This window comes from Oratosquilla oratoria, chromosome 7, assembly GCF_046742065.1.
Source record: "Oratosquilla oratoria isolate Oo_2021 chromosome 7, ASM4674206v1, whole genome shotgun sequence".
Classification (NCBI taxonomy): domain Eukaryota; kingdom Metazoa; phylum Arthropoda; class Malacostraca; order Stomatopoda; family Squillidae; genus Oratosquilla; species Oratosquilla oratoria.
In genome coordinates, this window is record NC_134783.1 from 279,620 (window position 1) to 351,708 (window position 72,089).

Here is a 72,089-nt window from a genome sequence, read left to right on the forward strand (position 1 = left end):
GGATTTCTGCAGGCTTTCAGCCTCTGTTCAAATACCGCAAAGGAGCTGAGCATGCAGGTGGTTTTAGTTCTCTTTAATTCTCTATTGATCATGCTTGTGAACTCATCAATGCTGGTGTCAATTGATTGATTTTCATTTGTTGTCTCTGCGGGGGTCTCGATAACGACAGCTACATCTTCCTCATCGTCACATGCAGCTGGTTCTTTATTACCATGAGATACTGCATTAACAGGTGTATCAGCAAATAAGCCATCTAAAAAATTCGATGTCGGCATCGGTTTGTCGCCGTATATCACCTTATACAAGACTTCTTTTTCAGCAACAGTGCAGGCGTATAGTTGTGGAAGGCGAACTGCGCTGTACTGCGACGCTGCTAATTGATGTTTGCAAACGCTACCTGTGTTTCCACAGAGGCAGCTGCACATGCCGATTGAGAGGTCCACATTGTAACAAATGCCCTCTTGTGAAGCTGACTTAACCGTATAAACTGTTCCTCCAGCATGAGTGACAGCGCACATTGGAATGGTGCTGGTGGAAGGTTCGCAAGAACTGTCCTTTTTGAGGAGGACATCTGACAACCGTAGACGAAGGTAATTGTTGTAAACGTCAGCCATTACCAACAGCAGCTGTGCACCGTTGTGTGCCTTGTTCCTGTACACAATTAGGAAATAATCATTACAATTATGAATTTGTTAATTACAAGAATTCCTATTATTAAAAATTTACATTAAAATTACGCTCAAATCTAAGGCTAAAGTAAGTGGGTTGCATACATCAAACATCTAAAATCAAGTATTTAACCCCTACCATACGGTGCCGCACACGTAGGCGTCATGAGGAGCAAGTGGATTCGCGACGCTACCATATCGGAGTCTTGATTATATTTATTATAGTCGCCCCTGTGTTTTTACATTCTCCCTAATCTGCTCTTAATCACATTCTCTGTGGTTTTCAAAATTCACGGGTGAAAGAGAGAACGATAGATATAAGCGGTGACTATATTTTATGATGCGAGTATTATTACGACACGTCGTACGGCTGGCAGCTAATGCTGCCCACGAGATTTAAGTCCCGTAGTGAAGTGGAGTTGCTGCAAATGACATATAAGGATTTTATTACCTAGTCTTTTTTAATGTTTAAGTTTTGAATCACACTATTTTCATCTTCCCTTTTTCTAGAAGATCGTTTTTTCGGCGTATCTTATTTGTCAGACATTACGTACACAACCACACACAGAAAGAAGTATACACAGAGGCACATTGCTCCTTATTATAGTATATATTAAATACCTCGGCTTACAACTAAGTGTCCACAAGGGCCTACATTATCTAGCTACATGCAATGCATCGTACCAACCTCCCAGCACGTGACTATATGTTTGCAGATACACGTACTTCTATTTGCAAATTCCTGCACAGCGCTATCTTATGGCATCATTATCATATTTGAAATTATATACCTAACTAGAACTAGAATAAACGTTACCTATAGAGTCTAATTGTTAATTATTAATTTAACACAAAGTGAAATGATTATCCAACAAACACATCCTTTTTTGAAAACAGGACGATTCTATAAATGGCTAGCGACATCTGGCAACTGTTGACTGGCAGTAATACGTACACAGCGAGAAACGCACACGGGTTTGTCTCATGTTTGACGTGAGTGCAGCCAGGGCACCAAGCCTTCAAGCTTAAAATAGTCTTTGCTTTGGTTATGTGCATGATATTATATTCATTTATGTCTATTCAAGTATCATAAAAAACGTAAAAATAATTCAGTTACCCTTACCTTTAGTTTTACTTTTTTGTTAATAACAGAAGAAAATAATTTCAAATAACTGGTTATCTCTCATATCTACAATTGATAACATATGGATTTAACACGTTACCAAAGACTCGTATATAGTCTTTGACGTTACGTCTATGCCAAAAATATTGGAACTTTTGTTATGGTCGCTTGTTTCGGCGACAAACAATTCAGGTCACAGGAGTTGGTGTTTGTCTTTTGCGGTAAGCGGGAAGTATTGCGCATTTTTTCTCAAAATTTGGTGGTGACTTGCCTTTACACTTTTACCATTTATACCAATTGCTGCAATGTCTTCCTCCTGGACTTTGCGTCGGAGACAGAAGCGAAAGTTGGTATCTTATTTGCAAGAAAATGTCGAGGATGTTGCTGGCAGCATTGCCAGTACAAGCAGAGATTCAACATCAGAGAAGGACAAATGTAGTACCAGTTTAAATGATTCTGAGGTACAAGTAGGTGCATATCTATGCTCTGATGATATCAGTGGTAATAATTGACAATCCTTATGAGCTGCTGGCCAGTTATAGTAGTAGCGACCAATCAGAGACAGAGGAAAGTGAAATTGAAAATGGGATCAGGTGATTTCGGCCCAAATTGATTTCGGCCCGGTGATTTCGGCCCAGGGCGAAAATAACTTTTTAAGTATCACAAAAAAATCGTTAAAATAATCCAGTTACCCTTACCTATAGTTTTATTTTTTGTTAATAACAGGAGAAAATAATTTCAAATAACTGGTCCTCTCTCATATCTGCAATTGATGACATATGGATTTATAACACGTTACATCTATGCCAAAAAATATTGGAACTTTTGTTATGGTTGCTTGTTTTGGAGCCAAACAATACAGGAGTTTAGTGCTGGGCAAATACCGCTAATCTCAGTACCGGAATTACCGGTAAACAACAATGCCGTTACCGGAATTACCGGTATTTTACCGGTAAAAGACTCGTGAGGTACTAGTCGCCTTTATGACTTAAATCTTTAAACAAATTTCATCCTACTATGGTGTGTAGTCACAACCCCATTGCATATTCTGTATATTGAAATAAAGTAAAAATTTCGATAGCCAGTTCTATTTTGTTTACGATATTGTGTTTATGGAGATATCTGGCAACTCCTCCCACCAATCGGAAGCAAGCTATGATTCTCAACAGTAAACACATGATTTTGAATTTTATAGATATCAGTGCGTTATCAAAGTTAGAGGTAGAAGCATGCCGCCTATCTACAGTATCCAGCCTCCCAGTTTAACTGTCTCTCCTGAAAAATCAATGTTTTTGTCCTTTAATAAGCTATATGTCTGGTTCTATTTTACATATTATTTTGATTGTTATGTCATTGTAAAGGGAAAAAGTCATACTTTAATTGGTGCTACTTTAGTATGCTATCTACCGCGCAAGTGAGTGAAAGGAGGGTGGGTGTGGTGTATAAACTTTTGTCCGCCTCTGCATGCATGGGTCTATGTTTGGAGGGTGCATGTGGGAGTGGGAGTTTTGTTAATACACACACATACACATATAAAGCTTTGACTAAATTGTAATAAATGTTTTCTTAAAAACTAACCTAAACTGACTAATTTGTAATAGATGTTTTCCTAAAAACTGCTTTTAATGTTCCCTTGTTTTAATACTTATTTCATACAAATTAGCCCAGCACGTGATCCAAAGACCAAGGTGAATACTCAAGGATATATTAGATTTCATTGTTAGCATATTTTTTATTTATTTCCTCAATTATCTTTTCATACAAATTAGTTCATATTCTTATTTAGAAACAGAAGCATATTGGCATTTTCATCACTAGCATATATATATATATATATATATATATACATATATATATATACATATATGAGTCTTCATTTGGCGACACGCGGAATTTTTCGATGAAACTTTCACAATTAATATAATTTCGTATGCTGATCACAAAAATAACATTAATTCTATTGAAAAATTGACAAAAATGCAAAAAAAAAACCGGGTTTAATGGTAAAATAATTACCGAGACCTTAGCGGTACATACTTGCTTAATGGTAAAAGTTTAACCAGTAAAATTAGCGGTACAGTGGGCCGTCAGTATTGTCACTCAGTACCATCCAAGATCTAAGAATATAAGGTCTAACCACTTCCGACCGAATTTCGAGGGAGTTGGCGCAGCGGGCCCGTGAACGTCACCTGGCTGTTCAAAGTGGGGTTGGCGGGTCCTATAGCTGTCAGTTGAAGCTGGTGCGTCGTTTAGGAAAGACGGTTCCTTCGCTCGCACCGCTCCACGCAATTAGTTATATTCTGACAAATATTATATAAATATATATAAAATATTATAGTTCCTGTCTATATATATGAATATATAATATATATATATATATATAATATATAAAATATTATAGTTCCTGTCTTCCTTGGCGTTTCACAGTTTTCTTCAGTGTTTCACAGCCTAATGACGTCAGAAGCTGCGAACAATAATTCAAACGGTCTGACCTGTATATTTAGACCTTGGTACCATCAAGCCGAGACGTGCTTACCGCTCTCTGAGTGTTATGGTATAGCTTATCGGTTAACGGAGCCTTACGGTAGCAGAATTTTTGCTGGTAAGCAACCGTCAAGGTTGTTACCGATAAAACCCGTAACTATCGGTAGCTGCCCACCACTACCGTCAGTACCGTCACTCAGTACCACCAAGCCGAGACGTGCTTACCGCTCTCCGAGTGTTATGGTATAGCTTATCGGTTAACGGAACCTTAACGGTAGCAGAATTATTGCCGGTAAGCTACCGTCAAGGCTGTTACCGATAAAACCGGTAACTTTACCGGTAGCTGCCCACCACTAGCCGTCAGTATTGTCACTCAGTACCATCAAGCCGAGACGTGCTCACCGCTCTCTGAATGTTATGGTATAGCTTATCGGTTAACGGAGCCTTAACGGTAGCAGAATTTTTGCTGGTAAGCTACCGTCAAGGTTGTTACCGATAAAACCCGTAACTATCGGTAGCTGACCACCACTACCGTCAGTACCGTCACTCAGTACCACCAAGCCGAGACGTGCTTACCGCTCTCCGAGTGTTATGGTATAGCTTATCGGTTAACGGAAACTTTAAGTTTGCAGAATTTTTGCCGGTCAGCTACAGTTTTGACCGGTAGCTGCCCACCACTACCCTGCAGAGTTCTGGCCGAAACATCCTACATTCGATGCACTTCCCCCCTGCATGCTCACTAATGAAGTTGAACTTGGGATTTGGTTGTTCAATACAAATTTTTGCACTATCTTGGCGTTAAATCTATCTTGACATTAAACATCATGATAACACAGAGCGTTACCATGACATTTAACATCAAGATAAACTAACGCCAGAATTATTTTTTTGAACAAACTAACCCTAGACTCACCAATGACAATGTTAGGCAACTTTTTGTGCAACAATAACACCATTTACCTTAGTCCACACACGAAAGTTGTATAATTTTAATTTAGATAATTTGTTTAATAAATTTAATTTAATTTTCACACAGTATGTGCAAAAAATATTGTTACTTGAAATGATATATAAGTAATTTTTTAGAATTCTTTTAATAATATATTTTCTTTCATTAATAAGTAAATAATAATAGCAACATTTGGAGGACTGGCCAAAATGTCCTACCCTGCAGAGTTCTGGTGATTTTGGCCCAGAAAAACCCTGGGCCGAAATCACCCGAAACCTTGAAAATTATGCACAAATGGAAGTGTTGTTGCCCTACAAATCTGTAGACACCGAAACCTTGGTTAAGAACTGGGCCATCAAACACCAGATTAAGCACTGTGCGCTAAGAGACCTTGTTAAAATTTTCAATTTGCAATTTGATGCAAATTTGCCTTCAGACCCTCGGACAATTTGTAAAACTCCATTAGGTCTAACTGACCTGATAAAGAAAATCTGCGGAAGAACTTGCAAATTACATGCCTTGTGATTTTAACAGAAAACTAAGAAGTTTAGATGAAGTTGATAGATATAAAACCACATAATTCAGAGCCTTTCTTTTGTATAATGGACCAGTTTGTCTCCAGAAACACATTAATGAGAATGTTTATAAAAAAAATTCTTCTTTTGAGTGTGAGCACATTTCTGCTTTCAGTACCCAGAGATCCAGAAACTGGAAAAAGCACATAGATATTTGATTGCTTTTGTAAACCACTTTAAAGATGTGTATGGTTCTAGGCATGTTGTGTACAACATTCATAATTTGTCATTTAACATACATACATACATATACCAAGGCTTTTTTCCCCTTACAAGGGAGGTAGCCAAAGAAGGAAAGGCATAAAATCATTTCCACCCATTCCATCCCTGAATACACTCCACACCCCTCCACCCTCCCTCTTATCTGAGCACCTCCTGGATGACAGGTCATCCCTGCACCTTGTCCACTGCCCTGGGTCAGAAGCAGTGTCGCAAGACACAGCACATCCACAGCAAGGCCGCTTCATCAAATCGGCGACCCCCCCTCTCCGTGCCCCCATTGCGTAAAACGAGAGAATGGGGAGAAATCCCCTCGGGCTGTGTCAAATTTTGATCACACATACTACCCCACCCCCCCGCCCACTCCACCCCACGCAATCACAACATCATCCATGTACAACCATTCTCCATTCACCCCTGTCTTCTGTCCTCTCCCATCCTTTCTCAACAGACATTACCCTCTTCCCCAAAGCCCCCTTCACCCCATCCATCCACCTCATCCTAGGACGTCCCCTCATGTTCACTCCCTCCACATCTGCCTTCCATACCTCTTTTACTAGTCTTTCTTCACTCATTCTTTCCATGTGTCCAAACCATCCTAATATTCTTTCATCAACCCTATCTCCCAGCTCCTTTTCCACCCCTGTTCTCCTCCTCACCTCCTCATTTCTCATTCTATCTAGCCTAGTAACCCCCATCATACTTCTCAGACACCTCATCTCAAACACATTCAAACTCCTTCTCTCTTCTTCTCTTATGTTCCATGTTTCTGCCCCATACAGTGCTGTTGGCACAATCACTCCTTCATACAGTCTCCTCTTAGCATCCATTCCCAAATGTCTATTCCTCATTACACTCTTTAATCCACCAAGGCATTTACTCGCTTCTCTCAATCTACGTTCTACCTCCACCTTCACTCCACCTTTTCCTGCCACATTTGCACCCAAGTATCTAAAACTATCCACTTCCTCCAGTCACTCTCCCTTAATGCTCACCTCCAGTCTACTTCCACTTTCACCCCTTGTACATCTCATCACCTTACTTTTACCCACATTTATCTTTAGCTTTCTTTTATCACGTACTCTCCCAAACTCTGTCACCAACTTCCTCAATCCCTCCTCCGATCCTGCCACAAGTGCAGTGTCGTCCGCAAACAACAGCTGGCTCACATCCCACTTTTCTCCATTTTCTTTAACCATCTCCAATCCCTTGCCCACAACCCTTGCATTTACCTCTCACACCACCCCATCCATGTATAAGTTGAACAACCAGGGCAACATAACGCATCCTTGACGAAGTCCCACCTTTACCTCGAACCACTCACTCTCTCCATTTCCAATCCTGACACAAGCTCTACTACTCTCATGAAAACTCTTGACAGCTCCCAGAAGCTTTCCTCCTATCCTGTATATCTGCATAACCTCCCACAGTGCCTTTCTGTCTACCCTGTCATAAGCCTTTTCCAGATCCATAAAAGCCCAAAAAACATCTTTCCCCTTTCCTATAGCTTTTTCACATATCTGTCTTACCACAAAGATCTGATCTACACAACCTCTACCTGTCCTAAAACCACACTGTTCCTCACCAATTACTCCCCACTGTTCCTCACCAATTACTCCTTCTGTTCCTCTCCTAATCCTCTCAATCAAGATCCTCCCATAAGCCTTCCCAACTACACTTAACAAGCTAATCCCTCTGAAACTACTACATTCACACTTGTCCCCTTTTCCCTTGTAAAGAGGAACTATACAGGCACTCCTCCAGTCCTCCGGCACTCTACCCTCTCTCCAGCAAACATTGAATAACCTCACCAACCAGTCCACCATCACTGTACCTTCCTTTTTCAGACATTCTGCATGGCATACATCCAGACCAAGTTTTACCTGCTTTCATCATCTTAACAACTGCCTTCACCTCATCCTTCCTTATTTCTCCTCACTCATCACTCTCATTTTCTTCGCATTTCCCACTGCAGCTATCTTTCCTTCCCTATCCTCCTTCACATTTAGCAACTCCCTAAAATATTCTGCCCATCTTCCTCTTACTGCCTTCTCTTCCATTATCATCTCTCCATCTGCACCTTTTAGCTTTTCTTCTCTACTTGATTCGCCTCCTCTTCCTCTCTTAATTTCTTTCCAAAACATCTTTTTATTACTTTCAAAATTTTCTGTCATACTCCTACCCCATTTCACATCTACTCTCCTCTTTGCAACTTTTACCTTTTGCTTTACTTCTCTTTTCTTTTCTTTTCTTTGTACCTCTGATATGACTCCCTCGTCCTATTTTGTAACCAATCTGTGAAAGCTCGCTTCTTCTCTTCTACAACCTTCTTTGTTTCCTCATCCCACCATTCACTACCCTTTCTTTTATTTCCCCCTGTCCTTCTTGTTCCACACACCATCCTTGCACACTTTATGACTCCCTCCTTGAACCATCCCCATTCCTCTTCCACACCTAGCTCTACTCTATCCTTTACTCCCTCCCACTCCTCCTTCAGCTTCTTTTCGTACGCCTTCTCCTTTTCCTTTTCATTCAAAGAGTTCACTCTAAGAACCTCCCTACCTTTTGTCCCTTTCCTCTTTCTCTATTTATCCAGATGATGTAAATAGACATGGATCAATTGATAAATTCAGTGCCTTTCCTTTTGAGAATTATCTTGGATACCTTAAAAGATTGCTTAGAAAACCTAACTGTTTTCTCATGCAAATAGTTAATAGAATTTATGAATTGAAGGCATATGAACCTGAAGAGAAGAATTCTAAATATCCAGTTGCAAAAGTGGTCCACAGTAATTGGCCAGTACTAAGTGATTTTCTTTGTGTACAGTTTAAAGTTTTATACCTTAAGAACTTTTATATCAATGTGAACCCAGCTAACTGTGGCATAATTATAAATAGTAAGGTTGGGAAAGTAGTGAATATATTGAAATATGAAGGAGACCCAGACATTTATTCGTCATATCATATCTACAAAGTTTATGAAGATTTGTACACATATCCTGTGCAGTCAAGTTCTCTGGGTATATATGCTGTTAGTAATGAAAGTAAGAGCCTAAGAACATGCTCATAAAAAGATACTGAACGTAAATGTATTCTTTTCTCCCTTCAGTCTCGTTTGCCAAAGTTTGCATCTTTTCCCTTACTTCACAGTCCACCAACAATGAGCTGCGGCTTCTGTTGAAAAATGGTTGTCTGATGTAAAATATCACCATATTTTATTTTATTTGATAGTAGACATATTGAGATTATTATATAGGCTAGTGTACTACAGCCATGTATTGATACCACAGTTTTGACCTAGCTCAATGGATAGAGTAACCCTGGCTTTATGTACTGAAGGGGGATTCCTGCCCAGACTTATCCGGCATTGCTAACTTAGACTGTACCTCATTACTCATCAGGTGCCAAGGAGGGCGATCAAATCTTCTTAGAGGAGTCATAGTTCAGTATAGAGTGAGGGCTACCAATACAATATACTGTTCATAGAGCAGTGAGGACTGTGTTGCACAATTACTGTACAGTACAGTACATGTTGAACCTTCATGTATCTTTTATAAGCCAATTGTATTTAAAAGCAGGAAGGTATGGCAAAATTTGGAGTTATTGTCTTTGAGGAAGGAAATGAAATTGCTGTGGTTCCTGATACCTGGCTGCTGGATGGGAAATGTTATTGGCCACGATACTGTGACACTTCAAAGCTCAACAGAGCTATCAAGGAGAGTCACCCCAGAAGGAAGCTGGATACAGTATGATGCAAGAGTACTCGGTAAATGTGGTAAGTAACTTTAATTTCTAAATATCCTATATATGAATAAGTTTGAATAGTTCAGTTGGCAAAATAGCAAATTGAATGATCCATAAATTATTTTTTAAATTGGTTGCTTTGAATGTGTGACTTGTTGGCACTGTTGTATTTGTTTTTATTGGGAGGCTGGCAGGGCCGTTTCTAGCTTCGTGGGGGCCCTAGGCAAGAGGCAGTTAGGGGCCCTCAAAAGTTAGAGAGATAGACAGATTGGTATTTCATTTATACCTGTGAAGTTTGCCAAACAGTAATCAAACGACTTCTATATCTTTTGATGGTGTTAAAGGATGCAAGTAACTATTACACCATATTTATTTATTTAAACATTTATTTTAACTTAACATCACAGTCTCTGAATACAAACCACACTTCAAAATATTGGTAACTTAACATCACAGTCTCTGAATACAAACCACACTCCAAAATAATAGTAACTTAACATCACAGTCTCTGAATACAAACCACCACCAACTGCATTGTATTGGGCTCAAAATCTCTGCTTTCTGGCTTTTTTACTAGAAAAATCATCAATGATGTCTTCATACAACACGTCTTTCCCCACTTCATGGTTGATGCTGATTATTGCAAGACCACTGAGTCGCTCCTGCCCCATAGATGATCTTAAATAGGTCTTGATGAGTTTCAGCTTCGAAAAGCTCCTCTCTGCTGAGGCCACAGTCACAGGCAGAGTACAGGCAATTCTCAGTGCAACCCACAGATTGGGATACAATTCCTCAAAATGTTTTTTGTGGATAAAGGTGAGGAACTCAAGAGCAGTCATTTCATCTGAGGGCAAACTTGGTAAGTGTTTAACTTCCATAGCCAGTTCCTTTCCATCAATGTCACTTTCATTTCCAGAGGTTAATGTCTTGCATAGTTTGTCACACTGGTTGTTCAATGACTGATTGTAGCAGTGTGTCGGTGAGGAAAGTTGAAAAACGGGGTTTCGCTTACGAAGTTTAATTGCAAGCGGATGTCAACCAACAAGCGACGTCTAGAACGTCTTCGTATTAGTAACTTAACAAAAACAAAAGATGTCTACATAGGATTCAATTAGATACACACGACTAAAAGTGCTGCATAGGATCTAAACCTATTACAAAGTATAAAACATATGAGAATCACATATATAAGGAATCTACAGCACCAGTATACAATTCTTTAACACCATTTTCATGTATATAAAAATAATAATAAGACAATTAATCTCAATTTACCACATCCCTTTTCCCATATTGAAAAAGGAGTATCCATATGAACATAACTGAAACATTTATCTTTATAACACCACAATTATAGATTCAATCTATCAGGTGGTTTCACAACTCTGCTAGATCTTCTAACTGGTTGTGGACTTGGTACATTCACTGCATTATCATCATCATCAACATTTACAGAGGAATTGTTATCAGCCTTATCCATTACTTCTGAACTATTAGGACAGTGTCCTTGACCTGAAGAATACATAGTCACAAAAGGTTTACTGCTACCTGAGTTGTCTTTACATACAGTGTCATTACTGGGAACAGTTGGTGTATATCTAGGCATAAGTTGATCATAATGTCTTTTCCAAACAATGTTTCCAAAATCTTTTAATATCACTTTGTAGTTTCTCACACCTAGAACTTCAATTACTTTCCCTTCCAACCATGAATGACCTTTGCCATAATTCTTTACAAAAACAGCATCATCAGTCTTATATTCAGACTTCTCAAACTTATACTCTTTTTCCTTCTTATTTTGTGGTTTAATTTTCTCAATTATACCTCTGAAGTTTCTGTTAAACATTAGCTCAGCTGGAGCTTTACCTGTGGAACAATGAATTGAACGTCTGTAGTTATACAAAAATCTACAAATTCTGGTTCTGATATCACCTTCCTTAAATTTACTTAATCCTTCCTTGAAAGTTTTTACAGCTTTCTCAGCTAAACCATTAGATGATGGGTTATATGGGGCTGGTGTCATATGTTTTATTCCATTCTTTTCAAAGAAAGTCTCCATTTCCTCAGATACAAATGATGAGGCATTATCTGAAACTACAATGTCAGGTAACCCAAAATTACAAAAAGTTTTTCTCAGCATAGAAATTGTTACTGTAGATGTTGTTGACTTTGTTACATGAACATCCATAAATTTTGAGTGTGAATCCACAATCACTAAGAAATAACTTTCATTGATTGGACCTGCATAGTCCATATGGATTCTACACCAAGACTTACCTGTCTCAGGCCATGATAAGGTAACTTCCTGAGAACCTTGAAATTTTTTAAAACAAATTGAACAAGCTTTAGTAACCTCAGATATATCTTGATCTAACTTAGGCCACCATATCCAATTCCTGGCTTCAGCCTTCATAGCACTGATACCATTATGACCTACATGCAGCTGTGAAAGTACACTACAGTCGTACCTCGGTACTCGACCATAATCCGTTCTGAGGTGGTGGTCGAGCACCGATTTGTTCGAACACCGAAACCAATTTTCCCCTTATCACTGTCTTTCTTTGGACCCATTATTAAGGGCTAGAGCAACACGAAAAAGTTTAAATCTGGGAAGAAATACTCGAACAAACTGCGTACGTCTTACTCCGCTGGCGGTCTGAGTCGAACTGACGCTTACCCGCTGTTCGAGCTAGTCGAGTACCGAAAATCTGTTCGAGGTCCGATGCATTTTCTACTCGAATTTTTTGGTCGAGCACCGATTTGGTCGAGTATAGAGGCGGTCGAGTACCGAGGTACGACTGTACTTCTTAATTCAGCTGGTATAACTAATCTATTCCTAAATAGCAACACATCTTCATATATACTTAAATCTGCTTTAACTGCTGCATATTCAGAAATAACAGGATTATCAATCCACCCAAATTTAACACATTGGAAAACCTTCCTCAAAACAGGATCACTCTTTGTCATAACCTTAACCCTTTCATAGGAAATATTTTGATCTTCCAAATTTTCAACTAAATTCACATATTCAGCAGGTGTATGTGAGTCTAAAACAGAATCTGATACAGGCAAACGGCTCAGGTTATCTGCTACAATGTTTTGTTTGCCTGATTTAAAACACAATTGGTAATCATACTGGGATAACAATAATGCCCAACGCTGTACTCTTGCGTTTGCATTGACAGGAATCTGTTTCTCACTACCAAATAAACCAAGTAGAGGTTTGTGATCTGTACGGAGCACAAACTTACGTCCAAGCAAAAAATATTTAAACTTAGTTACCGCGTACACTAACGCTAGAGCTTCTTTGTCCAACTGAGAATAATTTAGCTCAGCAGCAGACAGCTTTTTACTTGCAAAGTAAACTGGTCTTGGACTACCATTCATTTCTTGAATTAACACACATCCTACTCCTACTGGTGAAGCATCTACTTCAACAATAACATCATGTTCACCATCAAAATTGGCTAGTAAATCAGAGTTGACTAACTCTTCCTTAACAGTCATAAATGCTTTTGCTTCAACAGAAGACCACTTAAATTTTGCATTTTTCTTCAGTAAATCATACAGAGGTTCTAATACACTTGAAAAATTTCTTACAAACCTACAATAATAAGTGACTAGACCCAAAAATGATTAAACTTCACCTACAGACTTTGGTATAGGTGCTTCTAAAATAGCAGCAAGTTTCCTTGGTGAAGGTTTTATGCCATCACCTGAAATGACATATCCTAAGTATTCTAAGGAATTGGTATTCAGAACAGTTTTCTTTTTGCTAATAGCAACATTATGTTTCTGAAATACCTTCAACACTTTATCTAATCTCATATCATGTTCCTCTTTAGTCTCTCCTCCGACTAATATGTCATCTAAGAAGACAAATACTCCATCTATATTCATCAATAATTGGGATATCAATCTTTGGAAGATGGCAGGAGATGATGCAAGTCCAAAGGGTAATCTTTTATATTTAAAAAGACCTTTATGAGTATTAATTACTAGCAATTCTTGACTCTCATCATCTACTGGCACCTGTAAGTAAGCATCTTTTAAATCAATCTTTGAGAATATCTTGCTTTTCCCAACAACAGCAAGGATTTCATCAACTTTAGGCAAAGGGTACTGGTCACATGAAATACTTTTGTTTAACTCCTTGAAATCTACACAGATACGCATTGACTTTTTGTCAGCTTTTAACACTGGTACAATTGGAGCTGCCCAAGTACTAGAATGTACTGGTTCAATGATATTGTTATCAACTAACTCTTCTAAAGCATCTTCTACCAATTTTCTGTAGTGGTAGGGCACAGGCCTTGCTTTTTTCCAACTAGGTACAGCACCGCTCTTTAGGTGTACCTTTGCTACAACACATGAAATTGGCAATCTAGAATCAGCTGAAAAATTATCTAATTGTACCTTGGAATCCAAAACATTAACTCCTTCCTCTATACCTGTGAGTGCAATACCAATTTTAGGCATTAAATCTCTTCCACATAAGTTAGAGTTATTAGATTCAACTACATACAAACTTTGAATTACATTGTGACCATTGTAAAATATATTTGCATAAACCTTACCCAAAACATGCAAATCATTATTACCATAAGCCTTCAAAATTTTATCACTAGGCTCTAGAGATAAATTTAATTTCTTAACCCAATGTAAGGTTAGAGTCGACACACTGGCACCACAGTCAATTTCATACGGCACATTATGACCTTCAATATTTATATCAACCTTGTTTCTCACTGGCAAAACCTTACCTACAACACTGTGTATAGGTTCATGAGAAATATCAACACTAACCACTTCTGGAAGGCTAGGTCGATCCACTAAATGTAACAATTGGTTATCATCACTACCAGTATCTCTTCCTGAGAAATTCCCTCGAAAACCATATTAGTTTTCTTTTTTCCAAACGTCTTCTTGTTGGTAAATTTTCCAAAAGATCCTTTCTGGGCACTGTGTGGCTTACCAGACACAGTCTTATCAAAACGGCACACTCGTTTTAGGTGTCCTCTCGTGTTACAAACTGAACAAGTTAGGTGCTTAAACCTACAGTTCTCACTTTTATGTGGATACCCGCAATGCTTACAACTTTCTTTTTTCTGACTATTAACATATTCAGAACTAACCCCCACTTTCCTCACTTCAGTAGTCGGGAGCTTTTCTCCAACGAAAGCTTTTTCCAAATTTAAAATTTTCTCTAAGGTGTCCGTTGAAGACATAGTTTGTAAATCCAAATTCTCTGCAACTAAGTTCGGGAAATACACTTCAGTTTCAATAGCCATAAACAGTTGGTCTCTCACTCGGGCGTCGAATAAGGTCCCAAAGTTGCAATCTTTGGCTAGACTTTTCAAGTCTGCATACAAGTCTCTTAAACTTTCAACAGATTTTTTCTTTCTGTTTTGAAATTTAATCAAACTCCGATGATAGCTCGGTTTAACCTTGTAATGTGCTTCTAAAAGCTTCACTAAATCATTATAGTCTTTCTCATGTGGCAAATTAGGTGAAGTGAGCGAAGCTAGCGTGCTGTACGTTTCACTTCCTAATGATACTAATAAAGAATTTTTCTTCTTGTTATCATCAGTGACTCCATTGTATGCAAAATGAGCTTGCAGCATACTAAGCCATATCTCCCACTTAATCTTATTGGGGTCAAAACAGTCAATCTTACCTGAGTTATTTGCCATTGTAATTCTACTTGTATTAAATCCAGTTTCCTATTGAAACAATTGATTCGTAGCCTGCTACACAAAGGCTATTTACGAATCCAGAGTGGCCAGGACGGTTCCGATGGGGTGAATGGGTGAGTATATCTTCATCCTTCGATTTCTCCACCATCAGTTGGAAAGGCAGCTATTTCTGTCTTCTAAAACTTAAATCAGTCCTTTAGCACACAAATCCACAAATCCTCGTCGCCACTGTAGCAGTGTGTCGGTGAGGAAAGTTGAAAAACGGGGTTTCGCTTACGAAGTTTAATTGCAAGCGGATGTCAACCAACAAGCGACGTCTAGAACGTCTTCGTATTAGTAACTTAACAAAAACAAAAGATGTCTACATAGGATTCAATTAGATACACACCACTAAAAGTGCTGCATAGGATATAAACCTATTACAAAGTATAAAACATATGAGAATCACATATATAAGGAATCTACAGCACCAGTATACAATTCTTTAACACCATTTTCATGTATATAAAAATAATAATAAGACAATTAATCTCAATTTACCACACTGATCATCCAGTTTCTGGAAATTGAGCAGCACTCCAAATTGGTCTCTTACTTCACTCAGAGTTTTAAATCTATCAGTTAAGGATTGAATGGTAGTGTCAACAACAACATTAAAGAATATTATTTCTAGCCTCTTCATTGCATCTGCAATGGGCTCATCTGCGGCCTCATAAGCAAAGTGTCTTTTTGTACTTCTTAATCTCTTTTCTTTGAGTACAGCCTCTACATTCATTTCCTCACACATATCTTTAGCAGAGACTTGAGCTGAAGTGAATCCAATTCTTCTGTAGTTAGTCAGAGATGTTTTCGCTTTAGTAAGGAGGTCAACTGCCACATCAAGCTGCATTTTAGGAGACTGCAGGAGCTTACTGACATGGTTCACAATGTGTAGAATGTCATACCATATGACTGTGCAAATGATAAATCGGTATGTCCCCACCTCTTCTGCCAGACTTTGGGCTTCAACCTTGGTCAGAGGATCAGACACTTCCCTGACCTTCAACAAAGCTTCCCTTATATTAGAGGCCTGATACCGCACAGCTTCTATGCTATTCATACGGCCCTCCCATCTTGTGTCACTCCAGGTCTTGAGTGCAACAGTGACATAATCTTTTAGGATTGCCCATCTTTGTGGTGAGGCTGAAAATAGGTTGTACAGTTTCTGAACAGTGTCGAAATAGCTAGTGGCATCTATTGAAGCTGTTGCTGCATCAGATATCATCAAGTTTAGGGAATGTGCTCCACATGGAACATAGAGTGCACGAGGGTTCTTCTCAAGAAGTCTGGCTTGAACTCCTTTGTTTCTCCCTTTCATGTTGGCACCATTATCATATGATTGTCCTCTGCAATCTTCAAGGAGAATATTCAGTTCCGTCAGTTGCTTTATAATTAGAGATGACAAACCAAGACCTGTTGTTTCAGAAGCTACAAGGAACCCCATAAAATGTTCCTTAATTTCTGGTTTCTTACCCATTTTGACAGTCCTTATGACGACTGACATCTGTTCTTGATGGCTTACATCGGGAGTACAGTCCAAAATAATTGAATAATATTTGGACTGTTTAACTTCAGTCACCATTGTGTCCATTATTTTAGTACTGATTGAAGCAATAAGTTCATTTTGGATGATATTTCCAAGGTAGCTGGAATGACTGAACTGGCCACTCTCAACACGCTCAATGTGCTGCTTCATGACAGGATCAAATTTAGCAAGCAGCTCCACCTCTTTTAGAAAATTCCCATTATTCTGCTGGTGTAACGTGTTTGATGAACCTCTAAATGCAAGATTTCTCTCGGCTAAGGATTGGATAATGGCAATTAAGCGAGTCAGGACATCTCTCCAGCTCCTCTTTTCAGCCTCCAATAGTGTTCTTTCAGCTTGGTCTATTGTCTTTCCAGTTTGCAAAAGGAGTTGTAATCTTTCCAGGTTGCCATGTGCGCTATGTGTGCTGGACTGCTTTCATGACTTTTCAAAAGTGTGCCTATGTTTTTACAGTCTGTCAGTCCTTCTGTCACTAACTTTTGTTCTTTGGTTGACAATAATTTACAACAAAAGCAATAGAGAGCATTTTTTTTTTTTGAGTAGATAAGCCAAGTCCACTTCATCTTTTCTCCATTAACCAATGTTCTACAAAAATAATGATAATGAAAACTTCTTCCGTCTTCTTTTTTGGGAAATGTGAAATCAGAACTAATCTGAAATGGCCCTCTACCTACTGCATCCGTTCTAAATGCATCAGACAGAATGGTTGGCCAGTTAGCAGGATCTAGTGGTTTAGAATAAATGGGAGGCTGCTCAGAAGTAGATGATGTCTTCTGTGGTTCTGGGGAATGTGGTGGTCTTGGTGGCAGTACAGCTTCCTGGACAGATCCTGATGAATGTGATGGCACTGGAGCATCCTATTCAGGAAGTTCAGAATATTCCTCTGGCTTGCTATCTGGAGCTCCAATATATTTTAGAATTGATCCTGCAAAATTACAAATTTCCTTAGATGATTAGGCGTTAGTCTAAAATAATACTCACCATTCAGAAAACATAATAAAACCAAACTTTGATATGTTTCTTTAAATTATTAAATATACGATAATGAATTACCTTTTTCTTTTGACCATTTTTCTTCGTCAAATTTCTTTTTCTTTCGTTTCTCTGTTCCGCTGAGATAAATTCGTTTTGATGCCATTACGGGAATGATGATTGGCGAGTCTTAGAGTCTAATGTAGGCCTAGCACAGAAATCTGTTAAATGAAAACCTTATAAATACATGGAATCAATTTTATATACACGATATTCGAGTAGAATAAATATGATTATTTTCATTAGTGTAGGCCTAACACAGATATCTGTAAAGTGTAAACCTTTTAAATACCCCTTAATAAAAATAATTCTACATACACGAAATTCGGGTAGACCTGAAAGGTGAACAGATGGGTGATTGTTGAGCCTGTGGTTATCTTAATATTATATAGAACTAGAGAAACGGACCAAACGACAAACGGAATAGAATTCATGTATTTCTGTCACTTCCTTTTGAGCTAACCTTGGTCCTGCCATCTAGTGTTTTTTTCATTAGGTAGGTGAAGTGAGAAAATAAATAATCATAATTTTGATGATAAAGAAATAAGCGAATAAATGAATAAGAGATTGGATAAAATATCGATACAAAATAAACAAACTTGAACATATGAACATATATGAACATTGAATATTGAAAAAGGTGGAAAAGGTAAACATTCCATAGAATACAAACATTTCCTATTGTGCATACAAATATAATAAAAGGAATTCCAACTTACAGTCACAGAACACACAAACTTACAAATTTACACTATTAGAAGCTAAGCATGAAGCGACCAAAGAGTAAACAAGAACGCTGGTGATGCCAATTCCAGTGACAAATAAAGCCAAACAATTGGACAAAGAATAGTAAGCTAATGGCCAAAAAGAGTTTGTAATCAACAATTAATAACATCTGTAGCCATAAGCCCTAGCTTAGTGAACACATAAATGAATAAATAAAGCCAATTAATGCTTACCATATTATGTCTTTAGAATAAATAAGATGTAGGTGATTTTTAACAAGATAGTATTTTTAGCAGGCGATCAAAAAATTTCAAACAATAACAAACACTGCAAGAGGCGTGTTGTTTTATTTGCGTCGGCGGGCGGGAGAGGCACAGGCTCATATTTGAGGTAGCGTTACCTAGCCATTGGGCCGGCCGGGGGCCCCCTGGCAGGTTGGGGGCCCTAGGCAATCGCCTATACCGCCTATAGCTAGAAACGGCCCTGGAGGCTGGTTTGATGGGCTGGAAGCAGTAAGCTAGAAATAGGAGTATGTGGAGAGGCAAATATAATAGCCAAATAAACAATGACATCAGAGGTCTTTTGGACAACACAATAATATGGAAACTGACAATGATATTTTCCCACATACTTTAATAATAATGCTGCTACCATCAAATTTAGGTGAAACTATATTGTATCAGTACATTACTGTATAATTTGTATAGATACATCTAGACTATATAATAGCCATGGAAAAGTGATCTAAAGATAAATGAATTTCCTTTGTTGTCAAGAAGGAATTGCCTATACACAACACACAAACATGGTCACCTGGCTGGCCTCAACATATTCCAGTTCCAAGAAGAGTACTGTGACAGACTACTCACATAAGGTTCTAGCTGTAGCAGAAGTGATTACTTATTTTAGATCAGAATTCATAAGACCAGAACATATGTTGGATTTTAGTTGATGGCTGAAAACAGTACTATTGTATTTACCATCTTAATGTGTATGAATGTATGCTGTAAAACTGTTCTGATACTAATGAACAAATTAGGTGGTATGTTTATAGTACAGTATATCTGACATATGTTATTATTAGTAAAGTTAACAGATATTTTAGCTTACACAGTGTGTTATTTTTCACAAAAATATCTCGTTACTAAAACTTTCCTTTTTGCATTTCAGCTGAGTATGGTCAAGCTCAAGCAATGGCAAAGAAGGCAGAATATTCCTCAGATATTCAAAGTGAAGCAGAACTTGGAAGAGGAAACAGAAGGTAAAACTTTCATGTAGTCTTTCTTTCCAGTATTTACTTGCACCATTTTTATGTAACTGCACCACAAAAAGTTTTTGGAGCTTAACGCCTGTAGGTATAGTCATGTTCTGTAGTTATATTGCAATGTCTACCTTGGTCTGTTATAGCACTATCAAAGCATTCAATACTTCTGTGGTAGAGGGGCAGTATAACTAATGTTTTTTACTTAATATTTGTTTCCTTTGAAAATTGCACATACACTGTACTTTCACAATTGTTCAGTGGCTTAAATACTATATTTTGTTCAAAACTTTGTGATATTTATTTGATATTTTCATATTTTAGAATATGAAATGAGAATACTTTATATTTTTGATACTGAAAGAGTGCATTAGCATATTATGTTATATATATATATATATATATATATATATATATATATGTATATATATATATATATTTATATATATATATCAGATCTGATATATATATATATATATATATATATATATATATAATATAATATATATATATTTATATATATATATAATAAAGACTAGTAAAGGAGGTATGGAAGGCAGATGTGGAGGGAGTGAACATGAGGGGACGTCCTAGGATGAGATGGATGGATGGGGTGAAGGGGGCTTTGGGGAAGAGGGGAATGTCTGTTGAGGAAGGACGGGAGAGGACAGAAGACAGGGGTGAATGGAGAATGGTTGTATATGGAAAATGTTGTGATGCATGAGGTGGAATGGACGGGGGAATGGGGGGGGTGAGGTAGTGTGTGTGAGCAAAAATTTTGACGCAGCCCGATGGAATTTCTACCCGTCCTCTCCTTTATATGGGGGGACGGAGAGGGGGGGTCGCTGATTTAATGAAGCGGCCTTGCTGTGGATGTGCTGTGTCCTGCGACACTGCTTCTGACCCAGGGCAGTGGACAGGGTGCAGGGATGACCCGTCATCTAGGAGGTGCTAAGATGGGAGGGAGGGTGGAGGGGTGTGGAGTGTTTTTGGGGATGGAATAGGTGGGAATGATTTTATGCCTTGTCCCTTTTGGCTACCTCCCTGGTAAGGGGGAAAAAGCCTTGGTATATGTGTGTGTGTATGTATGTATATATATGTATATATATATATATATATATATATATATATATATATATATATATATTTGTGTATTTTGGGAGCAGGTTCTCTTTTAAACATGTTTGATTGAATACGACAGCATTCTGGAAGTTATTGAATTTCTTTCTTGTATTTTCTATTTTTCTAATTATATTCTTCCCTTGGATAGGGTGGGCATAGACCAATTCATTATACTTCTCCATTTTATTGCACAACGTTTCGTCTCTAATAAGACATCTTCTGGTATTTCTGTTTTAAAGATACAATAGATATTTATGATACTAGTCTGAATTACATTGATTATTACACATTTACAATTTATATCATATCTTACAATTGCATTTACATTTTAAATTTGAATGAATAATAACACTAAAGATAATATTATTAATAATAATAATGATAATAATAATATTAAAAACTACTTCTTGCCTTAGGTGAAAAGGATGGCGAGTCGGCTACATATTAATCCGGGGCGACCTTCTCCTATGCAGGTGTGAGGAGATTAGCGGATTACCCGTGACCTCTGCCCTTTTAAATGGTTCAGAGACCTGATGAGGAGAGGGGGTGTGTGGAGGGGGTGGGGGAGGAGGAGGAGGAGGGAGAGGAGAGGGTGAAGCTGAGGAGGAGGGGGTGGTAGAGGCGGAATGTTGCAATTTTTGGTTATACAAGGGGATATTGGATATTAGGTCGCATTGCAAATTGATGGAAGGGGCTTTTTCTCTAATGTATATAGATTCTAAGAGCTGGAGTTTTCTTATATATATATGTTTCCTTTGAAAACTGCACATACAATGTACTTTCACAATTTTTTAATGGCTTAAATACTATAATTTGTTCAACACTGATATTCATGTGATATATTCATATTGGAGAATATGAAATGAGAATATTTCATATTTTTGATACTGAAAGAGTACATTAGCATATGTTTTATATATATATATATATATATATATATATATATGTATGTATATATATAATATATATATATATATATATATATATATATATATACTGTATATATATATATCAATGTAACTAAAGGTTCAACAAAGAAATTAAGAAAAACAATAGAAGCAGCCTATATTAATACTAATAATAACATCAACCATAGAGATGGTTTTATATGCTTGGCAAGAGCTACAAGTTTATTGATAGTTGATGAAAACAAACGGACAAATGTTCCGAGCACGACGACCTTTCCTAGGCACCCTGTGAGGTGACATGCATGTGTATAAAATGTCCATGTTGTACTTTTGTGTTATGCTTTGTGATCAAGACCCTAAGGGTCGAAACATTAAGGCAGTAAAATTCTTCCATTATTCCTCGTATATTTTCTCTGCCTTTAGTTACATTTGTCATAGTTTAAATCAACATATATCAATGTGTATATAGTTCCTAGTAGAAACTAGTCTACGTAAGGACGTAAGAATGAAGGAGACTGCAAGAGACCATAAGGCCTACACTAGGTTTTCATTTTTACTGCAGTATGCATTGTAATAAAAAATTAGTTTTCATATTTCTCTTAATAAAGTCTACTTGTATATAATCATGCATGTTTCAGTTTGTGAGCTTCATCAGCAATGGGGGGACGGAGAGGGGGGGTCACCGATTTAATGAAGCAGCCTTGCTGTGGATGTGCTGTGTCTTGCGACACTGCTTCTGACCCAGGGCAGTGGACAAGGTGCAGGGATGACCCGTCATTCAGGAGGTGCTAAGATAAGAGGGAGGGTGGAGGGTGTGGAGTGTATTCAGGGATGGAATGGGTGGGAATGATTTTATGCCTTTTTCTTTTTGGCTACCCCCCTTGTAAGGGAAAAAAAGCCTTGGTATATGTATGTATGTATGTATCAGTATTGCATGATATTCACTTTCACATTTGACTGTACTGGTTAGATGTTTATCTGTATACTATACTGGACTAAGTCAACTGGATGCTGGTAAGTGCATTGGACAATTTGATATAGTTATTCATTTTCACATTTGACTGCATATGTTAGACATCACAGCCTTTGATGGAGAACTACTTTTCTGCCTACATGCCATGTGTATGATTCAGGACCAGACTAGGTGCCATGCACACTCGCCCTTCACCCCTACTCCATTAACCTTTATCCATACCTGCTATACTTCTTGGTGCATTTAACAGATTCTGGAATGCATCCAAAAATATGTATCAGGTGTGGTAATAGGTTAAAGTGGAGGGGGTGAAGGGTGAGTGAGGTGGCATGTAGCCTGATACTGAGCTATGCACATGAAGCGTAGGCATAAAAGTAGTTTTCCATCAATGGCATTGATGTCTAACCAATGCAGTGAAATGTGAAAATGAATAACTATATCAACTGGTTCAATGTACGTACCAGCATCTAGTCGACTTAGTCCAGTGTGTATGCGGATAACTTTATTAGTCCGACCAATTCTGGGAATAAGAATTAACGGATGTGGCCCAATTTAGGGTATCCATTCATTGCCCCTGCATTGGCCCAGCTTCTAACCGACACAGTCCAGTGTACATGCGGATAACTTTATTAATCGGACCAACTCAGGACACCTGAGTTTACGTAATTGGCCCAATTTAGTATAGGCCCGATTTAGGTTACCCGTTAATTGTCCCTGCTTTGGGCCAGCATCCAGCCGACATAGTCCAGTGTGCATGCGGATAACTTTATAAGTCGGACCAACACCGGAAATCTGAGTTTCCTTAACCGGCCTGACATTTCTTAATCGGCAGTGCCTGAATAGATATGATGTTGGTCCGGTTATTTCATGTTTGTTGGGTAGTTCGTCCACACATCCATCATCGTCGGCCAATGCTGATGTGTTATTGCCAGTATCATTCTGATAAGGAAGAGAGCAAGTTGATATTAATGAAATGAATTGTGTGTGTTAATGCAAGCTGTTTCAATAAAGTAAATGCAACCTAAACATGCTTCCAGATACCTGCAACTGAGGATGAACAGCAAAAAGTGGCTCAGGGATTCGAACATAGGTGGAACTTCCCACACTGTGTAGATGCACTGCATGGAAAACATCACAGTGCAGGCTCTGGCATAGTGGTAACGATTACTACAATTGTAAGGGATACTTTAGTATTGTATTGTTAGCTATTGTTGACAGTATGTACAATTTCCTTTATGTAAATGTAGGTAGTCAAGGTAGATTGTCTGATGGTGGTGTTTTGTCAAATTCTAGATTTAATCAGTCTATGAGGAATGGAGGAAGCTCACTGGGTGAGTGGGTTAGGGCGTCGTTACTTGAGGCGAAGGTCAAGGGGATGGCGATTCGAATCCTGCCACCAGCGAAGTTGAACCAGGGGCATGGTTCATTAAATTCCATGCTACAAAGCCCTCTATAAGGGGCACCTTCCTAGCCTTCCTTTAGGGGGGAGTTTGCGACGTTAAACCATATCACCATCATCATCATGAGGAATGGTACTTTAAATCTACTGAAAAAATATTCAGATGCCCAGCTCAAGACAAACTTTCATGAACATGTATCTGAGCACTCGAATGCCATCGGCATATATACAGATGGATAAAAAAAACCCTGTGGAGTAGGCTGCTCTAGGGTGATGCCAAACATTGTAATTAAAAATACAGGTAAATTACCTGTAGCATCCTGCCTTAAATATATGCATTTTCTAACTGCCCCCATAGTACAAGTTATGTTGTATACACTGACTCGACGAATCTCTTGTCATCTTCAGGGAAGTTGTTTCCATCTCATTATCTGGTCCAAGAAGTTAAAAATTGGACTTTCCTATTAATCAGTAGAAAATTAATAAATGTAAAATTTTGTTGGGTTCTGTCCCATGTTGGAATTGCTGGTAATGAACATGCTGATGTAGCAGCCAAGGCAGCAACTAGGCTTGACCACTGTTCCAGCATGGGAATCCCCATTCCAGATTTTAAAAATGTTAAATCTTGTTGCAGAGACCAGTGGCAAGACCACTGGTCTAATTTGACGAGTAATTTTAAATTAAAGAATATAAGACCCTCTGTTCAGCTATGGCTGTACTACCCAACTAACAGGAGATCTAGTATTATTTTCACTAGGTTGCGAATCAACCTTACTTTATGCAACTTATAAGTACCTGATGACGAGTGGGGCAGAGGCAGGTTCCTCAGTGGTGTTCTTGTCATGTTGACCAGTCGGTAAAACATATTTTAGTAGAATGCCCTTTCTAAGAAAACCAACACAGGACAAATTTGCTATCAGACAAATCCTTGGTAGAAAATTTAAATGAACATACTGCAGTGGAACAGATTATCAAATTCTTAAGAGAAGTAAATTATTTTATATTAGTTAATTTGAACTACACTAATTTGAATCTTTATTCATAGTCTTGCATTAATCGAGGGATAGGAATGAATATGGGATTAAACATGTTCTGCATACCAGTGTACATGGGTGTTTGTGCATGGGTTGTACATAGATAAACATATATATGTGCATGTACAGTATATATGCTCGCTGGCTGAGCGGATTAGGGCATCGTTACTTGTGGTGAAGGTAGAGAAGATGGCAGTTCGAACCTTGCCACCGGCGAAGTTGAACCAAGGGCATGGTTCATGAAATTCCATGCTACAAAGTCCTCTGTGAGAGGCACCGTCGTAGCCTTACGATAGAGGGGAGTTTGTGATATTAAACCATATCACATCACATGTATACTGTATGCATATGTATTTACCTATAGTCAGCGCAACGAGAAATGACCGCTAAGGCGGGGCTAGGAGATTTCCCGGTGTTGCCACACATGGGGATCCATGGCGAGAACGTGCGTGTGGATGCAATGTTTTCTGAATGCAGTGTGAGGGGGGCGGGGCCAGAGATTAGATGTAGCGGCAATGTCGCTCTCTCTTGCTCATATGCCATGTCTAGACTCGAGGAAACGAAACCTTTGTATAGAAAACATTGCTTTGATTTTTACCTCAGTGGTGGTGTGTGACAAAAAATTATAATATAATTATATGTGGCAACATTATAGAATTATAAAATAGAATTATAAAATAAAATAAAATTATAAAATAATCATATGTGGCACCACAGGGGGACTCCCAGTGCTCCGCCCTAATGGCCATTTCTCGATGCAACGAGTATAGTTGTATTTTACAGGATGAGAGCTATGCTCGTAGTGACCCGTTCTTGTATCTATCCACATCCAGTTCATTCTTAAAATTGTGTATAGTTTTGGCACTCACTGTTTCTCAGTTTAGTTTGTTCCAGACATCAATCACTCTATGTGGGAAGCTATTCTTTTTCAGGTCTCTTCTGTAACTGTCTTTCTTTAGCTTCTTTTCATGTCCTCTTGTTTCTCATCTGTCCCATTTTAACAAGTCGTCTCTATCGAGAATTTCCATCCCTTTCATAATTTTGTAAATGGTCAACAAATCACCTCTTTCTCTTCTCTGTTCCAGTGTTAATAGATGTAATTTCTCCAATCTTTGTTCATATGTCAAATTTGATAGTGTGGGTGCCATTTTTGTTGCTGCTCTTTGGATTCTTCTAATTTTCTTATGTCCTTTTTTGTGCTAGGTGCCCATAGTGTTGCAGCATACTCTAGTTTAGGTCTTAGTGTAAACACTATTTTCTTCCAGGGAGGGTGGAGGGGTGTGGAGTGTTTTCGGGGATGGGATGGGTGGAAATGATTTTATGCCTTGCCCTTTTTGGCTACCTCCCTGGTAAGGGGGAAAAAGCCTTGGTATATGTATGTATGTATGTACTATTTTCTTTACCATTTCTTCATCCATGTAGTTGAAGGACACTTTCATTGATCTTAAGTTAAAAGTCTCTCCAACTAATTTATTGACATGTTTATCAGGTATCAAGTCACTTGATGATCACTCTCAGGTCCCTTTCTGAATCTACTTTTTTGACTTCCTTGTTTCCAATTTTATATTGACCCGATATTCTATTTTTGCTTTTTCCAAATTCCATTATTCTACATTTCTTAATGTAGAAATTCATTTCACATCTGACTCCATCCCCATATTTTGTCCAGGTCTTCTCGTAGCAATCTGCAATCTTCTTCTGTGCTTACTCTCTTGAGTAATTTGCCATCATCAGCAAAGAAGTTCATGTAACAGTTCACCCCCTCATCCATATCATTTATATATATGGGAAACATTAAAGGAGCCAATACAGAGCCTTGCGGGATGCCACTCTTCACATCTTCCCAGTTCGATTTTTTGTCTCTAAGTATCACACTCATTTTTCTCCCATTTAAGAAATCCCTCATCCATTCCAGTAGCTTACCTTGTATTCCTATTATTTAAATTTTTCTTGTTAATTTTTTGTGTGTTACTTTTTCAACTGCCTTCTGCAAGTCCAAGAAGGCGCAATCTGTTCGGCCGTCTATTACTTGTATTATCTCAATCTTAGGTAAAAGCAAATTAAGTTTGTGGTACACAATCTTCCACTTCTAAACTCAAATTGTTTATGGTATACTATTTTCTTTTCTTTCAAGTGTTTGGTCCATTTGTTTCTGATGAAAAAAAATATTTTTGCTACTGTGCTTGTAAGGTATACTAGTCTCAAGTTTGTAGGATCTTCTTTGTTTCCTCATTTATATATTGGTACTATGTTTCATCTTTCCAATCTTGCGGTACCTTTGCTTCTTTGAGTGAAAAGTCTATTATCTTGTATAATTTGTCTGTCAGTTTGTCTATACACTCTTTCAGTATCCAATTTGTAATTCCATCCAGTTCATGTGATTTCCTAACATCTAGGTTTTTTATTTGGTCTCTTATTTGTTTCTGTGTTACCTTTATTTCTTTCATTTTGGGGGATCTTTCTTGTCGTCCATATTCCCAAATATTTGAGCTCTCAATTGTGAAAACAGACCTGAAATGTCTGATCATAACTTCTGTCATTTTTGTGTCATATATTCTTTATCTCCTTCATGCAGTTTAACAATTTTGTGTTTATCCTTTAATTTGTCATTTATATATCTGTAAAAGAGTTTAGGTTGATCCTTACATTTGTCTATAATATCTTTTTCATGATTTCTCTTTTCTTTCCTGCATATATTCACATATTCGATCCTAAGTTTTATATATGTTTGCCATTTGGATATTTATTAGTCTCTTTTCCATCTTTTCCAGGCTTTATACCAACACTTTATATAGATCTCTTTTTGCTTCTTCTTTGGTACATATTTGTCAATTCCTTCCTTTCCACTTTTCTTTGAATATGTTCCATTTGTCTTCCATCTTTGTTTCCTCTTTGGAGAATTTATCCCAGTTTGTGTTTTGGAAAATTTTTCTTATTTTTACAAAATCAGTTTTGTTGTACATTAATCTTCCTTTTCTGTATATCATTCCTACCTACCCGGTACATTGTTTTGTTCGTTTAATTCAAACTATTAGTATATGGTCACTCTTTCCAATTGATGTTTTATACTCCATTTTGTTCACGATATTGTGTCTATATCTAGTATTTTCCGTAACACATTAAGGGAGAGCGACTGGAGGAAGTGGATAGTTTTAGATACTTGGGTGCAAATGTGGCAGGAAAGGGTGGAGTGGAGGTAGAATGTAGATTGAGAGAAGGGAGTAAATGCCTTGGTGGATTAAAAAGTGTAATGAGGAATAGACATTTGGGAATTGATGGTAAGAGGAGAATGTATGAAGGAGTGATTGTGCCAACAGCACTGTATGGGGCAGAAACATGGAACATAAGAGAGGAGGATTTTGAATGTGTTTGAGATGAGGTTTCTGAGAAGTATGATGGGGGTTACTAGGCTGAATAGAGTGAGAAATGAGATGGTAAGGAGGAGAACAGGGGTGGTAAGGGAGTTGGGAGATAGGGTTGATGAAAGAGTATTAGGATGGTTTGGACACATGGAAAGAATGAGTGAAGAAAGACTAGAAAAAAGAGGTATGGAAGGTAGATGTGGAGGGAGTGAACATGAGGGGGCTTCCTAGGATGAGGTGGATGGATGGGGTGAAAGGGGCTTTGGGGAAGAGGGGAGTGTCTGTTGAGGAAAAACGGGAGAGGACAGAAGACAGGAGTGAATGGAGAATGGTTGTGTATGGATGATGCTGTGATGCATGAGGTGGAATGGGCGGGTAGATGAGGGGTGAGGTAGTATGTGTGACAAAAATTTGATGCAGCCCGAAGGGATTTCTCCCCGTCTTCTTTTCTGGATGGGGGGACGGAGAGGGGGGGTTTGCCAATTTAATGAAGCGGCCTTGCTGTGGATGTGCTGTGTCTTACGACACTGCCTCTGACCCAGGGCAGTGGACAAGGTGCAGGGATGACCCGTCATGTAGGAGGTGCTAAGATTGGAGGGGGGTGGAGTGTATTTACGAATGGAATGGGTCGTAATGGTTTGATGCCTTTTTCTTTTTGGCTACCTCCCTTGTAAGGAGGAAAAAGCCTTGGTATATGTATGTATGCATTGTGTTAAGTTGTATTCAATGGTCATATCCAGTAGAATGTTACTCCAAAGTTCTTCTCCCCCTTTTACTATCATTTCTTCCCAGATTATATCCTTTGCATTAAAATTGCCCATGATTACTATGTTACCACCCTCTTTCAGTAACTCATTTAGCACATTCATTGTGTCTTCCAATAATTTAGAATGATCGCTATCAGACCAAGCCTGTGTTTTTGGTGGTACATACACTGCTACAAATTTTCTGCTTTTCATCTTTTTGTTTACAATTTTAATCATAATTAATTGTACATTACCTTTGCCTTCATTAATCTTTGTCATATTTAGACCCTTTTTGGTCAATATCATGACATCTTCCTGCCTGCCTGTTCTATTTTTTGCCCAGTGGTTGCATAGACCTTGTCCCACTATACTTGTTGTTGTTGTTGTCGTTCCCTAGACTGTCTGTCTGAGCAGTCCCGTCTCCCCAAGGAATGCCATAGCTGAAACTGGGTTTTCCCACAAATCCTTTATAGAGCGTATGTTGTGTTGTTTGCGTGCATGATTGTGTAAAATGCAGTCTTCCATTATGTGTTGTATGGTATGGGGTGAAGTGTTACATCCTGGGCAGCTGTTCACAACGCGGTCATCCAGCCTCTTCTGGTAGCTCAGAAGTGCTGGGTGGTGACCGCACCGCAGTCTGGCCAAGTGGACTCTGTCCTTTCGTGGGAGAGAGGATTCAGAAGGGTGGATATCAGGGGGTCTGGCATGCAGCAGTGTGTTGTCTTTCAGTGTGTAAATGGAGCGGTGAGTGATATGATTATGAATATATTTCCGGAGGCTGGTATTTGGTGGTTGTGGAGGAAGAGAAGAGAGTATCTGTGCGTGATAAAGGTCTTTGGGTGTTGTTTTAATGTTTCTTGGTGTGTGTGGGTGTTCTGCTATGTAGTGTAGCGGGTGTGATGTGTTTGTGGTGGCTGCAGCAAGTGTTTGTGTGCCTCTCATGTCGAGGTGGTCCTTGACTTTGAGGACTTTGTTTCATGGTGTAAATGGTCTGTAGGTGTTGTATTTGTGCAGCCTGTAATTGTTTTTAGGGCTTTGTTTTGTATGATTTGAAGGGTGTTGTGGTGTGTCTCACTGAGATTAGGAGCCCATGCAGGACTCGCATAATTCAACACTGAGCATATGCATTGTTTGTATATTGTTATATTAGTTTCTTTGTTTTGTCCAAATGTTGTTCCAGTGATTGACTTAAGTGCGTTAAGTCTGGGTGTGCATTTGTTTTTTATGTTTGTGATGTGTTGTTTGAAAGACATGGATGTATCGTATGTTACACCAAGAATTTTCGGTGTGTTTGTGTGTGGTATTAGAGTGTTGTTGATGTAGAGATGAGGTATGTATTTGTGTCCTTTTGTCCAGTTGGTGAGAAGTGTTGCTGTAGATTTGGTTGGAGCTATTTTGAGTCTGTTTGTGATGAACCATGTGTTGAGTGTGTCAAGGTATGGCTGGATTATTTCTGCAGCTTTGTCTGTGTTACGATGTGTGCTCTACGCAGGTGGCACCGATCCCCAAGAGGAGCTACGCCTACCTTGGGGAGTACCACTATACTTGTTGGTAGAGGTCCTTTCAGTTTTGTCTCCACAATTCCCATAATGTCAGGTTTCTCTATTTCTAGATAGTCATTTAGTTCATTAATTCCAGAGATCATGCCATCAATATGTGTGTATGCCACTTTTAGTTTCATATTTTCTTCTCTATTTTGGTTTAAGTTTCCATTTTTTTGATGTACCATTTTTTCAGTCTTAAGTCCAGTACTCTCCAAAAAAAAACTTGTTTTTTTCCGTCTGTTCTTTTCTCATTTCTATCATTGGCTTCGATTCTGAGAGCTTTGTCTTTCTCTTTTTCCTCATCACTCATTTCCTTTTTTATTCATATATGTTTGAATTTCTCGCTGTTTGCCAATTTAACCGCTTTCAATAATACCTCCTCAGCTATCATTTGAGTTCTTAGTTTTATTTTCAGAGTTCTATGTTGTTTATCTTTTGAATATTTGCCTATCCTGTGGATCTTGTCAATTTCCTTATCAAAAGTTTGCCCTTTGTCCTGTGTTTCTTTCCAAATCTCGTTAGCTATTTCATTCTCTCTGGTATTTATATATGTTTTTCCTGGATACCATGGACCACAATGCACTTACCTTTGTCAACAATTTTTCACCCAATTTTCCTTTTCTTTAATTACTTTCATAACTGTTTCTTTTGTATTTTCCTCCAGACTGAGTGATATACTCACTTGTGTATGAGGCGTATACATATCGCTCTCCCCCTGGGGTTAGGTGGCTCCCGGCACCTAGGGTACATGGTTTACAAAAGTATATATATACGGGTAATACATCGAGAAAAAAATTTCAGAGACACAAAATCCTGTGGGATTATAAATGTGCAGATGGGGGGGTGTTGTTGAAGAGATTCTGAGATCCCAAGAGGGATCATGCACTGTAAATAGGGGTAGTGATGTTGTGTCTCAGAAGTGTAACGTTGTGTCTCACCAGATTACATGTTATATTGGATTTCACATACACTGTTTAATTCACTTTTTAAATGTTATTGTTTTTATGGTTTAACACTATCACTGTTGGGAGTGTTGTTTTTCTAAACACTGTTCTATGGTCAGTTTGGTGTGTCACATTGCACTTGTTTTATTTCATAGTATGGATATATAGTTTCTGTAATTTTTTTTATAGTATTTAAGATATTGGGTGAGACACAAGAATAAACTTAATCTAGGTTTACAACAATTTGGGTATGGAGGTGGAAAGGTTTTGGAAGGTGTTACTTCATGCAACAGAATATGATTATTATTATTAGTATAAAGAGCATGATTAAGAGGGAAAGGGCTGTGGAGTTATATGGAAGAATCCTATGATGTAAGTCGAATGAGTCCATGTCAAAAGTAGTCGATGTTTAAGGTGGGTAATTAATGATGTATTTACTTTTGGAGGATGAAGGTTATGTCTCAGTGAATGAGGATATGTTTATCTGACTCTCGCTAAGATTATATTGGTCGGAAGGAAGTAGAGAAGTTTTATAGATATGTGGAAAAGAGTTCTTATTGGAAATGGGCCATTTTAACCTCCACTGATAGATACATGACGTCCTGCATCTTCAGGGGCGAGAGCTAGAGTGCATGTTTAGTTGCGTCGACGCAGAGTCATGGGATGAGACTTGCGTATTGGTGATTGGTGTGTGTCTGTGATAGGTGGGTTGTGGATGGGAGGTGAGATTGGGTCGAGGTTCAGTTTGACCTTTCTCAACTTCTCTCCATGTATGGTGAAGGTGGAGTGATCAGAAGGATCTGTTAGTAGGAAAACATTGTTAGGGAGTGAACTTGTGACTATGAAGGGGCCTAGGAATTTGGGTTTGAGTTTGTTTGTTCGACCTGAGTCTTTTACCATGACTGTGTCGTCAGGTGCTATGTCAAGTGGAATTGACCGTTTGTGTTGTTTTGTCTTTGTCTTTTCCTGGGCTTCTTTCAGGTTTGCTCTAACTTTTTTGTAAATTGTTTGCATACCTCTTTTGATGCAGTGTGCGAGGTTATCTATGTTGTATAAAGGTGGGGGTTGGTTGGTTGAATATTTGGTAGGGTAGGCGCATTGGTTGGCCGAAAATGATTTCATGTGGGGACATCTTTGTTGCGGAATTGACTGTGCTATTGATACTGGCTTGTACCTGTGGTAGCCAATCTTCCCAAGTGTCCATGAGGTCATTGACCAATGGTCTGAGAATTTCTAGGACCTTGCGATTTGTTCGCTCAGTCAGACCGTTTCCCTGGGGGTGGTATGCAGTGGCAAATGTTTGGTCAATGTTGTAAAGATGTGCTATTTCGCGCATCACTTCATTTTTGAATTCTGAGCCATTGTCAGATAACATTGTGTGTGGTATGTTGTATTTACAAAAGATATTGTTGACCAGGGTTTTGGCTACAGTCTCTGCTGTTTTGTCCTGGAGTGGTATTAAGATTGTGTATTTAGAGAAATACTCAACTGCTGTGAGTACATAATTGGAACCTTGATGGCTCGTTGGCATTTTCAGTAGGTCAATGCCAAGTGTTTCCCATGGCTCAGCAGGGAGTGGGATATCTTTTATGTTGATTTGCTTCAGGTTAGGGCCTCTGAATTGGTTGCAAGTTACACAAGAATCTATGTGTGTGGTTATATCTCTTTTCATGTAAGGCCAATAATATGTGTGCCTAGCAGTGTTTAGTGTCTTATCTCTGCCCGAGTGGCCTCCCATTGCACTGTCGTGCAATATGTGTAGGACCTTGGGGACTAGGGCTCTGGGGATAACAGTAACCTCTCTTGTATTAATGGTTCTCCTTATGACTCCGTCGACCAGATTGAGTTCCTCAATAGGGACAGGTGGTCGGGAGTGTAAGGGGGTTTGTGAGATGAGATGCTGTTTTATTGGAGACCATATTGGGTCTCCGTCAGTTTCATCCCTGAGTTCTTGCATAGGTATGCATGTGGTTTGGGTTATGGGGGTGATGTGAGTTTGTCTGCTCAAGCAGTCTGCCACTACGTTAGCTTTCCCAGCTAAGTATACGATCATGGGATCGTAATCAAGGAGAGTTGTTTTCCATCTAGCAATTCTCCCATGTAAGTCTTTGGAGTTAAAAAGATAGACTAGTGGTTGGTGGTGTGTTAGTATGGTAATCTTGTAGCCTAAAATGAGGTATTTAAAGTGTTTTAGTGCCCATATGATTGCAAGTCCTTCTTTGTGTGTAGTTGAGTAGTTTCAGCTTTATTAAGGACTCTACTTGCGTAGGCTATGGGGTGCTCTTTGCCATTGTTATCTTTCTGTTGTAGGACTGCGCCTATTCCTTTAGAGGAGGCGTCTGTGTAAAGAAAGAATTCTTTCTTCATGTCAGGGAAAACTAGTACAGGGGCTGTGGTGAGTGTATGTTTGAGAGTGTCGAAACTTTGCTGTTCTGTTTCTGACCATTGAAATGGCTCGCCTTTCCTTGTGAATTTGGTCAGAGGGGAAGCAATATCAGCAAAGTTTCTTATGAAGTGTCTGTAATAGGAGGCTAACCCGATGAAACTTCTTGTTTCGTTAGCGTTTCTGGGGGTTGGGAAATTGTTTATTGTATCTATTTTATCTGTGGTTGTGTGAATCCCTTTTGCATCCACTTTATGGCCTAGGAAGGTGAGTTCCTTCATGAGGAATCTACATTTCTTTAATTGAATCTTTAATCCCGTATGTTTGAGACGTTTGATGACAATCTCTAAAGTGTTAAGGTGGTCTCTTTCTGTGGGACTATATATAATGAGGTCGTCTAAATAGACGAATAATGAGATTCCTATCATGTCACTGAAAATGCGGGTCATCAACCTTTGTTGGGTTGAGGGGGCATTCTTAAGGCCAAAGGGCATACGTTCAAAACGAAAGTGTCCTTTGTCCGTGGAAAATGCAGTTACGGGTTTTGATTCCTCTGTTAGTTCGACCTGCCAGAAGGCTGACTTGAGGTCTATTGTGGAAAAAACAGAGTTCCCGTTGCCAATGCATTGTAGTACATCTTGCATGGCGGGGAGGGGGTGTGGGTCAGATTGAGTTAGGTTGTTTATTTTTCTGAAGTCAACAACAGGGCGTAAGGTTCCGTCTTTCTTAGGGACCAAAAAGAGGGGACTGTTCCATGGGGAGTCTGAATGGGAAATTACGCCTTGGTGTATCATCTCATGTACACTGTCATTGACTTGGGATTTCCTACTGTGGGGTATGCGGTAAGCGGGGGTGTATGAAGGGGGGGTGTTTGGGGGAATTTGGATGTGATGTTTGATTATATCACATTTGCCTAGTGATTCGCCTTCTAAGGCGACAGCTGATCTATTCCTCTGTAGGAGAGCTAATAGCTCGTTATGACTTTCTCCGTCAGCTGATGTCGTGATTTGGTCTGGGGGAATAGGGGGGAGGGGTTGTGTTGGTCTTACTTGGTTGATGTGTTGCGGCAGTGGTTCCTGGATAGGGGAATTATGGAGATGGACTGCGCAGATGTTTGTATTCTTCCTGATTTTACGGTGTTGTTCTGAGGTGTTTGTTAACATAGCTAGTGTATGTTTATTTTCTGATATTGTGTCCCACGAGGACTCAATGGTTATGTTGTTAATCCTGGACGTGTCTGAGTCGATTATGACGTCCTGATGGTCTATTGCACCGGGTATGTATAGTGGGACTGTTATTGAATGTCTGGGGGGTATGATGACTGTGTTAGACATCAGTGCCTTTGAGGTGACATAAGGGGGTGGTCGGAAGGAATAGCTGTTAGTGGGATTGGGAGTATTAAAGGAAGGTAGACATGAGAGATGTTGTGTGTCTGAGTCGGGTGTCTCAGGAACTGTTGATTCATTATTTACATCTCGGAAGGAGATTTTGTTAGTCTCAAAGTCTATCTTAGTTTTCCAAATCTTTAATGAGTGTAGTCCTATTATACCTTGTTGATCAAGGCTCCATTCATCAGCTATGTGGAAAGTTGTGAAACCTACTTTGTGATTGTTGACTTCAATATTTAAGTCTATGGTGTCGTGTAGAGGAATTGTGCTCCCTTCTATTAAGAGTCCTTCCATATTGGAAAATTGAATTTGGGGTGGGTCATTTAATGCTTCATACAGAGCTCTTGGGATGATGTTCAGGTTTGTTCCTGTATCAACCATCATGTCAACTTTAAGTTGGTCTAAGCTTACTTCTAGGGTGAGGTATTTGTGTTGTGTATGAGATATTCCTATGGTGGTTTGGTGCGTGAGGCTGGTACACGTTCCCCCAATCGTTGTTGAGTATTGGTTGTCGTGTTGGAGGGGGGTGTTTGTCGATGGGTGGTGAATGGGTTGTTAGTTCTCTGATGCGGTTGTTGTTGTGTTTTCTGTAGGTAACACTCTTCGTTGGAGTGAGATGATGTTTGGTGTAGGTTGCAGTATTTGATTGGATGTGTTGGTGTAGATAGGAGTGGGTGTTTAAAGGGGGGTGGAACTTGTTTGTTTTGATTCTGGTGTGAGGTAGTAGCATGCACTGAGCGTGGGTGTTGTTTTTGCTGTGTCCAACACTGGGCATCTGTGTGGGAAATGGTTCCATGAACTGAGCAAGGGATAGGGTGGTGTTGTACCTGCGTGTGTTGCTTTTGCTGTGTCCAACACTGGGCATCGGTGTGGGAAAAGGTTCCATGAACTGAGCAAGGGATAGAGTGGTGTTGTACCTGCGGGTATTGTTTTTGCTGTATGCAGTCTTCCGTGTTGTGACTTTGATGAATGGTAGGAGCACCACTTAGAAGGTTGTCCTTGATTGGTGGGAGGGGGTTGCTGTGAGTGAAGGCTATTTAGTCTGGGGAGATGGTTGGGGGTATCTAAGGATACATTGCAAGCATTCATGATATCTAAAATATAGGTATAAGCTAGAGGATTTCTAGTGTCTAGTTCCTTTTTGGAGGCTTCCTTTAAACACTTTGGAGGGAGTTGGGAGAGATAGGAAGCTATTTCAAGGAATGTTAGTAAGTGTTTTGTTGGCATTACATTTTGACCAAATTGATCAGTGTGAGTCCAAGGAGAGTTATTTTCTAGGTCTTCTATGACCTCTTTCATTCCGTTTGCCACAAAGTCCATAATGTTAGTAATGGAATGTGGTTGGATTCTAGTGTTATTGAGGAAAGTGATTAGAAATGAAATGTTGTTAGGTTGTTTGTTATGAAAGACCTTAAGGAGGTGGCGTTTATATTCCTGATAAGTGATTCCAGATGCAACTAGGGTGTCTAGCATCCTTGCCTTTGAACGGCAAATGTCAGATGGGTTTATTTTCTGACGGCACAAATTTATTTTATCTGTCTCTGAGTATTGTATGTTCTTGGAAAAAAACAGGTCACATGCTGTCAAGAAATCTGTAATGGATAGTCCGCTATCTTGGGAAAAGGTTGGGATTTCTGTGAGGGGGGTTATGGTTTGATAATTGTTAATTATTGTTGGTTGAGGTTGTGGGTAAGGATAATATTGTGGGTTTGGAGGAAGGATAGGTGGTGGTTGGTGGTATGGTGTGGAGTGGGTTTGAACAGGTGGGGTATGGGGGGAAGGAAGGGGGAAGTTTTGGTACTGTTGCTGAATGGGAGGGGGGTTATTATGTGTTGGGATATGGGGGTTGGATGGATTATGGTTTATAGGAGGTTTTGTTTGCATATTTGGTTGGATGGGAGGAATGGGTGGTTGTGATTGTGAGGGGTGAAAGGGGTCTACTTGAGGAAGCTGGTTGAAAAAAGGTAAGACATCGTTCTCATAAAGGGGAGTTATTGGGGTATCTGCATTAGGATTAGTTTTGTCATTGCCAATTAAGTCTTCTGTGTGTATTTCCTCTTTGTCACTGGATATGTCATGTTGTTTTTCTTCTCTAGACTTTGAGAAGACGCTATGTAAACTTTGTTTTAGTTTTGATCTGGTGGCAAAGGCCATGTTGTTAAGTCATGTATTAGTTAATAGTTAGTTTTGATTTGTAATCTAAGAAAAAAAAAGGAGCTGTTAAAATATGAATAATAGGTATATAGTAACTAAGGGTATTATGTTATGCTTAGATATGGGAAGGGGGATATAGTAATGGGATTACAAAAATCATAAAAATATATGTGTATATATAAAATAGTAATAAAATGTGGAATTAATATTATATAATAAGGAGTTAATTATTGTGATATTATTCTTATAATAGAATTAATTATGGTTGTTCATAAATTTTTTTTTACAGCAGTAAAGTAGGTTACATTGATAAAAATGTATAAGTTCTATGTAAATATTGAATTTTAAACATATAAGAGCTATTTGTTTAAACAAGAATTACTTAACTAGAAGAATGCATATGAATATCATATTATGTAATAATATTAACTGTTGAATATATATGTATATTTGTAATTGGCAGATTAAAGAGTATTACTTAATGATAATTTTTGGAGAGAAAAAAAAAAACTTCTAAATGACAATATGCTAATATAAGTGCGAGATTACATAATCGTTGTATGGCTAAGGTGTACGTGCGTTGAGCACGTGGGTATCTAAGGGCGTATAGGTTACCTTAATACCGTGCTTGAAGCGAGTTTTGCTGATGTTGTGGTTCTCGGTGGAACGCGACACTCGGATGAGTGGTGGGGGTTGAGCGGATGAGGTGGCTGTTACGCGGGTCAGTGCGCAGCCGGTGTGAGTCCTCTGGGGCGGGTGAGGTCAGTGCTCAAGCGAAGGAAGTCCAGAGGGCTCGGTGGAATGATGTTCGCATAGAAAAAAAAATGCGAGTATCAGGGGTGGTTTTGAGTGGGTAATGTATGGTTATTATTACTGGAATATATTGGTGTTAAATATAAGGATTGATGTTACCTTTATAATGTTGATTTTAGTAGTGGGAGATCAGCCTGTGACGATTGCCCGTGATGAAATAGTGTGAACCAAGTTCTTGTTCTTGAGAGCGTTTTGTTCAGTGCGGTTATTTGTTCGTAGATGTATGTAGTTGGCTAAGAGTGGACGGGTTTGAAGTTCACCGTAGTAGGTACACCGTAGTCTCTTCGAAGTAGTTGGTTGCGGGAGTGCTGCCACCAGTAATGTAACGGGACGGGTGTAACGGTATTGTTACGTCGTTCTATCCTGGTCACTTGTAACACAGAATATGACGGGTCCGTGACATCATCATGTTTAGGGGTGTCCACTGCACAAACGCCTCTAAGTTTTTGTTTGTTTATTGTCCTATTCAATTAATGTTCTCTTGATACACTATTACACAATCCTATCACTAAGGCACGTCACTGGCAGAACTCCCTCTCCGAGCTGGTACATCTCGTTTAAGAAGGTCGGAAGTTCCTTGGTGAGGTGCCACGCTCGTATAACTGAATTATTTATGTGAGCTGGATTTAGTTCGTCACATCTTATATTTTAATTTACATAATTAGTTTATAATTTAGTCTGACAGCCAGACTATAATATATATATCCAGGGGAGGTTCGTCAGTATACGTAATAATGTGTTTATTGCTGTGTGATCGCGTGTGCATGGAGCGACAGGGAATGCTTTGTCAGCTGGTTGGAATGCTTTGTCAGCTGGTTGATGCAGGAAGCGTCAGGCGCCCCATTGTCTGCCGGCTGGTGTGAGTGTGGGAGTGAGTGGAGGTGAGTGGGTTATATGACTGAGTGATATACTCACTTGTGTATGAGGCGTATACAATCATTATCATTATTACTAATTATCATTAATATTGCATTCTACTTGTCTTTATTAAATTATTCCAAAGTACTCATTTTAGGTACACACGAAAATTATCATTAGAAGATAATTATATTAGAAGACCTTAAAGTTGTCATTACAGTATTTCAAACAAGTTTAGAAGAATGTTATTACTAGTATATTTTCATCTTATTTTCATTAGTATATTTCAAACTTGTCATTATCATTATAATTCAAATTAACCATTATTAGTATGTTCTAAAATTGTCATTATTGGTATGTTCTAAACTTGTCTTTATTATGGTATTCTAAAATTGTCATTATTAGCACATTCTAAAATGTTTATTATTGGTATTTTCAAAAAATGGCATCATTAGTAAACATTAAAGTTATCATTAGTTGTACTTCCTAAACATGTTACAATCCAAACATGTACATTCCAAACTTAATATTATTACTATATTGTTGTTAACAATATTTTCTAAACTTGTCATTATAGTACCTTCTCATTATTAATGCCCATAACTTCTCATTATTAATGCACATTAAAACTGTCAGTAATAGTGCCTTCTAAATTTGAAATTATTAGTATATTCAAAACTTGTCATTATTGGTACACATTAAAGTTATCATTAATAGTACCTTCCAAACGTGTCATTATTAGTACTTACTAAACATGTTATTAATTATCATTAATAGTACCTTCTTAACTTGATATTATTAGTGCCTTCTTAAATGTTAATTATTAGTACACATTAAAGTTATTATTAATAGTAATTTCAAAACTTACCATTATTAGAAAACACATTTTGAATTTGTCATTATTACTATACTTTGAATTTGTTTATTATTAGTACACATTAAATTTATCATTAATAGTACCTTATAGACTTTTCTCTATTAGTATACTAAACAATGGCATATTTAGGATATACTAATAATAGGAAGTTTAGAATATTCTAATCAAGACAGGTATAGAATATACTTATAATAAGTTTAGAATATACTAATAAAGACAAGTTTAAAAGGTATTATTAATGATACCTTTAATGTGCACTAATAATGACATGTTTAGACTATATCAATTATGACCAGTTCAGAATATACCATTAATAACAACTTTTGAATGTAGTATTAACAATAACTTCAATATGTACAATAATAAAAACAGAATATACTAATAATGATAAGTTTAGAAGGTGCTATTAATGATAACTTTAATGTGTACTAATAATGACAAGATTAGAAGATACTACTTATGATAGATTTTATGTGTATTGATAAAGACAAGGGCAGAAGATAGTATTAATATTTCTTTAATGCGAAATAATAATGACAAGTTCAGAAGGTACTGATCATGACAAGTTTTGAAGGTACTATGGAGGATAACATGAATATGTAGTAATAACGACATGTTTAGAGGGTACTAATAATGAGAAGTTTAGAAGGTAGTATTAATGATAACTTCAATGCGCGCTAATAATTTCAAGTTACAAGGTTCTATTAATGATAATACAAATGTGTACTAATAATTACAAGTTGAGATTGTGCTAATAATGTCATGTTTATGAGCTACTATTAATGATAACTAATAATTATGAATTCAGAAAATACTATAAAAGTGTATAATAATGACACATTTAGAAGTTATATCAATGATAACTTTAATGTGTACTAAAATGACAAGCTATAAGGTAAAATTAATGAAATCTTCAAAGTGTTCTAAAAATAGCAAAATAGAAGGTACTAATTTTGACAAGTTTAGAAGGTACTATTAATGATAACTTCAATGATGATTTTAATGTGCTCTAACACTGACAAGTTTAGAAGGTATTATTAATGATAAATTTAATATGTACTAATAATGACAAGTTTAGAATGTACTAATAATGAAAAGTTTACAATATTCTAATATATATATATATATATATATATATATATATATATATATATAAAGTTTAGAAGGTACAATTAATTATAACTTTAATGTGTACTAATAGTTGAAAAGGAACTATTAATCATAAGTTGAAAAGGTATTATCAATCATAACGTTAATGTGTACTAATAATGCAAAGTTTAGCATATATTAATAATGACATGTACTATTAATAATAACTTAAATGTGTACTAATGATGACATGTTTAGAATACATAATAATGACAAGTTTAGAATATACTAATATATATTTATATATATATATATATATATATATATATATATATGAGAAATTCGTTAGTGAACAGCGACATCAATCAGACAATCTCATATAGTTAAGTTGGTGATAGCGTGAAAGGGATTCGTTCCGGTCCTTACTTCTTCCACGTGTGCGGTTGCCCTTGGGGTGAAACCGTGTGTATGGGGTGCAGTGAGCGCTCTCCCCAATCTCGATAGTCAGATTGACTACGAGTTTTCAAGGTTTTATACCGTCGATGGTCGAGCGCAGTAAGGCGGGTGTCTTGGAAGTTTGCTTCCAAGTACAGCGGGTTCGAATCCCGTGCGCCACTGTCAAGGAGATTGTCTGATATATTATATATATATATATATATATATATATATATATATATATATATATATATATTAAGTTTAGAAGGTATAATTAATTATATCTTTAATGTGTACTAATGCTGATATAATGATAATTACTTTAATGTGTGTTGATAATGAGATAATATCGCTTTCATAAATGTTCCAAGAAATAGTACATTCTAGACTTATTATTACAAAGGATTACAAAGGCGGAGCATGCCGACAGGAGAACTTTTAGTCCATATCTAGGTCGGATGCGAAAAAATCATAATAATAATAAAATAATAAATAAAAACTATAATAATGTATTTAACAAATAAAATACATAAATAAATGCATAGGTATAGTTAAATAATAAACAAACAGGTAAATAGTAAATAATAATAAATTGACATATAGCTAATAATAAATAAAAATCAGAGAGACAAATGATAATAAAACAATAGGTTGTCATAATTACTATATTCTAAACTTGTCATTATTAGTACATTCTAAACTAGTAATTGTTAGTATACTCTACACATTAAAGTTATCATTAATACTACCTTGTAAACATTTAATTATTAGTATATTCTAATCTGCATTATTTGTGTATTCTAAACTTGTCATTATTAGTATATTCTGAATTTGTCATTATTAGTATATTCTAAGCTTGTCATTATTAGTATATTCTAAATTTTTCATTATTAGTACACAATAAAGTTATCGTTAACAATCCCTTATAAACTTATCATTAATTATTAATTATCAGTAATTATTAGTACATATTAAAGTTATCAATAATAGTACCTTCTAAATTTATCATTATTAGTACATTCTAAACTTGTCATTATATTCTAAACTATTCATCTTTAATATATTCAACACTTTTCAATTATGGTATATCCAAAACTTGTCATTATTAGTATATTGTAATATTTTCATTATTCTAACGTTTGATTATGAGTACACATTAAAGTTACCATTAATAATACCTTCTAAACTTTCTTTTATTAGTATAAACTAAACTTCTCATTATTAGTACACATCAAAGTTATCGTTAAGAGTAACTTCTAAATTTGTCATTATTGGTATATTCTAAACTTGTCCTTATTAGTACACATTAAAGTTATCATTAATAGTACCTTCTAAATTTGTCATTATTATTATATTTTAAACGTCATTATTATTATATTATCAACTAGTTATTATTAGTGTATTCTAAACTTGCCATTATTAGTATATGCTAATATTTTCTATATTGGTATAGTCTAAAGTTGTTATTATAAGTACACATTAAAGTTATATTTAATAGTATCTTCTAAACTACTATTAATGATAACTTTAATATGTACCAGTAATGAAGAGTTTAGAAGGCACTAATAATGACAAGTTGAGAAGGTTCTATTTATGAGAACATTAATGGGTACTAATGATAACAAGTTTAGAATGTACTTCTAATGATCAGTTTAGAAAATACTATTAATGATAACTTCAATGTGTACTAATAATGACAAGTTTAGAATATACTAATTATGGCAAGTTTAAAGCTACTATTAGAGATAACTTTAATGTGTACTAATAATGACAGGTTTTGAAGGTAGTAATAAAGATAAGTTTAGAAGGTACTATTAATGATAACATTAATGTGTACTAAAAAGACAATTTTAAAAGGTAATAGTAATGACAAGTTTAGAATCTGTAACTACTGATAACTTTAATATGTAGTACTATTAATGAGAGCTTTAGAAGGAACTATTAATGATAACTTTAAAATGTACTAACTATGACAAGTTTGGAAGCTTCTAATATTTGCAAGTTTAGAAGAAACTATCAATGATATATTTAATGTGTACTAATAATGACAAGCTTGGAAGGTACTATTAATGATAACTTTAATTTGTACTAAGTTTAGAAGGTACTAATAATGACAACTTCAAAGTGTACTAATAATGACAAGTTTAGAATATACCAATAATGTCAAGTTTAGAAGGTACTATTAAAGATATCTTTAATTTGTATTAATGATAATAAGTTTAAAGGTACTAAAAATTACAAGTTTTGAAGGTATTATTAATGATAACTTGGATGTGTACTAATAATAAAAAGTTTCGAAGGTACTAATAATGACAACATTAGAAAGTACTATTAATGATAACTTCAATGTTTACTAATAAATGACAAGTTTAGAATATACTAAAAATATCATGTTGCTACATGGACAACCTCGACCCATATTTGAAGCATCATCAGTTGAGTGTTGCACAGTTCAAGGATTTGCACTCATTTGGAGAAGAGACTGCTTAACTTCGACAAAGTCCGACGGTTTATTCCTACTGGCGTCTTTGGATTTGTATAAGAGCATCTCTCCGGTAACTTCTGTGACGGTGCCTTGCTGTTCCTTTGGATCCATCATCGACGTGGAGAGCGGGGTTCCTGAAGCCTTGGTGACTCCTGGGCGTGGGAATGGACGCCACGTGGTACCAAATTAATAGTCTCAAATGGTGTGGAATAGGCCTAGTGAACCGGGAAATAGTGCTCAAGAAACTCACTTTTTGCCTCGGAACTCTAACATCAACCTTGATCGACCATCGAAAGGAAATGGACCCTGACTATTGAATAATTCTAGAACCTTCTCCAGGAAATTTTTGCCAATGGCTACATTAAATGTAGGAACACTTAGGGAACAGGAGGAGGAACTGATTTTAGTGATAAAAGAAAAGAAAGTCGACATAGTTGCTTTATGTGAAACAAGACTTGCAAGAAAAGGCAGAAGGGTTTTGCATGATAACTATCAGTTCGTATATAATGGAAGAGCAGACACAAGCACAAAGAATCACGAGAGTAGAGCAGAAATACGAGAGGATTTTGGCCTCCTGACAAATTAGAAAAAAATAAGTTTCATAGAAGTCTACGCACCGCTCAAAGTCGACCATCAGAAAAAAAGAAAAGTATTCTATGAATCCCTCCAGAATGTTAAGAACGACTTACCATACGCCGAAAATGTAGTTATGGGTGATCTGAATGGATACATTGAAAAAGACGGCAAAGGATTTGGTACGGATAGAAAAACATATAGCAAAAATACACCAACAAGATTTTTCAGAGATGTAAAAAACATAATATTGATGTCATGCGGTTCAGACCACAGGCTAGTTGTGGGCAAACTAAAACATGCCAAATCAAAATCTCTAAAGAGCATAGACATAAAACGATTTTTTAAACAAATATATGAGAGATGAAAGCTATAAAGAAACATTCCAATGCAGATTGAGGAAAAATAGAGCCGAGGATGCTGGAAGAGAAGATTTGGTAGGTCGCCTTCCATTCGGTGATCACAAGACTTGAAAAGGAATACTTATACAGTTGGAAGAAAAAATAAACACTCTAGTGCAGCGTTTCTCAACCTTTTTACCCTTGCGTAACCTTTAAAATAAATTACATGTCTCAAGGAACCCCTGCGCAATATACATACATATATATATATATATATATATATATATATATATATATATATATATATATATATATAATGTATATATATATATATATATATATATATATATATATATATATATATATATACACCATATCTTTCTCATTTTATTTTCATCGTAATAAAAGATTAGATAGGATGATGTCTACATCACATTATTACAATAACCAAGAATATGTCGTGCGTGTTTAATTATATTACGTATATGAAATTAAATAAAAAATCAAAAGTGCATTAGTTTATTTCACTTGTTCTCGCCTAACCCTCAGGGAGCTTTTGCGGAATCTTAGGGTTCCGGGGAACCCTGGTTGAGAAACGCTGCTCTAGATCGAAAAAAAAAAAAAAATGAATATATAAATAAATAAATAAATAAATAAATAAAATAGAAGTAAAAAAATAAATAGAATCTGAAAATGGATGAGCACGAAGAGAATAGAAGGTTGAGAAAAGTATGTTCAAGCTAGAAGATAGGCAGAGAGAGAGAAAATAAGTATCATTACTCGCAACATTTCTAACTAATGGTTAAATGGATTTTTATCATGAGGACGAAAGCAGTATTTGGAAAACGCAAAGTTGGAAGCTGACAAATCACAACCTTTTATTCCTATCCGGACCAATAATATTCATTCTCATATTTGACATTTGCCCTTTCATAGCACCCGAGTGTATTCTTGGAATCATAGTCGTGTCAGTAATCTCGTGGACATTTTATTAAAGGAATGGTTGTTAAATACTAAAGTCATTCCTATCATATTTTGCTTTCTTTGAATTTATAGAATCTTAAAAACTTCATATTTTATGGGTAACTATAGTATTTGACATTTCTGCGTATCTACCAGAATGGACTATGACCAGTTCTTCTACAGCTAGAGGGGTGAGGGTGGGGGTTGGGATATACGACCTTTTTCCTAAAATACAACTTAAATAAAACCAATGTCTGATTCAAATAGCATATATGAATAAAGCTCAAGTTGGAGATTTCACAAAAACTCTCGATCAAAAATTTAAATTCTCACAAGAGAATGAGAGGAGGTTAGGGAAAGAAATGATGCTAAAGAGGAATAGAGGAATATAGAAGGTATGGGAATGTAAAATAAGGTGGGAAGGAGATATCGAGAAGTGTAGGGAGAAGGAGGACGGAAGAGGGAGAAAGATACAGAAGGGTGAAAAAGATGTGGATAACGGAATGGACGAGTATAGGGGATGGGAGGAGAAAGGGAGAGATAGGGGTGAGGAAAAACAAGAGAAAGGGTGATGAAGGCTACTGAAAACATAAGCAAGAGGGACAGAAGGGAAGGAAAAATGGAATTGGAAAAGTGGTACGAAGTTGGAGAAACCGGGAAGAGAAAGAAGGAGAAGAGAAGTTGAAGGAAAAGGGGAACAAGAAGAGGAAGGAAAGAGAATAGAAATGGGGAGTGAGGAAGATGGTTATGGTCTTGGCTGGCCAGTCTTTCACTGCGGCAAGTAACCAATGTAAGCACTTAATTGTTTCGGGTAATTGCACAAAGTGTATTCTACTTACTTTTATTTTTATTTAGTTAAATCATTTTTCCTACTTGCATTCAGGACATCATCCAGTTCTAAGACAGTACAAACACAGAATAGGCCTGGCCACAGGACCAAACTGCCCAAGATGGAACCACCACACACAAAAACACCGGACAGATTCTATACAACCCCACACACTAACAATCCCTAGACAACACAAAATGTCCTTCCTGTGTGACTTATGGGCCCACCCAGTGGCTGTTGCCGGTTGTCAGGGGGAGGTGGGTGCTCTCCGAAAGAGAGACCTTCGTAGGGGTAGAGGATAGGTAGGAGGTGGAGGGGTGGAATATGGGGAGGAGAAAGTGGAGAGGGTGGAGAAGGAGGAAAAGGAAGAAGAGGAAAAGGAAGAGGAGGAGGAAGAGGTAGATAAGGAGGTCCATTCGCATCGGGTCGTGCTGTTCGACAACCACATGTAAGTCATCGCTTGCTACCCCTTTCCCCCTTCCACCCGGGGTCATGCCGGTCCGTTTCCAGGGTCCCCTTGGCGAGTCATCTGGTCCAAGTAGACCACAAGGGGACCGTAACGCGCTTGCAACGTGAAATGACGATGTACATAAGGCTGGAGGGAGAGGAGTAACTGGAAGAGGTGGACGAGCAGGAAGAGGAGGAAGAAAAGGAAGAAGAGGAGGAAGAAAAGGAAGAAGAAAAGGAAGATCAACAATAGAAATAGCAGTAGCAGATAGAACAAAGTAACGATAACGCTCTCCCACAAATAGAAAATGAAGAGATTATAATAGTAATAATCATAAGAACAGTAACAATGATTGTAATTATAATGAAAATAATGATAACTATAATGTTAATAATAGTAAAGATAATGATAATAGAATAAAATAATATTAACGACGATCATCATAATAGAATTAACATTAATAGTAGTAATAATAATAGTAACAATAATAACTCCAACACCATCAACAACGCCAACAACGACGCCAACAACAACGCCAACAATAACACTAGCGCTAACAATAACGCTAACGATAAAAATAACGCTAACTCAAACAATAACAATAAATATAACAGTAACAGTAACAATAACAATAAAACTAAAGCTAAAACTAAAAATAACAATATCAATAACAATAACAGCAACAATAACAATAACAACAGCAATAACAACAGCAATAACAATAACAATAACAATGACAATAACACATACATACACAAACATATACGCGCTCACACACACACATACACACACACACACACACACACTTACGCACACACACACACACACTTCAACGAACGGACGGCTTAGAAGACGTTCTGAAGAAAATTGAAGTTTCGTGGATCCCAACGCAAAGAGAAGTGCCTATTGTATTTACAGGGAGAGGGGAAATTGCTCGTGGGGTAGTGGGAAAGTAGGGAAAGAGGAGAAGGGGAGGGATTGCTGAGGGAAATGGAAGGAAATGAGGAAGGAGAGGACTTGGCCCAGGCAGACAGCGAAAGGTAAACAAAAGGCCCCCCCGACCAGCTGAACGACGATGAAATGTCTAATAAAAATGTAAAGATTAGAAGTATAGATAAGAGCAATACAGTAGAAAGTGATGAGAATATTTTCCAGGGATTTAAAGAGGGTGGGGGGGACACAACCCCCCCCCCCCGACTGACAAGACTAGAAGAGAAGGTCGATAAGATGATCGAGGACTTGGAGCGTAGGTTCGGTCATGTTAACAACATTATGCGGAGAGTTGAAAAATTGGAAGAACTAGAGAAGGCGAACAAAAACTTAACTAAGGAAATTGAAGAATTAAAAAAACAGTTAGAAGAAGTAAAAGATGAGAATAAGGTCTTAAAGGAGAATAATAAGGAGAACAAGGAGGGTTGGAAAAAATCCAAGAAAATAGCAAAGTTGCATTCACTGACATAATCAGACAGCAAATGAATGAACAAACTGAAAACTCAGTTATTAAAGTGATGAGACAGAAGGAGAATATAGTAAGAGACTTAACAGACAGAAAGAAATGTATAATTATATTAGGAATGGAAGAGAAACATAACCCAGATAGAACCACAAGAATCAAAGAGGAAAATGAAAAAGTAAGAAATTTACTAGAATTAGTTCAGGAAGATGAACCAGAAACAATGAAACAAATCGAAGAGAAATTCAGGTCGGGAAATATAGTACAGACAAAACCAGACCAATTAAGATTAAATTCAGGTCACAAACTACGGCTGAGAATATCTTATCCAAAACAGGGAAACTAGCAACAAGTGAACAATATAAAAAGGTATGGATAAAAAAGGAAATGAATAAAGAGGAAAGAGAAGAAGAAAAACAGAAAAGACTTGAAGCTAAGGAAAAAAAACGAGATAAGAACGAAGTCAGAAAAAGAGAGATTCTATTGGAGAGTAGTGAATATGAAACTAAAGAAAGTCGACATACAAGAGAAAAACAAAAGGGAAACAGAGAACACAATGGAAGTGGCAGAAAACTAAGAGTGTCTTACACAAATATAGATGGATTAATAACAGGATTGAATGAGCTGAATGATTATTTGAAAGAAAAAGAACCAGACATAATGGGAATTGTAGAAACAAAATTAAAAGGTCCACTACCACCCAACAGTGTAGGACATGATGCATATAATTATTGGATTAGAAACAGAGTGAAAAAGCAAGGGGGTGGAGTTATGTTCCTGACTAAGAAGGATATAAACGTGAAGTGTGTCACATATGGAAAGAATACAGTAGAGATGATAATGATGGAAGTAGAAGATAGAGATAAGAAGAGCAGAAATTTTGTGATAAATTGTGTGCCCCTGAAAACAGCCTCATGGGAAGAGAGTGAACATAAAAGTATGTTAGAGGACACAAAGATAGCATTAAACAAGATAATGGAAGAGGGAGGAAAAATAGTTATGATGGGCGACTTTAATTGCAAAGAAATCTGCTGGGAAGAAATGAGAGTAAAGGGTGGAGACGGCTCATGGGGAAACGCTCTACTTGAGATGGATACTGACCATACAATGACACAATGGATACAGGAGAACACTAGGTATAGAAATGAAGAAGAGCCATCGAGACTAGACCTAATAATTACATCCGAACCTAGAATAGTGGACAAAATTGAATATAAAACACCAATAAGTAAAAGTGACCACATATTGATTGAACTGGAACTTAATGAAGAAAAATATATGGAAAGAAATGAACAATATAGAAAAGGAAGAATGATGTATGAAAAAACAAACTTTGATAAAATAAGAGAATTCTTTCAAAGGGAAAACTGGGAAGAAATATACAAAGAAGAAACAACAGTAGAAGAGAAATGGAATATTTTGACCAAAATTTACAAAAAAGGAGTGGAAAAGTATGTCCCAAGACAAAAACAAGAAAAAGAATATGTAAAATGCTGGTACAACAAAAGTTGTAGGGAGTTAAAAGACAAAAGAGACAAAGCCTGGACCAGATAGAAAAAAGACAGAAAACCTGAAAAATGGAAAATATATACTGGTTATTGAAATGAATATGTACAAACGTGCAGAGAGGAAAAGAGAAAATATGAAAAAGATATCATAGAAAAGTGTAAAGATCAACCAAAACTATTCTACAGATTTGTAAACAATAAACTGAAAAACAAACAGGACTTGGAGAAATTAAGACAAGAGGAAGTTGAATACACTGAGGAAATGGAAATGGCGGAAATTATGAACAGGCATTTTAAATCAGTGTTTACAAGGGAGAACATACAACCTGAAGAGAACGAATGGAGAGAGAAAGTCCCCCCTATGGAAGAAATAGAAGTAACAAAGAATGAAATATGAGCACACTTGAGTAATCTTGATGTCAGAAAATCGCATGGACAAGATGAAATAGCAAACTGGATTCTGAAAGAATGCAGTAATGAACTGGCAGACAAAATACATAGCATACTAAATAGTTCCTTGAAAGAAGGAAAAGTTCCAGAAGATTGGAAAAAAGCAAATATAGTACCTATATATAAAGGAGGAAATAAAGAAGAACCTACCAACTATAGACCAGTCTCTCTAACAAGTACAATAGCAAAAATTTGTGGAAGAATGATCAAAAGTAGATGGGTAAAATATTTAGAAAAACAAAAAAACAAGGCAATTTGGATTCAGACAAGGACGATCATGCGTCACCAATTTAATATGTTTCTATTCAAGGCTAATAGATATAATACAAGAAAGAGATGGATGGGCGGACTGTGCATTTCTAGACCTAAAGAAAGCTTTTGACAAAGTAGTACATAAGAAGTTGCTTAAGAAATTAGAAACTGAAGGAGGAATACAGGGCAAACTGCTAAATTGGATGGAAGACTTTTTGCAAGAAAGAAAAATGAGAGTAGTGATAAGAAACCAGCACTCAAAATGGGATGAAGTAATAAGCGGTGTTCCGCAGGGAAAAGTTCTGGCCCCAATAATGTTTGCTATATATATTAATGATATGGATGAAGGAATTGAAAGCTATATGAGATTCTTTGCAGATGATGCAAAACTACTGAAAAGAGTGAAAACAGAAGAAGATTGTGAATCACTACAGAGAGATCTAAATAAAGTACAGGAATGGAGTAGGAAGTGGGAGATGGAGTTCAATACAAAAAAGTGTAGTATAATGGAATTTGGAAAAAGCAAAAACAGAATAACAGGAGCATATAAATTGGGAGAAGAAGGAATAAAAAAAGTAGAAAATGAGAAGGACCTAGGAGTCATTGTTATGAATAATATGTCACCTGAGAAACATATAAATAAGATTTTTGGAGAAACTTATAATTTAATAAGAACAATCAAAGTTGCATTTACATACCTGGATGAAGAAATGGTGAAGAAAATCCTAATCACCCTGATAAGACCAAGATTGGAATATGCAGCAATGATATGGTCACCAAGTACAAAAAAGTGTATAAAAAAATTGAAAGAATACAAAGAGCAATTACAAAATTGGCACCAACACTCTCAAAACTATCATATGAAGAGAGACTAGAAAAACTTGAACTACAGACACAAGAGCAAAGAAGAGAGAGAGGAGATTTGATAGCTATTTACAGAATCATGAAAGGCATAGAAATTACTGATAGAGAGAATCTGATAAAATAGGATGACAGAAATACTAGAGGACACGGAAAGAATATAAAAAAAGACAGCTATAGAAGAGATTTGAAAAAGAACAGCTTTCCTCACAGAGTAATAGACAGTTGGAACAAGTTAGATGAGAAAGTGGTGTGTGCAAAAACAATACATGAATTTAAAAATAGTTTTTTTATTCCTTCTTCTCCCAAATTATATGATCCTGTTATTCTGTTTTTGCTTTTTCCAAATTCCATTATACTACACTTTTTTGTATTGAACTCCATCTCCCACTTCCTACTCCATTCCTGTACTTTATTTAGATCTCTCTGTAGCGATTCACAATCTTCTTCAGTTTTCACTCTTTTCAGTAGTTTTGCACCGTCTGCAAAGAAGCTCATATAGGTTTCAATTTCTTCATCCATATCATTAATATATATAGCAAACATTATTGGGGCCAGAACTGTTCCCTGCGGGACACCGCTTATTACTTCATTCTATTTTGAGTGCTGGTTTCTTATCACTACTCTCATTTTTCTTTCTTGCAAAAAGTCTTCCATCCAATTTAGTAATTTACCTTGTATTCCTCCTTCAGATTCTCGTTTCTTAAGCAACTTCTTATGTGGTACTTTGTCAAAAGCTTTTTTTAGGTCTAGAAATGCACAATCAGCCCATCCATCTCTTTCTTGTATTATATCTATTAGCCTTGAATAGAAACATATTAAATTGGTGACGCATGATCGTCCTTGTCTGAATCCAAATTGCCTTGGATTTAGTACATTGTTTTTTTCCAAGTATTTTACCCATCTATTTTTGATAATTCTTTCACAAATTTTTGCTATTGTACTTGTTAGAGAGACTGGTCTATAGTTGGTAGGTTCTTCTTTATTTCCTCCTTTATATATAGGTACTATATTTGCTTTTTTCCAATCTTCTGGAACTTTTCCTTCTTTCAAGGAACTGCTTATTATGCTATGTATTTTGTCTGCCAGTTCATTCCTGCATTCTTTCAGAATCCAGTTTGCTATTTCATCTGGTCCATGTGATTTTCTGACATCAAGATTACTCAATTGTATCAATATTTCATTCTTTGATACTTCTATTTTTTCTATAGGGGGGACTTTCTCTTTCCATTCAATCTCTTCAGGTTGTATGTTCTCCCTTGTAAACACTGATTTAAAATGTTTGTTCATAATTTCCGCCATTTCCATTTCCTCAGTGTATTCATCTCCCCCTTGTCTTAATTTCTCCAAGTCCTGTTTGTTTTTCAGTTTATTGTTTACAAATCTGTAGAATAGTTTTGGTTGATCTTTACATTTTTCTATGACGTCTTTTTCATATTTTCTCTTTTCCTCTCTGCACGTTTGTACATATTCATTTCTATAACTGGTATATATTTTCCATTTTTCAGGTTTTCTGTCCTTTTTCCATCTGGTCCAGGCTTTGTCTCTTTTGTCTTTTAACTCCCTACAACCCTTGTTGTACCAGCATTTTACATATTCTTTTTCTTGTTTTTGTCTTGGGACATACTTTTCCACTCCTTTTTTGTAAATTTTGGTCAAAATATTCCATTTCTTTTCCACTGATGTTTCTTCTTTGTATATTTCTTCCCAGTTTTCTTGTTGAAAGAATTCTCTTATTTTATCAAAGTTTGTTTTTTCATACATCATTCTTCCTTTTCTATATTGTTCATTTCTTTTGATATATTTTTCTTCATTAAGTTCCAGTTCAATTAGTATGTGGTCACTTTTACCTATTGGTGTTTTATATTCAATCTTGTCCACTATTCTAGGTTCAGATGTAATTAATAAGTCTAGTCTCGATGGTTCTTCTTCATTTCTATACCTAGTGTTCTCCTGTATCCATTGTGTCATTGTGTGGTCAATAATCATCTCAAGTAGAGCGTTTCCCCATGAGTCATCTCCACCCTTTACTGTCATTTCTTCCCAGCAGATTTCTTTGCAATTAAAGTCGCCCATCATAACTATTCTTCCTCCATCTTCCATTATTTTATTTAATGTTATCTTTGTGTCCTCTAACATACTTTTATGTTCACTCTCCTCCCATGAGGCTGTTTTTGGAGGCACATAATTTATCACAAATTTTCTGCTCTTCTTATCTCTGTCTTCCACTTCTATCATAATCATCTCTACTGTATTCTTTCCATATATGACACACTTCACGTTTATATCCTTCTTAGTCAGGAACATAACTCCACCCCCTTGCTTTTTCTCTCTGTTTCTAATCCAATAATTGTATGCATCATGTCCTACACTGTTGGGTGGTAGTGGGCCTTTTAATTTTGTTTCTACAATTCCCATTATGTCCGGTTCTTTTTCTTTCAAATAATCATTCAGCTCATTCAATCCTGTTATTAATCCATCTATATTTGTGTAAGACACTCTTAGTTTTCTGCCACTTCCATTGTGTTCTCTGTTTCCCTTATGTTTTTCTTTTGTATGTCGAACTTCCTTAGTTTCATGTTCACTACTCTCTAATAGAATCTCTCTTTCTCTGACTCCGTTCTGTTCTCGTTTTTTGCCTTAGCTTCCAGTCTTTTCTGCTTTTCTTCCTCTCTTTCCTCTTTATTCATTTCTCTTTTTATCCATATCTTTTTGTATTGTTCGCTTGTTGCTAGTGTCCCTGTTTTGGATAAGATATTCTCTGCTGTTGTTTGTGACTTGAATTTAATCTTAATTGGTCTGGTCTTGTCTGTGCTATACTTTCCGAGTCTAAATTTCTCTTCGATTTGTTTCATAATTTCTGGTTCATCTTCCTGAACTGATTCTAGTAATTGGCTTACTTTTTCATTTTCCTCTTTGATTCTTGTGGTTCTATCTGTGTTGTGTTTCTCTTCCATTCCTAATATAATTATACATTTCTTCTTGTCTGCTAAATCTCTTACTATATTCTCCTTTTGTCTCATCACTTTAATAACTGAGTCTTCAGTATGTTCTTTCAATTGCTGCTTGACTATGTCAGTGAATGAAACCTTATTTCCTTCTTGGGTTTTCTTCCAATTTTTACTTTCTTTAGCTGTCGTTTCTCTGTTTTCTTTACTATTCTTCTTCAATTCCTCATTCTCCACCTTTACATCTCTTAACTGTCTTTTTAGGTCTTCTATTTCATCAGTTAAGTTTTTATTCGCCTTTTCTAGTTCTTCCAATCTTTCAACCCTTTGTAAAATGGTGTTCATATGACCTAACCTACTCTCCAAGTCCTCGATCACCTTATCAACCTTCTTCTCTAGTCTTGTCAGTCGGGGGGGGTTTGTGTCCCCCCACTCTCTTTAAATCCCTTGAAAATATTCTCATCACTTTCTACTGTATTGTTCCTATCTATACTTCTAATCTTTACATTCTTATTAGACATTCCGTCGTCCTTCAGCTCGTCTTGCGGTCGTTTGTTTACTTTTCGGCGGTCTGTTAGGACCAAGTCCTCTACTTCCTCATTACCTTCCATTTCCCCAGCAATCCCTCCCCTTCTCCTCTTTCCTTACTTTCCCACTACCCCACGAGCAATTTCCCCCCACCCTGTAAATACAAAAAGGCACTTCTCTTTGCGTTGGGATCCACAATCTGCACTTTTCTTCAGAACGTTCTTCAAGCCGTCCGTTCGTTGAAAGTGTGTGTGTGTGTGTGTGTGTATGTGTGTGTGTGAGCGCGTATATGTTTGTGTATGTATGTGTTATTGTCATTGTTATTGTTATTGTTATTGCTGTTGTTATTGCTGTTGTTATTGTTATTGTTATTGTTGCTGTTATTGTTATTGATATTGTTATTTTTAGTTTTAGCATTAGTTTTATTGTTATTGTTACTGTTACTGTTATATTTATTGTTATTGTTTGAGTTAGCGTTATTTTTATCGTTAGCGTTATTGTTAGCGCTAGTGTTATTGTTGGCGTTGTTGTTGGCGTTGTTGTTGGCGTCGTTGTTGGCGTTGTTGATGGTGTTGGAGTTACTATTGTTACTATTATTATTACTACTATTAATGTTAATTCTATTATGATGATCGTCGTTAATATTATTTTATTCTATTATCATTATCTTTACTATTATTAACATTATAGTTATCATTATTTTCATTATAATTACAATCATTGTTACTGTTCTTATGATTATTACTATTATAATCTCTTCATTTTCTATTTGTGGGAGAGCGTTATCGTTACTTTGTTCTATCTGCTACTGCTATTTCTATCGTTGATCTTCCTTTTCTTCTTCCTTTTCTTCCTCCTCTTCTTCCTTTTCTTCCTCCTCTTCCTGCTCGTCCACCTCTTCCAGTTACTCCTCTCCCTCCAGCCTTATGTACATCGTCATTTCACGTTGCAAGCGCGTTACGGTCCCCTTGTGGTCTACTTGGACCAGATGACTCGCCAAGGGGACCCTGGAAACGGACCGGCATGACCCCGGGTGGAAGGGGGAAAGGGGTAGCAAGCGATGACTTACATGTGGTTGTCGAACAGCACGACCCGATGCGAATGGACCTCCTTATCTACCTCTTCCTCCTCCTCTTCCTTTTCCTCTTCTTCCTTTTCCTCCTTCTCCACCCTCTCCACTTTCTCCTCCCCATATTCCACCCCTCCACCTCCTACCTATCCTCTACCCCTACGAAGGTCTCTCTTTCGGAGAGCACTCACCTCCCCCTGACAACCGGCAACAGCCACTGGGTGGGCCCATAAGTCACACAGGAAGGACATTTTGTGTTGTCTAGGGATTGTTAGTGTGTGGGGTTGTATAGAATCTGTCCGGTGTTTTTGTGTGTGGTGGTTCCATCTTGGGCAGTTTGGTCCTGTGGCCAGGCCTATTCTGTGTTTGTACTGTCTTAGAACTGGATGATGTCCTGAATGCAAGTAGGAAAAATGATTTAACTAAATAAAAATAAAAGTAAGTAGAATATACTTTGTGCAATTACCCGAAACAATTAAGTGCTTACATTGGTTACTTGCTGCAGTGAAAGACTGGCCAGCCAAGACCATAACCATCTTCCTCACTCCCCATTTCTATTCTCTTTCCTTCCTCTTCTTGTTCCCCTTTTCCTTCAACTTCTCTTCTCCTTCTTTCTCTTCCCGGTTTCTCCAACTTCGTACCACTTTTCCAATTCCATTTTTCCTTCCCTTCTGTCCCTCTTGCTTATGTTTTCAGTAGCCTTCATCACCCTTTCTCTTGTTTTTCCTCACCCCTATCTCTCCCTTTCTCCTCCCATCCCCTATACTCGTCCATTCCGTTATCCACATCTTTTTCACCCTTCTGTATCTTTCTCCCTCTTCCGTCCTCCTTCTCCCTACACTTCTCGATATCTCCTTCCCACCTTATTTTACATTCCCATACCTTCTATATTCCTCTATTCCTCTTTAGCATCATTTCTTTCCCTAACCTCCTCTCATTCTCTTGTGAGAATTTAAATTTTTGATCGAGAGTTTTTGTGAAATCTCCAACTTGAGCTTTATTCATATATGCTATTTGAATCAGACATTGGTTTTATTTAAGTTGTATTTTAGGAAAAAGGTCGTATATCCCAACCCCCACCCTCACCCCTCTAGCTGTAGAAGAACTGGTCATAGTCCATTCTGGTAGATACGCAGAAATGTCAAATACTATAGTTACCCATAAAATATGAAGTTTTTAAGATTCTATAAATTCAAAGAAAGCAAAATATGATAGGAATGACTTTAGTATTTAACAACCATTCCTTTAATAAAATGTCCACGAGATTACTGACACGACTATGATTCCAAGAATACACTCGGGTGCTATGAAAGGGCAAATGTCAAATATGAGAATGAATATTATTGGTCCGGATAGGAATAAAAGGTTGTGATTTGTCAGCTTCCAACTTTGCGTTTTCCAAATACTGCTTTCGTCCTCATGATAAAAATCCATTTAACCATTAGTTAGAAATGTTGCGAGTAATGATACTTATTTTCTCTCTCTCTGCCTATCTTCTAGCTTGAACATACTTTTCTCAACCTTCTATTCTCTTCGTGCTCATCCATTTTCAGATTCTATTTATTTTTTTACTTCTATTTTATTTATTTATTTATTTATTTATTTATATATTCATTTTTTTTTTTCGATCTAGAGCAGCGTTTCTCAACCAGGGTTCCCCGGAACCCTAAGATTCCGCAAAAGCTCCCTGAGGGTTAAGCGAGAACAAGTGAAATAAACTAATGCACTTTTGATTTTTTATTTAATTTCATATACGTAATATAATTAAACACGCACGACATATTCTCTGAACCATTTAAAAGGGCAGAGGTCACGGGTAATCCGCTAATCTCCTCACACCTGCATAGGAGAAGGTCGCCCCGGGTTAATATGTAGCCCCTCGCCATCCTTTTCACCTAAGGCAAGAAGTAGTTTTTAATATTATTATTATCATTATTATTATTAATAATATTATCTTTAGTGTTATCATTCATTCAAATTTAAAATGTAAATGCAATTGTAAGATTTGATATAAATTGTAAATGTGTAATAATCAATGTAATTCAGACTAGTATCATAAATATCTATTGTATCTTTAAAACAGAAATACCAGAAGATGTCTTATTAGAGACGAAACGTTGTGCAATAAAATGGAGAAGTATAATGAATTGGTCTATGCCCACCCTATCCAAGGGAAGAATATAATTAGAAAAATAGAAAATACAAGAAAGAAATTCAACAACTTCCAGAATGCTGTCGTATTCAATCAAACATGTTTAAAAGAGAACCTGCTCCCAAAATACACAAATATTAGACTCCACGGCCGAGCAGTACAGCGCAGCCGACTAACCTTAGATTTCAGGAAGAAAATGATGGAGGAAGAAATAATTGAGAAGAAATCCAAGATTCCTGAATTACTAGAACAACTTGAAGACACCCAAAGGCGCTACGAAGACCTAGAACTAGACATCACCCTCAAACAGAAGACCCAATCTGCCCTAGATGACGTCATCACAACTCATCACCAAGTAGGTAGAACAAGAATATTGAAAAAGTTATCAAGACTGTACGGCGGTACCCTAGCTATCCCTCAAAGTTCTCCCTCTTTCATCAATCTATCTAATGAAATTTTAACAGAAGACCAAATTGAATTTTTGAACTTGGGTATCAACTGCCACCTAAAACCTAAGTACAACCAAATTAACAAAAAAGTGGAAATAGCAGCCCTCTTCGAAGACATCTGCAAATTAGAGAAAGAAGGCAAAATCTCCGTCAACCAAGACCTCCAAGAACAACTTCAAAGTGAGAGCACAAAATCACGTCACCAACACAACACCACCCCACTACTCTCACCGCGCCTAAAAGAAGCAGCCAGACAACTCAGAGAAAACGAGAAAATTATCATCAGAAAAGCAGATAAGTCCTCATGTTATGTGATATTAGACAAAAGTGTGTATATTGAGAAGTGTAGAGATATTTTACAGGATCATTCAAAATTTAAATTAATTTCTCGTAACCCAACAGAAAATCTGAAAAAGAAATTAAATAACCTCATCACCGGGGTTAATGCAGAGATAGGGGGTACTAAATTTAGCAAACTAGTTGGAGATTTCCAACCAGGATATTTTTATGGTAACGTGAAAACCCACAAGGAGAATAACCCACTTAGGCCTATTATATCACAAATTTCCACTCCTTCTTACCAAGTTGCTAAAATCCTTCATAATATAATTTCTCCTTATATCCCCACTACCTACTCCCTCCGCTCAACCGAGGAATTCATCGACCTTTTAAATACCAACCAGACCAAAGGTCCCATTGCATCTTTAGACGCCCAAAATCTCTTTACTGAAATTCCCGTCACAAGAACTATTAGTATCATATTAGACTATGTATACCATCACAGTGATCTCCCACCACCCAAAATCCCACACAACTTTATGAAAGCATTATTAGAAACTTGCACCACAGAGGTCCCATTCAGATGCCCAGAGGGAAAACTTTATATGCAAACGGACGGTGTATCCATGGGGTCACCACTAGGAGTCCTATTTGCCCAAGCATTTATGGCTGAAGTAGAACATAGGGTTTTCCAAAACAGAGATTTGACACCACATATTTATTGCAGATACATTGATGATATATTTGTTAGCACTAAATCAACTAAAGACCTAGAACTACTAAGGTACCACCTCCAAGAGATTTCTGGGCTCTCTTTTACTGTTGAATTGAACAAGAATGGAACTCTCCCCTTTCTAGACATATTAGTAGATTCCAAACCCAATAAATATACCTTGAATGTATACCGGAAGCCTACCAACTTAAACAAATGCATGAATGGAAACGGGGAATGCACAGAAAATTATAAAAAAGGTGTCATCAGAGCATATATAAAAAGAGCCTTACTAGTATGCTCATCATGGAAAGCTCTACACAATGAACTTAAACACATAAGACAAATGCTCATTAATAATGGCTATTCTAATACTGATTTTGACAACATGACAAAAGAAATGCTTCATAGATTTTATTCCAAGGACAACACTCAGAGTAAATCCAAAGCAAAACACCAGATAAACATATTTTACCACAACACTTATACAGAAGCATACAAAAAAGATGAGAAAGCTGTCAGAGATATAATAAAGAAAAATTGCCACCCCGTAAACAAGGAAGATGAAATAAAAGTCATCATATACTATAAGAATCCCAAAACATCTTCACTAGTGATGGAAAATAACCTGTTCAAACCTGAGGCATTACAGAAAACCAATGTAATTTATGAATTCACTTGTCCAGAGGAAGACTTTGCACTTCCAGCGAGATACATTGGTCATACACAATGTACCTTAGGCAGAAGGTTAACATACCATCAGCAAACGGGGGCGATAAAAGAACACCTAAAGAAATGCCACAACATAGTAATCACAAGGGATTTAATATCTAAAAATACTAAAATCATTGGACACCATTATAATTCAAGAAAACTCCAGCTCTTAGAATCTATATACATTAGAGAAAAAGCCCCTTCCATCAATTTGCAATGTGACCTAATATCAAATATCCCCTTGTATAGCCATAAATTGCAACATTCCGCCTCTACCACCCCCTCCTCCTCAGCTTCACCCTCTCCTCTCCCTCCTCCTCCTCCTCCTCCCCCACCCCCTCCACACCCCCCCTCTCCTCATCAGGTCTCTGAACCATTTAAAAGGGCAGAGGTCACGGGTAATCCGCTAATCTCCTCACACCTGCATAGGAGAAGGTCGCCCCGGGTTAATATGTAGCCCCTCGCCATCCTTTTCACCTAAGGCAAGAAGTAGTTTTTAATATTATTATTATCATTATTATTATTAATAATATTATCTTTAGTGTTATCATTCATTCAAATTTAAAATGTAAATGCAATTGTAAGATTTGATATAAATTGTAAATGTGTAATAATCAATGTAATTCAGACTAGTATCATAAATATCTATTGTATCTTTAAAACAGAAATACCAGAAGATGTCTTATTAGAGACGAAACGTTGTGCAATAAAATGGAGAAGTATAATGAATTGGTCTATGCCCACCCTATCCAAGGGAAGAATATAATTAGAAAAATAGAAAATACAAGAAAGAAATTCAACAACTTCCAGAATGCTGTCGTATTCAATCAAACATGTTTAAAAGAGAACCTGCTCCCAAAATACACAAATATATATAAGTGTGTGTATATACATATATATATGCATATATATGTATGTATATATATATATATATACATGTATATATATATATATATATATATTGCGCAGGGGTTCCTTGAGACATGTAATTTATTTTAAAGGTTACGCAAGGGTAAAAAGGTTGAGAAACGCTGCACTAGAGTGTTTATTTTTTCTTCCAACTGTATAAGTATTCCTTTTCAAGTCTTGTGATCACCGAATGGAAGGCGACCTACCAAATCTTCTCTTCCAGCATCCTCGGCTCTATTTTTCCTCAATCTGCATTGGAATGTTTCTTTATAGCTTTCATCTCTCATATATTTGTTTAAAAAATCGTTTTATGTCTATGCTCTTTAGAGATTTTGATTTGGCATGTTTTAGTTTGCCCACAACTAGCCTGTGGTCTGAACCGCATGACATCAATATTATGTTTTTTACATCTCTGAAAAATCTTGTTATGTTTTAACATAAGGTAAATTATGGGTTTGTTGGTGTATTTTTGCTATATGTTTTTCTATCCGTACCAAATCCTTTGCCGTCTTTTTCAATGTATCCATTCAGATCACCCATGATAACTACATTTTCGGCGTATGGTAAGTCGTTCTTAACATTCTGGAGGGATTCTTAGAATACTTTTCTTTTTTTCTGATGGTCGACTTTGAGCGGTGCGTAGACTTCTATGAAACTTATTTTTTTCTAATTTGTCAGGAGGCCAAAATCCTCTCGTATTTCTGCTCTACTCTCGTGATTCTTTGTGCTTGTGTCTGCTCTTCCATTATATACGAACTGATAGTTATCATGCAAAACCCTTCTGTCTTTTCTTGCAAGTCTTGTTTCACATAAAGCAACTATGTCGACTTTCTTTTCTTTTATCACTAAAATCAGTTCCTCCTCCTGTTCCCTAAGTGTTCCTACATTTAATGTAGCCATTGGCAAAAATTTCCTGGAGAAGGTTCTAGAATTATTCAATAGTCAGGGTCCATTTCCTTTCGATGGTCGATCAAGGTTGATGTTAGAGTTCCGAGGCAAAAAGTGAGTTTCTTGAGCACTATTTCCCGGTTCACTAGGCCTATTCCACACCATTTGAGACTATTAATTTGGTACCACGTGGCGTCCATTCCCACGCCCAGGAGTCACCAAGGCTTCAGGAACCCCGCTCTCCACGTCGATGATGGATCCAAAGGAATAGCAAGGCACCGTCACAGAAGTTACCGGAGAGATGCTCTTATACAAATCCAAAGACGCCAGTAGGAATAAACCGTCGGACTTTGTCGAAGTTAAGCAGTCTCTTCTCCAAATGAGTGCAAATCCTTGAACTGTGCAACACTCAACTGATGATGCTTCAAATATGGGTCGAGGTTGTCCATGTAGCAACATGATATTTTTAGTATATTCTAAACTTGTCATTTATTAGTAAACATTGAAGTTATCATTAATAGTACTTTCTAATGTTGTCATTATTAGTACCTTCGAAACTTTTTATTATTAGTACACATCCAAGTTATCATTAATAATACCTTCAAAACTTGTAATTTTTAGTACCTTTAAACTTATTATCATTAATACAAATTAAAGATATCTTTAATAGTACCTTCTAAACTTGACATTATTGGTATATTCTAAACTTGTCATTATTAGTACACTTTGAAGTTGTCATTATTAGTACCTTCTAAACTTAGTACAAATTAAAGTTATCATTAATAGTACCTTCCAAGCTTGTCATTATTAGTACACATTAAATATATCATTGATAGTTTCTTCTAAACTTGCAAATATTAGAAGCTTCCAAACTTGTCATAGTTAGTACATTTTAAAGTTATCATTAATAGTTCCTTCTAAAGCTCTCATTAATAGTACTACATATTAAAGTTATCAGTAGTTACAGATTCTAAACTTGTCATTACTATTACCTTTTAAAATTGTCTTTTTAGTACACATTAATGTTATCATTAATAGTACCTTCTAAACTTATCTTTATTACTACCTTCAAAACCTGTCATTATTAGTACACATTAAAGTTATCTCTAATAGTAGCTTTAAACTTGCCATAATTAGTATATTCTAAACTTGTCATTATTAGTACACATTGAAGTTATCATTAATAGTATTTTCTAAACTGATCATTAGAAGTACATTCTAAACTTGTTATCATTAGTACCCATTAATGTTCTCATAAATAGAACCTTCTCAACTTGTCATTATTAGTGCCTTCTAAACTCTTCATTACTGGTACATATTAAAGTTATCATTAATAGTAGTTTAGAAGATACTATTAAATATAACTTTAATGTGTACTTATAATAACAACTTTAGACTATACCAATATAGAAAATATTAGCATATACTAATAATGGCAAGTTTAGAATACACTAATAATAACTAGTTGATAATATAATAATAATGACGTTTAAAATATAATAATAATGACAAATTTAGAAGGTACTATTAATGATAACTTTAATGTGTACTAATAAGGACAAGTTTAGAATATACCAATAATGACAAATTTAGAAGTTACTCTTAACGATAACTTTGATGTGTACTAATAATGAGAAGTTTAGTTTATACTAATAAAAGAAAGTTTAGAAGGTATTATTAATGGTAACTTTAATGTGTACTCATAATCAAACGTTAGAATAATGAAAATATTACAATATACTAATAATGACAAGTTTTGGATATACCATAATTGAAAAGTGTTGAATATATTAAAGATGAATAGTTTAGAATATAATGACAAGTTTAGAATGTACTAATAATGATAAATTTAGAAGGTACTATTATTGATAACTTTAATATGTACTAATAATTACTGATAATTAATAATTAATGATAAGTTTATAAGGGATTGTTAACGATAACTTTATTGTGTACTAATAATGAAAATTTAGAATATACTAATAATGACAAGCTTAGAATATACTAATAATGACAAATTCAGAATATACTAATAATGACAAGTTTAGAATACACAAATAATGCAGATTAGAATATACTAATAATTAAATGTTTAAAGGTAGTATTAATGATAACTTTAATGTGTAGAGTATACTAACAATTACTAGTTTAGAATGTACTAATAATGACAAGTTTAGAATATAGTAATTATGACAACCTATTGTTTTATTATCATTTGTCTCTCTGATTTTTATTTATTATTAGCTATATGTCAATTTATTATTATTTACTATTTACCTGTTTGTTTATTATTTAACTATACCTATGCATTTATTTATGTATTTTATTTGTTAAATACATTATTATAGTTTTTATTTATTATTTTATTATTATTATGATTTTTTCGCATCCAACCTAGATATGGACTAAAAGTTCTCCTGTCGGCATGCTCCGCCTTTGTAATCCTTTGTAATAATAAGTCTAGAATGTACTATTTCTTGGAACATTTATGAAAGCGATATTATCTCATTATCAACACACATTAAAGTTTTCATTAAAAGTACTTTCTAAGCTTGTCATTATTAATATATTTTAAACTTATTATTATTACACATTAAAGTATCATTAATAATACCTTCTAAATTGACATTATCAGTATATCTAAGACTTGTCGTTATTCTTATATTCTATACCAGCCATTATTAAAATTCTAAACTTTCATTAAGAGAATATTATTAATAGTACCTTCTAAACATGCAATTATTAGTATATGCTAAACTTGTCATGATAAGTATATTCTAAAGTTGTCATTACTGTGATATTCTAAACTGCTCATTATTAGTATATTCTGTGCTTTTCATTAATACCATATTCTAAGTTTGTCATTATTAGTACACATTAAAGTAAACAATGATTCGAAACTTGTCATTAGTAGTATATTCTAAAATTTCATTATTATCATGTTCTAAAATTGTCATTTTTAGTTTATTCTATTTTTGTCATTATGATAATATTCTAAACTTGTCATTAGTGTATTAAATTTTTTCATTATTAGTATATTCTAAACATATCAATATTAAAGTTAGTATCAATTATACCTTCTAAACTTGTCACTATTATTATATTCTAAACTTATTATTATTAGTATATTCTTAATTTGTCTTTATTAGTACTCTCTAATTTTGTCTTTATTTTTACCCTCTAAATTTGTACTTATTAGTATATTCTAAATTTACCATTATTAGTGTATTCTAAATTTTTTATTATTAGTATATTCCAATCTTGTCATTATTAGTATATTTTCAAATTTTCATTATTACTATATTCCATATATGTCATTATTAATACACATTAAAATTATCATTAATAGTACCTTCTAAACCTGTCATTAGTATATTGTAAACTTGCTATTATAATTATATTCTAAACTTATCATTATTAGTATATTCTAAGTATGTCATTATCATATTCTAATATTTCCATTATTAGTACACATTAAATTTATCCTTAATAGTAATTTCTAAACTTGTCATTATTAATATATTCTTAACTTGTATATTCTAGACATGTCATTATTATTATATTCTAAACTTTTCTATGTTAGTATATTCCCAACTTGTCATTATTAGTCCACATTGAATTTATTATCTATAGTACCTTCTAAACTTATCATTATTAGTATATTCTAAACTTGTCATTATTAGTGCACTTTAAAGTTATTTTGATAGTGCTTTCTAATTTTGTAATCATTAGTATGATTAAAATTCCAATTATTAGTACACATTGAAGTTATCATTAATAGTACCTTTTGACCTTATCGTTATTAGTACCTTCTAAACTTGTCATCATTAGGATATTCTAAACTTGTCATCATTGAGATATTCTAAACTTGTCATTATTATTATTATAATTTAAACTTTTCATTTGTAGTACATTCTAAACTTGTCTTTATTAGTTTTTTCTTAACTTGGCATTTTTAATATATTCTAATCTTGTTATTACTAGTATATTCTTAACTTTTTGTTATTAGTACACAATAAAGTTATCATTATAATAGTACAATTTAAACTTGTCATTATTAGTATACATTAGAGTTATTCATAGTACCCTCTAAATTTTTATTAGTATAATCTAAACTGATCATTATTAGCATATTCTAAACCTTTGATTATTAGTATATTCTAAACTTGTCAGAATTACTTAGACAAAATGTAGTAGCATATTTGTAAATAATAATCACGAAGAACCCACAGTAGGACTAAAAGGAAAGAAGCATAACTTTTATATTTCGGCTAATAGCTATAGGCTTTTCCCTGTGGAGGGTTCTAGGTATTAGCCGAAATATAGAATTTATACTTTCTTCTAAGTTTCCTTTTATACATTGAATTTATCATTAATAGTACCTTCTAAGCATGCCATTATTGGTATATTCTAAACTTATCAATATAAGTATATTCTAAACATACCATTATTGCTATATTCAAAACTTATCAATATAAGTATATTTGAAACATATCATTATTAGTATATCCTAAACTTGTCATTACTAGTATTATTAGTATAGTCTAAACTTGTCATCATTAGTACACATTAAAATTATCATTAATAGTACCTTCTAAACTTGTGAAGCTCCTGGAAGAGACCATGTGTTAAATTCTCCTCGGTATTTATTAGAATTATTAATACTATTTTCTGCAGCTTGTATAATTTTTTCTCATTTTCTTGCTGAGTCCTTGGCATAATAGTTCTGTCTTTCCAACTCGGTAGGTTTCCTGTTTTGTCTATGTCTATGTGTGAGTAGCTGATTCTGTGTGATTTAACGATATTTTTGTGTTGTGTCCGTTTTGTGGTTCTTTGTGCACTCTCTCCATAGTACGATTAATCACACCCAGTACAGGGGATTTTGTACACAATGCTGTTTTTATTTTTAAAGTCTGTTGTTTTGTTTGTTATTATTTTTCTTATTTTCAGTCCTGTCTTTGTAATTATTTTAATGTTGTTTCTATCTATGTATTTTCTTATTTTTGTTACTGCTGTGGAGTTTGAGATTGCTAATATATTGTTCTCATTATTTTCTTGTTTTTCTTTGCTACTTGTTGCCCTTTCCATTATCTCTTGTGCTTTCGTTTTTGAATGTATAATCAAAGTCTTATAATATTTTAATTTTTGAAACATTAAATCTATGTTTTATTTCGTCTTTTATATACTCTGTGCTACATATTCTGTATGTAATTCTTTCACTGTGACCTGATAAACAGTGGACATAATCTTCTATGTTTGTTTTCAGTGTATCTTATATTTTGGGCTAGAATCTGTTCTAATGATTGTTGTATCTAAAAATATTAAGCACCCTTCTTGTTTTTCTTCTAGTGTGAATTTGATCTTTTCGTGTATTTAATAATCGGACTTTGTTTTCGATGTTTGTGGTTTTGGGTGTTATGAATAATATTTCGTCTACATACCTTACCCATGTGGTGTGTCTTCCTATTGCATATTCCTATTATATATTGTATATTTGTACATTTTCAATGTCTCCAAGAAAAGATTTGCAGCTATTGCACTAAACGGTGACCCCATAGGGAGACAGTAGTGTTGTCTATATTCTACTTGGTTGAATGTAGAGGGGTCGAAATTAATTCATAATGAGATTATCTGTAGATAATTTGGCCTTGAAATGGGATAGTTTATTTTCATCTATTTTTTTTCTGTTACTCTTTTTATAGCTTTGAAATGGGTAGTTTATATTTATCCATCTTTTCTGTTACTCTTTTTATGGCGTCTAGTGCTCCATTTCTTGGAACATTTGTAAAGAGCAATACTATCTTTAAATTGTACAAATATCATATTTCCTGAATTCTTTAGATGGGTTCCGCTTATCGATCCTAACATTTGTGAAAGTGGTTTGACTAACTGTTTGGCTAATCTATGCGGGGCGATATTTATGTATTTTCCGGATTCCACGTATCTGAGGGGGAGTATATTCTAAACTTGTCATTTTTAGTACTCAGTAATGTTATCATTAATAGTACCTTCTATATTTGTCATTATTTGTGTATTCTAAAATTAACATTATTAGTAAACATTAAAGTTATTATTAATATTACCGTTTAAACTTACCATCATTAGTACATTCTAAACTTCTCATTATTAGTATATTTTAAACAGTATATTCCAAACTTGCAATTATTAGTACATATTAATGTTATCATTAATAGTACCTTATCAACTTGTGATTAAATATGTCATTATTAGCAAACATCAAAGTTATTATTAAACAACTTTTAAAGTTATTATTAAACTTGTCATTACTAGTATATTCTAAACTTCCCATCATTAGAACACATAAAAGTTTCATTAATAGTAATTTCTAAACTTGTCATTACAACATATTGTATACGCCACCACAAATTTACAAAGAATGACAAATACTGATAATGACAACTTTAAAAGTGACTAAAAGTACTAGTAGATTTTTTTTTAAATTAACAATAATGATAAATTTAGGTGCTAGTAAAATTAAGCAAGTACTAATAATGATCATTTTAGAAAGTATTAATAATGATAAATTTATCAAGTAGTAATGTTAATAACTTTAAAAAGTGATAACAAAGTTAGCATTGATAGCTATTAATAATGACTAGAAGAGACTAATAGTAATAACTATAGAATGTATTATTAATGATCAATTAAGAAGGTACACATTATATTACTTAAAAAGCTATAACTAATGATAACATTGAAAGACATTCATAAAATGGTACTAATAATGACAAGTTTAGAAAATACTAATAGTGACAAGTTCAGAATATACTTATGAAAATGTTTAGAATACACTAACAATGACAAGATTAGAAGGTATTATTAATTATATCTTTAATGTGTACTAATAATGACAAGTTTAGAATATACTAATAACGACAAGATTAGAAGGTACTAGTACTGATAATCTTAATGTGTACTGATAATGACAGGTTTAGAATATACTAATGATGACAAGTTTATAATATACTAATAATAACATGTTTATTTTATAATAATAATGACAAGATCAGAATATACTAATAATAAGAAGCTTACAATATACTGATAATGACAAGGTGACAATATACTAATAATGACAAGTTTAGCATATACTAATAATGACAATTTTAGAATATACTAATAATGACAATTTTAGAATATATTGTAAAAATATTGGTTTACAATATACTAATAATGACAAGAAATATATACTATTAATGACAAATTTAGAATATACAAATAATAACAAGCTAATGTTGACAACTTTGGATAATTACAAGTTTAAAAGACACTATTAATGATAACTTTGAATGGTACTAAAAATGAAAAATTTACAACATACTAAAATAAGTTAAAATATACTAATAATGACAATTTTAGAATATATTAATAATGAAAACTTAGAATATACTAATAATGACAAGTTTAGAATATAATGATAATGACAAGTGTAGAATATAATAATAATGAAAAGTATAGAATATAGTAATAATGATGATTTTAGAATATACTATAAATGACAAGTTCAGAAGGTACTATTAATCATAATCTTTATGTGTACTAATAATGGCGAGATTAGAATATACTAACGATGAAAGGCTGAGAATAAACTAATTGACAAGTTTAGACGATATATTATTCATAAAAGCAAAAATTATAAAACATAGAAAACAAAATCCGATTATTATAATGACAAGTTTAGAATGTACTACTATTTATAGGTTTAGAATATACTAATAATGACATGTTTAGAAGGTAGTATTGATAGTAACTTTAATGAGTAAATAATGACAAGCTTATAATAACAAAGTTTGGAATATACGAACAATGATATGTTTAGAAGTTATTATTAATGATAACTTTAATAAGTACTAATAACTATAAGTTTAGAATATACTACTGACAAATTTATGATATACCAATAATGACAATTTTACAATATACTAATAACATAACGACAATTTTATGATATACTAATAAATACACTAATAAAGTTTAGAACATACTAATAATAACAAATTTAGAATATACTTATCATGACAAGCATACTTATAATGACAATTTTTAAAGGTACTTTTAATATAACTTTAATGTGTTCTAATAATGATAAGTTTAGAATATAATAAATATGACATGTATAGAATATACTAATAATGACAAGTTTATAACATACTAATAATGACAATTTTAGAATATAATAATGACAAGTTCAGAATATAATAATGACATTTAGAATATACTAATAATGATAAGTCTAGAAGGTGCTATTAGTGATAACTTTGATATGTGCTTATAATGAAAAGTTTAGAAGATAATAATAATAAAAGTTTGGAAGGTACTAATTTTAATGTGTACTAATGATGACAAGCTTAGAATATACAAATTTAGAATATACTAATAACGACAAGTTTAGAATAAACTAATAATGACGTTTTTAGAATATACTAATAATGACAAGGTTAGATTATACTAATAATGACAAGTTTAGAAGGTAGTATTAATGATACCTTTAATATACATATGTATATATAGTAATTACAAGTTTAGAATATACTAATAATGACAAGTTAAGAATATGCTAATGATGACATGTTTATAATGACAAGTTTAGAATAAACTAATAATAAAAAGTTCAGAATAAACTAACAAGAAAAATCTAGAATATACTGTAAATGATAACTATATTATATAGGAATAATAGAATTTTAGAATACACTAGTAATGACAGTATTAGAATATACTAATAAGGATAAGTTTAGAATATACTAATAATGACAAGTATAAAAGATACTATTAATGTGTAGCAATAATGACAAGTTTAGAAGATACTATTAATGACAAGTATAAAAGGTACTATTAATGTTTACTAATAATGACAAGTTTAGAATATAATAATAATGAAACTTAAGAATATACTTATAATGAAAATTTAGAATATGCTTATCATCAGAAAGTTAGAAAATACTTATGATAGAATATAACTGTAACGTCAAGTTTGGAATATTCTAATAACGTTAAGTTTATAATATCCATATAATACAAGTTTATAATGACAAGTTTACAAGGTACTATATTTGATAACTTTAATGTGTGCAAATAATGAAAAGTTTAGAATATACTAATATTGATAATATTAGAATTTACTAATTATGACATATTTAGAAGATACCATTAATGATAACTTT

General features: G+C 35.5%; 3 protein-coding genes across 5 annotated transcripts in view; 2 read left to right on the top strand and 1 right to left on the bottom strand.

The window, feature by feature from the left end:
• The first annotated feature begins 2,065 nt into the window (after nucleotides 1–2,065).
• Nucleotides 2,066–24,677, top strand: LOC143026891 (uncharacterized). 3 transcript variants are annotated; one of them, XM_076187678.1, is made up of 3 exons: nucleotides 2,066–2,252; nucleotides 24,105–24,242; nucleotides 24,361–24,677. In XM_076187678.1, exons 1-3 carry the CDS (start codon nucleotides 2,097–2,099, stop codon nucleotides 24,364–24,366), a joined length of 300 nt encoding a protein of 99 aa, XP_076043793.1. In that variant the 5' UTR covers nucleotides 2,066–2,096; the 3' UTR covers nucleotides 24,367–24,677. The 3 variants fall into 3 exon arrangements, with proteins under 3 accessions (XP_076043793.1, XP_076043790.1, XP_076043791.1); XM_076187675.1 differs by lacking the exons at nucleotides 24,105–24,242; nucleotides 24,361–24,677 and adding exons at nucleotides 9,593–9,792; nucleotides 19,974–20,107 and having other exon boundaries at nucleotides 2,066–2,137; XM_076187676.1 differs by having other exon boundaries at nucleotides 24,105–24,677.
• On the bottom strand, nucleotides 15,818–18,241 carry LOC143026971 (zinc finger MYM-type protein 1-like). Its single transcript, XM_076187767.1, has 2 exons — nucleotides 18,099–18,241; nucleotides 15,818–17,970 (listed from the first exon to the last, which is right to left on the bottom strand). The coding sequence occupies exon 2, from the start codon at nucleotides 17,193–17,195 to the stop codon at nucleotides 15,957–15,959; it is 1,239 nt and encodes a 412-aa protein (XP_076043882.1). The 5' UTR covers nucleotides 17,196–17,970; nucleotides 18,099–18,241; the 3' UTR covers nucleotides 15,818–15,956.
• A 34,475-nt stretch (nucleotides 24,678–59,152) lies between the features above and the next one.
• Nucleotides 59,153–72,089, top strand: part of LOC143026947 (uncharacterized) — an 18,125-nt gene continuing 5,188 nt past the window's right edge. The window contains exon 1 of the mRNA XM_076187736.1: nucleotides 59,153–60,355. Within this exon, the coding sequence (XP_076043851.1) occupies nucleotides 59,153–60,355 (1,203 nt within the window). The remainder of the gene's footprint in view (nucleotides 60,356–72,089) is intronic.

Excerpts from the sequence above, each read along its gene's own strand:
- LOC143026891 (XM_076187675.1), top strand. The coding sequence starts at position 2,097 with ATGTCTTCCTCCTGGACTTTGCGTCGGAGACAGAAGCGAAA. Across the intron at positions 2,138-9,592 it reads CGTCGGAGACAGAAGCGAAA|CAGGAAGGTATGGCAAAATT; the intron begins GTTGGTATCTTA and ends TGTATTTAAAAG. Across the intron at positions 9,793-19,973 it reads AAGAGTACTCGGTAAATGTG|CTGAGTATGGTCAAGCTCAA; the intron begins GTAAGTAACTTT and ends TTTGCATTTCAG.
- LOC143026971 (XM_076187767.1), bottom strand. The coding sequence starts at position 17,195 with ATGAAGCAGCACATTGAGCGTGTTGAGAGTGGCCAGTTCAGTCATTCC.